The sequence below is a fragment of the Lissotriton vulgaris genome, chromosome 2_1, assembly GCF_964263255.1.
Source record: "Lissotriton vulgaris chromosome 2_1, aLisVul1.2, whole genome shotgun sequence".
NCBI classification, from domain to species: Eukaryota; Metazoa; Chordata; class Amphibia; order Caudata; family Salamandridae; genus Lissotriton; species Lissotriton vulgaris.
The window spans coordinates 486210070-486282158 of record NC_141687.1 but is presented as its reverse complement, the minus strand read 5'-3'; positions in this window follow the sequence as shown (position 1 = coordinate 486282158).

Genomic DNA, 72089 nt, shown 5'->3' with positions numbered 1-72089 from the left:
AGTTTAATACTTCAGAACCAGACGGTAGGCCTGCACTCATTAGATACACATACATTGTAGTAGATGACACAATAGGTGCTGTGTTTACTTGTGACATTTAATTTATAAGCCCTGAGTGTGTTTTCTACCATTTACTAGGGAATTATAGGTAAGTTAACAATGCTTATTGGGGGTATCATAATTTCATCAGGTAAAAGGCGAACACAGGCCTCTGGTCTGCAAGGGTAAAGTGCACAGAGTTTTACAGCCAAATCAACACACCTCAAGTCAACACCCCTTCCAGGTTCAGCATTCCAAGTCGCAGCTGGGACAAAATCACAAAAGCAGACTGGCTCAGTGCCATCAGCATGAGTCAATCTAGTCCCACTGACAACCTCAACAAGGATATCAACAAATTCAACAGTAAAATCAAGAACTGCGAGGATTCCCTCGCACCCATCGGACCCAAGTATAGTAAACAATCAGGCCAGCTGATACACAGAAGATCTCCTAGACACAAAAAAAATATTGTAAACAGCTAGAAAGGAAATGGAGAGCTAGCCAAAACATCACTGACAGAACTATCTACAAGGAAATAGAGAGCAAGCCACAACATCACTGACAGAACTACCTACAAGGCTGCACACAGACATTGTAATGGATGACACAATAGGTGCTGCAGTTCACTTGTGACATTTAATTTATAAGACCTGGGAATGTTTACTACCATATACTATGGATTTATAGGTAATGCCTATTGAGGGTATGACAATTTCATCAGGTAAAACAGCGAACAAAGGCCTCTGCTCTGCAAGGGTAAAGAGCACAGTGGTTTACAGCCAAATCAACACACCTCAAGTCAACACCCCTTCCAGGTTCAGTTTCCAAGATGCAGCTGGGACAAAATCAGACTGGCTCAGTGTCCTCAGCATGAGTCAATCTAGTCCCACAGGCAACCTCAACAAGGACATCAACAAATTCAAGAACTGCGAGGACGCCCCCGCACCCATCAAACCCAAGTATAAAATGAAATGTAGAGCTAACCACAACATCACTGACAGAGTTACCTACAAGGCTGCACTCAGACAATATCACCAGAAAATAAAAGACATCAAGAAAAAAACATTAGTGGACCACTTTAATGGAAGCTTTAATAGCAGCAAGGAGATCTTCTCAATTGCAAGTGATTTTACTTCGCCCTCATCCACTGTCAACTGCATTGTGGCCTACTAACAACTCTGCACCAACCTATCCAGCTTCTTTCACAGCAAAATCTCAAACATCTACAGCAGCTGGGCACACCAACCCAAACCGAGTAAACGTGTTGCTAACCTACCCACCACCAACCAATACGACCACCTGACTGAATGGACAACCCTCACAGGAAGCAACACCGTGACAATCATATGAACGATCCACTTAGGAGTCCCAACAGACCAAGGCCTCATTACTTTTAAAACCTGGGTACATCACCAATCAGCAGCACCCTAATTAACATCATCAACACTTCTATCACATCCAGAAATAAACGCCGTCCGCAAGAATGCCACAGCTGCCATTAATCAACTGAGCAACTTCAATTCCATCTCCCTGATCCCCTATCCAGCCAATGTTATTGAGAAGGACATCAACAAGCAACTCACAACCCACATCAAAATTCCCCATCTTCCGGACAACACTCAATCAGGATTCAGGAAAAAACCACATCACCAAAACAAGACTCAAATCAGCCAAAAATGACATTCAAGTTATCCTGAACCAAGGAGAAACAGCTCCCCTAATCCTGCTCGACATCTCTGAGTGCTTCAACACTGTCTCCCATAATACCCTCATTAAAAGACACCGCAAGATTAACATGGAAGGATCTGCTCTCAAGTGGATCTATTCCTTCCTCACAGGAAGAACCCAAAATATCAGACTGCCAGCCTTCACATCGGAGACCAAGAAATTGATTGCAGAGTCCCACGGGGATTAGGCTCCTGCCCCACCCTTTTCAACATATACATATCATTGCTCTCCAACATCATTTGATCACAAGGAATCAACATCATCTCCTATGATGATGACACCCAACGTATCCTCTCCCTGATGGACCAAGATAATAATGACTTGAACAAACTTCACAAACTGCATGACCAAGGTAGATGTCATAAGCCACCGGCATGGATCCTGGATGATTTCAATGGGACGGTGACACTAGTTCCCGAATCCTTCTGAAACGTGCCCTCAGTTTACTTGAGGAGACACTGCTCCAGTTGCAAATCCAGGGTGAAGGAGGTTGGGATGGAGAGAGCATGTAGATTTAAAAATGCTGCAGCTCATCTACTCAACAGCAACACTGCAGCAGGCATTCACACGAGTCTGATAAAGGTACTGCAGATATGGTATCTATAAACAAACAAATATTAAGGGTTTAGTCTATTATTAACTCTCTTTCCTAAGGTATCACCTCACAAAAGCTTTTCAAATCCCAACCAACCTTTAGTAATGTTTTGTTTTCATTTAAGATTGTATGTAGAGGCTCCTTTATCAATATTTTTGAAACTTTAGTGAGCATGATTTCAGCATCAAACCCACCTGCAAATTTGGATGGGGTTAGCTTTACCCAAGTCCTCTCTGGCAGAGCCCTGCCAACAGCATGGGCAAGTTGAACAAAAACACTGGTAACATTTGCAGCACAATGATGAGACTGATCTCAGTGTGTTGTAAAATCAAGTCTATTAATTAGTCTCTCCTTTTTCTTCTTGTACTTTTTTCCAAGTGCGGGACTAATACACCAAATACTTTGCAGTGAGGTTGAAGAGGAAGGATCAGGGGCACTGGCAAGACAGAGTCCTGGAAGCTGAGAAACAGGTAAGTGGCGGGCAAAGAGGCTAAGTGAAGGAGAAGAGTGAGGACAGTCTTTAAATAAGACTGCTTTAGTACAATCACAAAAGTCACATTCTAACTGTTTTTAACTAGGAACAGGTGCAGATAATTAACTAGGTGAGGCTGCCTTCTAGAAGGTGCTTTAGAATGTTCACAAAGGTTGCGTTCTAATTGCTTATAGTGATGAACAGATGCAGATAAGTAATTTGATGAGGGCTGTCTTCCAGAAGTTTCAAGTTGAAGTCTTCTATGCTTGATGCTTATTCTGGTGGATTTTCTGGATATTTCCTTGGCGTCTGAAACCTGACCTTGCAAATGCATTATAAAACGTTGGTAAAAGCTATTAAGCCTTTTCAAACAACCAACAGCATGAAATAAGTCAGGGTACATGACGTTTGTTCACTCATAAGAGTCGGGAGGCATGATATGAGTCATGCCGGTATATTGAGATAGTCAAGAAAGGTGAGCTGTGGCAGGAATTCTGACAGTGGCAGTCTGGATGCCAATCTGCTATCTGCAGCTCAAATCTAACAAGTTGGAAGTACTGCTTTTCACAACAAGTATCATTGGACTCCATATAGTAGCCCTCAGAGCTTGGACTAACACCCACACCCACGGACCATGCAAGAAATCTAGGGATCATACTAGATGACAAGCTCAACATGACAGCTCAAATCAATGCAGTATCCACTTCCTGCTTCCACATCCTAAGCATGCTGCAAAATATCTTCATATAGTTGCTTGAGAACACCATACAGACCATCCCACAAGAACTCATCAACAGCAGGCTGGGCTATGGCAACACTGTCTAGGCCGGAAGCTACAAACTACTCCTTCACAGACTCCAAAGCATTAACCCCTTCGACACTCATGACGAGCTGGGCTCGTCATGGTGTAGCCCGCTCGCACACTGATGACGAGCCCAGCTCGTCACCCAAAGTGCGATTTTGAAAAACCCAGTGCGCTAGCGGAATTCCGCTAGCGCGCATGCGGTTAAGGACACCATAGGAAGACTCATACCGAACCTCCTATGCTGCACTCACATCACACTGAACCTCTGGAAGCATTACTCGTTCTCCATTTACAAGCACAGATAATTCAAACTTTTCATGCACACATAGAATGTTCTACACAACACAGGACCTGAATACCTGAAAAGACACATACACATACATGGGCAAATGTACAAGCCCCTATCACCACCACAACGTCACTTTTACTGATGTTGTATTGCCGATAGGGGCTGCACCTTATGTACAACGCTGCCTTATACATAAGGCCGCCTTTCACGCCATGATTAGCGTGAAAGGGGTGGGCAGTGGGTTTTGCGGTGGGCGTTCCACCGCAACACACATTCATTTTGATGCTGCCCCGTATGTATAAGGGTGGCGTACATAGGAGGTAGTGTCAAAATGAAGACCAGGTAAATTCTGGTCTTAATTTGGCAAAACAATGAGAAATGCATTTTTTCTCCTCATTTTTGCTTATTCCATGTGTGCTGCCTTATGCAACACACTTGGAAAAAGCTAAATGCCATGGTTTGTTTATGTACAGTTTACATGCAGGAAGGTGTCCCTTCCTGTATATTGTATTCTTTATTTGTATCAGTTGATTTAAACCATTACAAAAAAATAAAAATCTTAAAAACAACAGCCGGGTTCATGTGATTTCAGTAAAGCAAAAAATCTAACATCATGTTTTCTTCAATTGTATTACAATTACACACCCTAATATATTTAATACATATATACATTATGATGGGAATGACACATTGAAGCAGTTATTAGTTTGAACTGTCTAAATAAAGTGCAAGTACAAAATATTTCCACTAAGCATAAAAAGTGTAATTCCATTTACAAAAATAAAGAGCTGAATTTACAATTGGAATCATTTGCCATTATATCTAAAATTCATTGCTTAATTACTTTTAAATACTCGGTACATAAAAATGTTTGTGGATACTTGAAATAAGGCCCCTCTTTCTTTTTTAAGTCGGCATGCCAGAGGAATGTTACACCTTGGCAAATCAATATATTAGATGATTCTTCCAACAAGCAGATTACGGCTTGTTTACAAGTGCGTATGTTTAGTTAATTAAAAACTGATTTTAAGAGTATCTTCCTTGAGTCATTAACTATGGGACTGGCACACAACAAATAAGTTATTGTTTCGTTGTAATATCCGCATAAACGACAATTTGCGGATCTTGAGTTCTCTTTCCATGATGGTAGGAGATTCTTTAAGTCATGAACTCTCAATCAATACTTCACAAAGCTCCTTTTTAACCCTGTACAAAAATGTCCTGATAGGTAAGCTTGAGGTTTTGGAAACGTACATGAGTTTACAACTGTCCAAGCATGACGTTGTTTACTCAAGGTTTTTTTATCTTCTAAAAACGATTTCCTCTTTGTGGCGTTGTTACAAACACCTTTGACTTCTACTCTATCTTCCGCTCTATCACACGTTTCTTGGACTCCAAGTTCATCTAGTGATACTGTCAATTGTTTGCCCCATGAATCGGTAACTTTTTTATCCATTTTGGTCTTGATTTCCTCCCAGCATAATTGTTCAATAATCCGAATTCTGAGGATCAAACCTTCCAACACAATTTCACAAAAGAGTGCATACTTTGGAATTTCTAGTTCCGGAGTCCAAATTTTAGGTGGATCTGGGCTTGTGACGCAGATTTGGGGAGACCGAGAACTGCCTTATACACTTTAGTTTGAAGCTCATTCAGTATTTAAGTTTCCTTACCATGCCAAAATACTAAGCCTATGACATGGTAGGGAGTGTTTATGCTGCCATCACTTTCAGAAGGTGGTTAAAAGACAGGCAACTCAGTTTTTTGTTTAACAATTTATACGCAAATTTCAATGAGTGGGCTTTGGATCATAATTCCTTTTTGTGTTCTCCATTTGATGTCCCTCGCTGTAGATGTATGCCCAAATATTTGTATACTTGTGTTTTTTTTCTATTTTTTCTCCCTCTGCGTACCAAGCGAATTTGCTGTCCACCAGGTGAACCACTTTAGTTTTCCTTTTATTCAACCCCAGACCTTGCCGGTCCAGATATTTTGTCAAATTATTTTTGACTCTTTGTAGACCAGTCGGGCTTTGGCTCAAGACGACTATGTCGTCAGCATATTGTAAGTAGGGAATTGGTTCCTTAGCGAGGTTAGGAGGATGGCTTCTAGATGATAACATGTAGCTGTTTATGTCGGCTAAATACAGGTTAAAAATCCTTGTTGCCAAGACATAGCCTTGTATCAGGCCATGCATGGTATAAAACCTGGCTGAGACTCTACTACCATCTCCGAGTTTAGCCATCACCCATGTATCACTGTGGAGGGCGACCATGGCTTCAAGTAGATGTATTGGTAGTCCCCTTTCTTTCAATTTTTCCCCTGAGACGATTTCAGAGGACTTTATCAAATACGTATTTCAGATCTACAAAGCAAGCAATGAGTTTAGATTGTCTTTTTATGGTTTTTTCTGTGAGAAATTCCAAGGTTGCTAGGTTTGTTATGGTTCCTACACCAGACCTGAAATCTGTTTGGAACTTTGGTATTATACATTTTTCCTCCAACCATGCTTGAAGATGGACAAGAATACAGGATGCATATGGTTTGGCTTCTACCTCCTTCAAGGCTATTAGGCTATACTTTTCTGGCAGGCTACCACTTCCATTTGTAAAAATGGGATGAAATATACCTGCTTTCCAGGAGCTTGGTAGCTTGTTCTGGGTCAAGATGTAGTTAAAGAGAGGCGCAAAATAATCTGCCCAGAAACCTGCGGGTTTGAATAGGGCATTTGGGAGGCCCTTCTGCCCATTCTGTTTTCATTTTTTTTATTCTTTCTTTAAGTTGTTTAGCATCAGTTAGTATTTGAAACTGATGATCTTGCCACCAGTCGGGTGTTTACCAGGGATTGATGGTGGATGATTATCTCTCTGTGGCATCCCTCCTGCAGAGCATCCTGTGCCATGGTCTTTTTCGTTCTCATTATGTTTTCGGTGTTATTAAACATTTTGAGGAAGTGCTGTTTCCATACATCTTCGCTAATTCCTACATCTTAATGTAATCCCGATCCTTTTCTTAAGTTGTTAGTTGTTCCCCAAAATTCCCTACTCGTTGCCATTTTACTAGCCCAAAGTAATTTGCTCCATAGGTTTTATTTTTACACCTTTTTTTCCTTTCGACAATTCTCCCTGTATTGCTTCTTCATCTCTGTTAATTTGCTCTTATCTGTTGTTTTCCTTTTTCTTGCTATCACGGCCTGTTGTCTCACCATTCTTGTGATCTTTCTTTTCTGTTCGCGCAACCTCCACGGTCCTTTTCTTATTCCAATGTTCTTCTGCAATGCTAGATTTGCTGGAAATTTTTGTATTTTGGATTTTTCCTAGATGTTCCCAGTTTTCTATGGTATCTTTTTTTCTCAAAATACCTGTGCCGTTCAAGCAATCCTGAACAATATCCATGATTTGCTTTGTGTCAATTCCTTGCCATCTCAATTTTTGGTTGTTGTACATTTATGGAAGTTGAAGTATTGCAATTCAATATTTATCTTCAGGGTTTGGGGGAAATGGTCGCTTTCTGGTCATGGGCAAATTTGAAAGGAATCAGTCATTTGAAGGAGATCATTACTCACAAAAGTGAAGTCAATGGTTGATTGCCTTATTCCACTCAAGAACGTGATAGCAGCTGGTCTATCAGTCTATGTGTTTCCCCATAAAATTGTTAAACCTAATACTTCTAGCCCCCATCTTAATTTCAGATTTTTTGGCTATTTTTGTCTCGACCCCATACTCATGGTGAGATTGCTGTTGAAGTCCCCGGAAATAATCATTTGACGATGCTGGTGGGTCATTTGCAGCACCTTCACCAAGTTCTCCAGACTAGTAATATTATATTTCTTAATTTTTTTTCTCAGTATGTTTAGGTGCATTTATTATAATTAATTGCCAAACTGTTACTTTGGTAGAAAGTTTACACACTAATTTCAGAACTTGCAGACAATTTTCTCTGTTGTCTAATACTTCTGAAGACCAATCTAATTTTGGTGTGGCAAATATTGACAGGACCCCACTTTGGCTACCCAAAATGTGAGAGTCTTTCCGCAAATACATGATGTTCTTCATAGCCTGTTGTAATGTAATTGGTTACTGGTTTCCATGATTCTTGAAGTATTATGAGATCAAATCTTTGAAAAAATGCTTGAGTATCATAATCTTGTTCCATTTTTTTGAAACCGTTGATGTTCCATGAACAGATCTTCATGATGAACCCGTTGTTTTCACTTGGGTACGCCCCTTTACTTGCATCAGGTCTGCCATTGGGTCAGGGCCCTGGGCAACCGGGACCAGTCTTGTTTGTCTTCAGAATGTGTCTCGGACCTTGGTGGACTTGGCCTGACTTCACTCTCATCTGAATGTTTCTATACCTTCAGGCTTGTGCTTCTTGCGCCCCTTAGGCATGAGGTTTGGCCATTTGCAGTGACTTGACCCGTTTGTGGAGCCTCTTTTTTAGTAAAAGAGGGTAGGGATATTTTGGTCATTTGAAAATTTTTAAAGTAATACCCCAGGCTTCAAATACTGGTCTAGTCACATGTATCAGACCCATTACTTCATTTGAGAACCAGGTTGTTAACGTTTCTTATATTTCTGCACAATTTGCATTTTGCTGAAACCTTAGGGATAAAAGGTCGGATGTTGTTTTACCCCTTAAGTCTGAAATCTCTTTAAACAATTTTAATAGGTTATCTCTATTTAGTACGTCTTGACTCCCCTTGGTTTTATATTCAGGCACGAATTTCGGTTTTGATGTTAATTCCGATATTTCATGTGGATTTTCCATTATCTGATTTGTAACTTTTTAGTGTTGTTTGTAATTAAGATTTTCAAAGATCTTGCAAACATCTTTATCTTGAACCTCTTGATCTGCCCTATTATGAGATATGATCCTGGAATCTACTTCTGTTATGATTTCATGGTCCACATGCTTTGGTTCCCGTGGGTATTCGGCCCTAGTTAGGTCATTAATGGGTAGTTTGCAAAGTCGTCCCTCCTTATTTAGACTGACTTTCATTAAGTTTCTGCATTCTTGTTCTATATCCATTAGATCGCCTGAAGTTTTTACAATTAATGTTGCTTTCTCTGCAACATTTTTTTTTGTTTGTTGTACCTACGCTGCTTTCTTTATTGTTTGTACCTCATGATTTGTCTCTATGTGTCTTGGCTGTAATAATGCTGAATATTCCCTTCTGGTGCTTATTTTTAACCACTTTATTATTCAATTGTTTGTGTTCTCATCGCACCCCCGGGATTTTTGTTTTTGGATGCCCTTTTTGCATTTCAACATATTATGTTGTGTTGGTTCCTGCAGAAGTTTTTTGCCTGACCGTTACTGATGATTTGGTCGGGTGAAAATGCTTGACTTTGTTTTTTCAATGCAACTGTTTGATGTGATGAGTTACACCTTGAGTTCAAGGTGTCTGATGTTATTTCTGTATTACTCATGTCTTTTATACTTGGTCTTTACCGTTCTGTGAATATTGAATAGATTTGTCTTGATCCCACAATGGTTTGGTTTATGAACTTTAGTCTGGCCTTTCTAACACGTTTTTGTTGCCTTTTGTTTGAACTCCATTTGTTGAGTAGTGCCTTGGTGTTAAGTTTACCGGGTCTTATAATTCTTAGTTATGTGTCTTACTTCCTCTGTTTCCACTTTTGTAGGTTTTCCAGTTTGCGCTGTCGTGGTAGTCTCAGAGGAACTTGTTGTGTCTTGATATTCTTTGATCCGGAATTCCTCAATGTTAAGTTCACTTGTGGATTGAACCGTTTTTAATATTCCTGTATGAATTTCTGGGAGTGAAGCCAGCTTGTCAAATATGTGTCCCCAGCCACAATTTGCATTTGCTTGAAGGCTAATGACTTGCGCCGTTGTGTTGTTTACTTTTATGATTTCAGCTGTTATTAATTCCAATTTGACGTTTATTCCTGCAATATGCTCTGCAATCAGATTCATTAGGTCAATCTGTACCTCCATTTTATCTGATTGGAAATGTAAAACTTTTATGGCTTGCTCTAAAGTTCTTAACAGGGTATCGTTCCACTGTGCAGCTGGGCTTATATGTTGAGAGGTCCCCTCGGGGACAATTCACTTCACCTTGTGGATGAAATTGTAATGGGTGCTGTCTGTTGTCTCCAACCTTTATTTGAATCAATGTTTTCATTTGTTTTTCTCCTCCTCTGCTGGTTTGGGCTAAGGGAGGGTTTTTTAGGGGTGAAAGCCACCCCCCTTCCGTTCCTTCCATTCCTTCCATAGATGAAACTGCGGAGAGATGTTGCCCTGTGTTGGTTAATTCGATCTCATCTTGATTTGTTTATTTCCAGAACTTGCAGAAGATTGGCATTATTTGAGAGGGAAAAAAACAGAACCCGGCTCCATCCAAAGATATTTCTTGAATGCAGGTTTTATACGGAATGTCCATTTTTTTTTAAGGATTCTTTCTTGCCTAAATTTAAGCTGCTGTCTACTTCCTCTTTCGAGGTTTGTGTGGGCTCACTTATGTGTACCTGTGCAGTTGTTCTTACTAATCCATGGGGTGTTATTTTCCCCTTTTGGACCGGGTTTTCTATGCTGTCTGTCTGGTGAAGGTTCTGTGCACTAAGTGAGCATTCTTTAGGCTGAATTGGCCTAACATATAATTTGGAAGATCCTACTTTGTCCATTTTGTCCATTTTGTTCAGAATTATTGGACTTGGTAGGCCAGGTGCCTCATCTGTTGGAGCGTATATAGTGGACATTGGGTCTTTTAAAAAGACTCATTTCTGTTTTCCATTTTTTCCACCACACTTAAAGCGTGCTGCCTCTGTTGTTGGTGCTAAGACCTGCTGCTCTTTCTGCCAGATCGTATTCTTTTTTTTGCTCGAAGTAGGCGTAACAACCTTTTAGATGTCGTTTTTCCTAGTTTTTCTGGTTACAGCCTGACAAGTCTTTCCTGATCTCATAATCTCAAAAGTGGGATTTGTTACTTAAACAAATTATAAGTTTAAGTTGTAAGTTTGGCAGCTTCCTTTAATTGCTTTAATTTAATGAGTGTTTGTATGTAGTGGCTGTTTGCTTATCAAGATGGACTTGCGTGTTCTTAGGTTTTCAGATATCTACTGAGAGCCAGTAGTAATCTAGTTTCTGGGGTTCACACTCTCTTGAGACTTGTTGCAGGTATTTCCACGGTCTTTCCCACAGGGAACTGGCCTCGTACCTGGCTCAATTTTTATTTTGTGCCCCGGCCTGTGATCCTAATTTAATGGTGTGTAATGGCCGTGCCTAGTAGAAGAAAGAGCCCAGAGAAATAGAAGAGCCAGGGAAGCCAAGGGGATGAGGTTCCGTGACAATTGTAAGTGGTGTTTTCGACTCACACGAATATGGTCGAGTCTAGTATCTATGAACCGCAAATGACGAGTTTAGCAAGTGTGCGCAGTTTCAGACTTCTTTACGAGGTTCGAGGAAACCTTCGTCGATCATAGTGGGCAGGATATGGGTACTGAGGGTGGACAGAGGTTGTTTGTGGATAAATTTGTATCGAACTTATTGCCCGACTTGTGCAATAAATTGAAAAATTCAGAAAGTGCGTGGGCCGTTTCTACCTCAGCTCAGATATTGGCTACGGCACAATATTACGAAAATAGAGAAAAAGAGGAAAATGACCGTGCCGATAAAAAGACGAAAGAGCTGAAAACTAAAGTGTTGTTACAACAAGCATATCCGCCGCGTTCTAATCAGAATGCGCCTCAGCAGAATAGATCGCAGTCGCAATCAAATCGATCGCAGCCGCGTAATGATTCATCTTTTCAGAGATCTTCGTTGGGGTACAATCAATGTGCTTATTGTAGACAGGAGGGACACATTAAATTCAATTGTCCTGCTTTAAATGACCGTAGTGGTGGTAATTCGTCTAGAGGAGGTCGTGGTGGTTCACAGAACGCATCACGTGGTAGAGGTCGTGGTGCTCAGAACGACTGTTCTGATAACTCGTCAAATTCTAATAATTGTTTCGACCAACGTGGATCATCGCAAGGACGATCTGCGCAGTACAATGTAGACGATTATTACGTCGATCAGGGAACTGACGATAGTAATTACTAGGACAGCCAAAGACAAGGAGAGGGAGTGGTATCAGTTCCGGTTGATCAGAGAGGGCCTTACGTCGCAGTTGCTACATCGGGCGTCGTTGAGCCTTTTCTGTTGGACACTGGTGCAGCGAAAAGTTCTATCATGCATTCGAAACTCCCTGGCGCACCTTTGTCTGGCTTAACAAATGTATCTGTTGGATTCTCTGGCGCCCCCGTTAGCAATCCAGTTTCGCGCCCTTTGCCCCTTAAAATTGGGCCTCGTGAGCTCGAAGCTCCGTTGATTTTAACCACTGGTTGTGGTGAAAATCTTTTGGGTCTGGATTTGCTTAAACGCTTGTATGCGACTTTGTATTGTTCTCCTGCGGGTGTAAAGCTTACGTTCGGAGAGAAAGTAGTCTCTCCCATGTATTTGTCCCTCGATAAGCTTCCACCGGAATTGGATTCTCTTCCTGCATCTTTGTGGGCGACGGGTCCAAACGACGTGGGCCTACTTGATATCTCCCCTTATGTTGTTCAGTTGAAATCGAATGTGCGATTGCCACGTATTCCCCAATATCGTATCTCCCTTGATGGTGAACGAGCTTTTTTAGCGATCATCTATGATTTGATCGAGAAAGATGTCATTGAAGAAACTCGGGGAAACGTGTGCAATAGTCCTGTACTGCCCATTCTTAAACGTACTGATCCTACCAAACCGCCTGTTTATCGTTTTGTTATTGATTTACGGGAGGTGAATAAAATTGTGGTTCCTCAATTCCCTGTTGTGCCTGACATTACGGCGCTACTGACTCTGATTCCAGCTACGGCTTCATGGTTTTCGGTGATTGATTTGAAAAATGCGTTTTTCAGCATCCCGATTGCCGAAGAGAGCAGGGACCTTTTCGGTTTCTCTCTTGGTGGACGTAGCTTCCGGTTCAAACGCGCTCCTCAGGGCTACTGTGAAAGTCCATCGATTTACAGTCAAGCTTTGAAGGGTCAACTAGATGCGTTTAGGTTGCCGGTTGGTGCGGCTTTAATCCAATACGTCGACGACTTATTGGTGGCTGCTGATACTCAGGACATTTGCAAAATTGCTACAGTGTCGTTGCTGCAACATCTCTGTGAGTTAAATCACAAGGTGTCACCTTCTAAACTCCAATATTGTTGTCAAGAAGTAACCTATCTAGGTCACTTATTGTCAAAGGAGGGAAGGAGATTGACCCCAGAGAGAATTGCAGCGATTGCGCGCATGGCTGTGCCACAAACCCAAAGAGATGTGCGTGCCTTTCTAGGTATCACATCGTACTGCAGGCAGTGGATTCCTAATTTTTCATTGCTAGCGAAACCATTGGTGGCTCTTACGTGCAAGGATGTTTCGACTCCTTTACCATGGACGGAAGAATGTCAGAAAAGTTTTTCTGAATTACGTGATTCATTGTGTTCGGCCCCTGTGTTAGGTACCCCTGATTACAGCAAGCCGTTCACGTTATATGTTCACGAGAGGGAAGGTTGTGCTTTAAGCGTCTTAACGCAACCTTTTGGTGGTAAGCAACGTCCATGTGCATATTTTTCCTCGACCTTAGACCCAGTAGCTAGAGCATTGCCGAGTTGTTTGAGAGCAACTGCGGCAGCTGCGGTCTCCATCCGACAATCAGCAGGATTGGTCATGGATAATATGCTTACGGTGATGGTTCCGCATGCAGTCGATACTCTTTTGAACCGTACGAAAACTCAGCACTTGACGAGTGCGAGGTTATCTGGGTACGAATTGACGCTCTTGGCAAGCCACATTCAGATAAAACGTTGTAATGTCCTAAATCCGGCAACTTTGTTACCAATTAGTGCAGAGTCAGATGCAGTAACAGAACATGACTGTTACTTGCGTACAGAGGAGGAAACAAAAGGTCGTGTGGACCTTAAAAACACCCCATTGGAAGACCCGGATGGCATCCTGTATGTGGATGGGTCATGTTTTAAATTGCCGAATGGTGATGTGACTACTGCTTATGCTGTGGTGACATTGAATACTGTTGTTGAGACTGCGAGATTGAATCAGAATTCTGCCCAAGCTGCAGAGCTGATCGCTCTTACTAGAGCATGTGTATTAGCAAAAGGTAAACGTGTGAATGTGTACACCGATAGTCAGTATGCTTTCGGTGTAGCGCATAGTTTCGGACGATTGTGGCGAGAACGTGGTTTCTTGACGTCACATGGCACGAAAATACAGCATGGCCAGCTTGTGAACGATCTTTTGGATGCATTGACTTTGCCTGCTCAAGTTGCAATTGTTAAATGTAGTGCGCATCGTAAGGTGACGGATGATGTTGGTCGTGGTAATGCGTTTGCAGATGAGATTGCTAAGGAGACTGCCCGGAACCTTAGCACTCGAATGTATGTGACGAATTCGGTTAGGTGGCCTACAGAATCAAGTATGTGTGAGAATACTATAGAGAGTGTGAAAGCAATTCAGAATGAGGCCACCGACACTGAAAAGATGAAGTGGAAAGAAAGTACGGGAAGGTTGGATGTGAATGGTTGCTGGATTGATTTGTCAGATCAGAAAAGATGGATGTTGCCTGATGCGTATGTACTGGCCGTTGTGCAAATGGCACATGGGTTAGCACATATTAGCGCGAAAGGTATTTGCAAGTTGTTGGCTGATGTGTGGAAGAATGATGGAATTACTAAGTGTGCTGAACGTTTGGTGAAGAATTGTATGGTGTGTATAATGTACAATCCTGGCAAAGGAACCCCAACTCCCCCTGGCAGTTTTGCTCCTCCTTCGTATCCCTTTGAGGTGATCCAATTGGACTTCATCCATATGGAGCGATGCAATAACCTGAAATACGTTTTGGTTGTGGTTTGCGCATTCTCCCGATGGATCGAGGCCTATCCCCTCAAAGATAATACTGCTTTGTCTACTGCGAAAATCCTACTGAAGGAATATTTTCCTCGGTATGGAATGCCTAGAGTCGTGTGGTCAGATAACGGAAGTGAGTTTGTTGGAAGTGTGATGAAGAGTGTGTGTAAGGGCCTTGGAATTAATCAGAAATTCCACAGCGCCAATCATCCCCAGTCAGCTGGATTGGTTGAAGGGTACAATGGCACCCTTAAACTGAAATTAGCGAAGATCCAGGCTACGACTGGACTTTCGTGGCCTGACGCTTTGCCTCTAGCATTACTGTCAACTAGGGCGACTGTACACTCCCGAATAGGGCTTAGTCCCTATGAAATAGTGTTCGGCCGTCCTGCGAATGTGTGGGGGGTTCCTAGGCCAGGTATATTTGTTGATCTTGAGTACCCGATGTTGATTGACTACTTACATGACTTGACTGCTAAACTGAGGTTAATTCATCAACAGGTTTACGACGCCTTGCCGACGCAGACGGAGGGTCCAGGCCACCAGCTCCAGCCTGGTGATTGGGTTGTCACCCGAAATTTTTCGCGCAAGAAGAATCTGGACCCCCGCTTTGTTGGACCTCACCAGGTGCTTTTGGCCACGAGGACTGCCGTTCGTCTTGAGGGACGGAAGAACTGGGTACATGCTACCCATTGTAAGCGAGTCCCTATTCCTTTGCCGGCAGACCCGTGGGTGAGGAAAGGCATTGCGTCAACAGAAGCAGCGATATTGCCGGCGTTTGTACCTTTCAGTGACGCACAACTTGTTGGTGAACACTCAGCGCAGCAGAAAGCCATTGTTGGAACATTGTCAGCAAGAGACTCAAGACCAGACCAACGAACTGATCAGCAGGACGCTGTCTCTTCGACAGATCCTTTGTTTGACGAGCAGACACGTCCTGGGAAACATCGATATTCTTTGCGTTCTCATACTAAGGACAAATAAATTTTTTCTTGCTTTGCTGAAACTGATAACTGCAATATCTTCGTTTCCCCTGATCAACTTTGAACATTCGTATCATTGAAAATTGTTTTGTACATATATCAGGATTTTTTTCTTGTATCTTTTTCCTTCCACAGCTGAATTATTGTGCTAAATAAATACATATTGTGTATTGAGGGCCGTAGGGCCGCGCGCGTACTTCCTTCTGGACAGTAGGTCTTGACGCTAGGTTAAAGGCCGTCGGTTCCTAGGAACTCCTGGGAATTGACTATTGCTGCACAGAACGAAGTGCGTCAAGAAACGTTGCGGACGGTCGTAGGGAAATGGCATTTTTGAAGCTGAATGATTTGGAAGGAACGCAGGCGTATAGAGTCAAACTGCAGAAACTTAGTCGTACGAAATGTTTTGTATTCCAATTGTTTGTACTGTTTTTAACTGCTTCTGCATTTTTGGCGGGTGGGGTGTATTACACTATGTCTTACTTCTTACTTCCTACCCCTACTCCTACTCCTTACCCTAACATTACTTCTACTGCTTCTCCTCATTCCTTTCATATGTTACCAGAACACGAACAGGCTAGACGTGTAGAATTCCGCAACAATTCCTTTATCCAGCTCCTCCATCAGCATCAGTTAGTGGTTAACACTACTAATTGTTGGGTGTGTGGGTTGATGCCACATACTACGGGTAAGGGAATTCCATATCTGGTGTTACCGTATAGTTCCCAAGGGTCAGCTCGAGCATACCAAACAATGCTTCGAAGCGCACTAGGTTTCCACCCCTCTCCAGAACGTTCCCCCAAACCGGGTCCTACCTCATGGCAGTGGGTGGTATCGATGATAATACAGGATTTGGAAGATGAGATCTATGATGCTTATCTCATCCCTAAGGCAGAGGTACAAGCCTATAGGGCACCGAATAGAGGGGAATATAGTACGTTCACTAATGAAAAGCAGCTTAAAAGCTCGTCTCCAATATGGGTCGTACCCCACACTGGTAATTTTTGTCTTGTGGGTCGTGGCTCGCAAGCCTCACTTGGAGTAAGTGCTTGCACTGAAAGTTACGTTCTGTCAATGTCCCCGATCCCTGTGCTTCTGGCTGCCAAGGGTACGTACTTCATCTGTCATGATCGTGCATACACATGGTTGCCCGCAGACTTCATGGGCTCATGTTTTGTTGCAAATCTGTTGCCTCCGACGTTTACTGTAGATGCCGATTATCATAAGACTAGAGTTGTACGAGGCGTAATTAGTGAAGAGGATACTGCCGGTCAAGAGGCAGGAGACTTTTTCAAGGGTTTCCTCCCGTTTTGGGGACCTATGGTTAATAGTAGGAACCTGAGACATTTGACTCGAGTGGTAGAATCGACAGCTAACATTACTGCCAGTGCCCTTGGTAATATCACCACAGAACTTCAGGCGGAGAGACTTATGACATTACAAAACCGTATGGTTTTAGATGTTGTCTTAGCAGATCGCGGTGGGGTATGTAAAGTGATCCATTCGAGCTGTTGCATTTTCATTCCAGATAATGCTCCTACTGTCTATCAAGCCATCTCGAAGTTGCACAAGATCTCCGAATCCATACACGTGGATGTAGGGGATTGGACGCTACTTGGTTGGTTTTGGGGCCTGGTGTCGACTTGGGGTTGGAAGATTCTGATGATCATCGGGGTTGTGGTAGTGTTCCTGTTCACGTGTTGCCTTTGTGTGCAGTGTGGTCCTGCCTTATGTGGCCTCTGTGCTACAACGTGTATGAGACAACCATCTGTTACCAAGGGGACTCGGTTGGACAGAGCTATGCTACAACGACATCTTGATGGTCTGATGAATATCGAGTATGATTCCGACTAGTGCTTGCCTACATGAGGGCAAAAGGAGCGTCTGAGGTTCCGTGACAATTGTAAGTGGTGTTTTCGACTCACACGAATATGGTCGAGTCTAGTATCTATGAACCGCAAATGACGAGTTTAGCAAGTGTGCGCAGTTTCGCTGTGCTAACTTAAACCGTTCGTTTGTTATGTGGGTTTGTCATCTGTACCCACGGGTTCCATCTTAGATACGGCATCCATTTTGTCTCTTGCCCTCAAGTAGCCAGCGAACGGACGCTGTCCGCTTCGCGACCCTGGGACTCCCAAGATATTTGCGGAAGACACATGTTCTTTGAAAGTGTCTTTATGACGAGGGGGATGCTACTGTAAGGCAGATGGCGCCGCTCGAGGCTCATCTTGCCGCACGGGCTTATTGTCTCAGCCGTGCATCTCATTAGGCACGTCCCTTTGATGCCTGTATCTCGTGCTTCTCGACACTCCCCTTTTACACCCTTTCCGATCTCCCCACTGTTTCCGTCTTCCTCTGCACCTGTCTTCGTTCCTGTTTCGATCTACTTTACTGCTGATTGGAATTTGCTAATGGTGGGAAGATGGGTTTTTACAGTTGGGAACCGCCAAATGTTTCCGCACTTATGTTCCGGATCTTGTGTGTTTCAAAGTGATCTAAGCGACCCCTCTGAGAGCGACTTGTGGGAACCAGGTTGTAAACTATTGTGTATCATGTTATCCTATGGGTAGAAACTGTATAAAAGGAGCGATCCACAAATACAATTTGAAGCAGTCTCCCCGAACTACACTCGATGTACTTCCTGTGACTTCTGTGTTCCCTGCAGTAAATAAACCTTGACTCTTTGACGCCGAAGGAAGTGTCCCGTGTCTCTGTGATTTGTACGCCGGAGCAGGTTACCCACGAAGGTTTCAGGTGTTGTGCCCTGGCACCGCTGGGTCCAAAGAACCCAGTCCTTCAGTGATCGAATTCTAGTACGCCAGTGTGCCTCCCCCTGATGCCCCCTTTCAACCATCTTGTTGACCACTGTAGACAGTCTCCCTCCAGAAGTCTGAGAGGTTTCTGGGGCCTACTGAGATGTAATGGCCTGGTTTTTGCCAAAACTGTAAGTTATTAAAGGATGAGGGAGATTCCTCGAGGTTATGCAGAGGATTTGAGAGGTTTTTTTCACAGGAAGGAGGGCGACTTGGAGAATGCCGAGCAGGAGCAATCAAAGACTCCACCAGCCGTGTCCGGACCTGGCCGGGCAGCTCCTGTGAAGTCCCTGTGCTTGCACTTCACAACGGCGAGTACGCCTCTGTGCTCAGTTTCCCCCTTACCTTGATCTTATCTCCAAGGCTTACTTCGCCAGACGATGAGGCGATGACCTGTGAAAGCCCCCTCGCATCTCACTCCCTCACTGCTGCCGCAGGGCCTCGCAGAGCCTCAGGATCTTCCTTTTGTCTTTTTCAGGAGCTGCCTTGCATGGCCACCTCTCCTCTCTCGCGTTCTCCTGCTCCACGTTGCTCTGGAAGTGAGTGAGCAGGTCAAAATTCAGAGTGTCCCTTCCTGTACATAAAGAAACCTTTGAAAACAATGAATGTCATTTTAGGATTGTTTATGTGAAGGAAGGGACACCTTTCTACACATAAACAATCCTCCCCTGCATGCAGACACCCTTGCACAATTGTGCAAGGGTGCCTGCGTTGGCGCTAAGTTGCTAAACTTAGCGCCATTACAGGGGGAAATGCAAGGCTGCACTACATTATTGTAAATATGGTGCAGCCTTGCGCTGGAGTATATGTACAAGAAGTGTTGGAGTGCAGCGTTAAGCCAAGGAGGCTAATGCTGTGCTCCAACACTTCCTGTACATATCCTCTAGTGTATCACCAATCAACCAGACACGTACTCTGTGCCTCACTCGCACACTTCCCTCACATCTGCAAAAAGCAAAACTAGAGTGAACTCATTCTCTTACATCTCACCCAAGACATGAATGACCTCCCTCAACACATCAGAGCCTGCTCCTCACTTTTTGCAAGAATCTGAAGACCCTGCTCTTCGAATAAGCATCTTGGGGACCACACATCTACACACCAACCCAAGTGCCTGGATACAATCTTGGGTGATTAGTGAACTATACAAATCAACAAATTAATATATAACATAACAGCCAGCAAAGGAAAACACCTGGGGGTGCACCCTGCAAAGATGGTCATTTCCAAAATAAACATTTAAGGTGCTTGGTCATGGATCCCAGACTCTGTGCCTGCAAGCTTGACATAGACATTTTAGAGAATGTAATTGTTCAAAGAACAGAAACTTGCCTTAGCACTTCATAGTTTGAAAATTTGAGTAATATTTTTAGTAATAAAATTGTGCTTTGTTGTGGCATTTTAAATTAATCCAAATCCATATATGGGATATAATTTTGTAGTAGAAATTTATTTGGCAAGTTTTACTTTTGAGAAATTCTTTTAATGTCCTCCTGAATGTGTGATATATAGAGGCTAAATAGCCAATTTTTCCTTAAGGCAATAATATTTATTATCAGCTTATCTAACTGAATGACACTCTGTTATTCTGTGTTTTGTGAGCTATAGTAGAGCAGATAGATGTTGCATTTCAAACAGATTACAAAGTTAGGCTTAGCTTGTTCATAAGTATCTTATATCTGTACACTGACTCAAAGAGACCATTGTGCACAGCTTTTAGTTGTTCTCAGTGACCTCAAAGTGCATGGATTGGCCTTTGGTTAGGTATTGTAGGTAAAACCTTAATTCATGTTTCATCATCTCCCACACACTTAATGAACATTCACTTTTCCATGCTCAGAAGACAATGAGTACAGGGCGCATCCATCTATTAGCCAAAGGCTTCTGTGCATGGTATTTGCCAATGAACAATGAAATCAAGTACTCATCCTTCTCCTTCAAAAGCTGGTCTCTATATGCAACAAGGGCCATACTTGATACCAAAATCAGCCCTGACAGAAATTCCAAAACCAGCCTCACATTGCATTGTGTAGCTAAGAGTAATGAGCAAGTCTGACTTTATGTGTCCCTTATTACGTATGAAAAATATCAGTAAGGGGCAGGGTGCCAGAAGCAAATTTAGATGACGACCCTCCCTGAAAGGTACTGTACTAAAATGGTTCACCTCTTTCCTCCAACATCGCTCGCAACAAATTAAAATCAACTCTTGTCTCTCGAAGCCAACAAAAGTCACACTTGGGGTACCACAAGGCTCAATCCTCTCCCCGTTCCTCTTCAATCTCTTCATGGAGCCCCTCACAATCATCTTGAAAAAAGCTGGAGTGAGTTGCCATCTTTACGCAGATGACACCCAAATCTTTTTCAAAATCAAGTCTCCAGACGACATCCAACACCTCAATACCACTCTAACGGAGATCCAAACTTGGTTCAACGTTAACCACCTATAGCTCAGCCCAGATAAAACGGAACTGATCCTATTCTCTCCTAAAAGCAAGCATTGTCCTATCCAAGAGTGGTTCAAGAATCTGGTTGCCCTAAACTGCCCCCTCGTTCTATCCGACTCAGTTAAGTCTCTAGGTATCACCCTTGAAAAGAACCTATCAATGAAGGCCCACATCAAAAACTCTGCAAAAAGTGCTCTTTTCTTTCTAAAACACCTCAAGAAATTGAAACCTTTTGTTCCCCATGATGACCTCAAGACAGTAGTTCAATCCCTGGTTCTCTCAAAAATTGACTACGGGAACGCCATCCTTATAGGGACTCCAAAAGCTCACCTAGCCCCTCTAAGGGCAGTGCTGAACATGGCCGCTCAACTTGTATCTGGAGTAAAAAGATTTGAACACATCACTCCATCACACACAAAGCCCTCCACTCTCCGGCCCCCAACTACCTGAATAACAAACTGGTAAAAGCAGGTCAAGCCAGACTACTGAGAAGCTCCAACTCTCTCCTTCTCATTCCACCAAAAATGAAAAAGAAAACCACCCAAGACTGATCGTTTTCTGGGAACGCTCCCAGGATATGGAACGCTCTCCCTGGAGTCCTCAGATGCAACCCCTCCTTCTCCTGTTTCAAAAGGGACCTCAAACTCCATCTCCTTAACAAATACTTTCCTGAACAACATCAACTAACCTAGACCTCAATATTCCGAGTTAACTCCCATTCAAGGTTTGTTGGTGAACGGACTATGCTAATTCACCTGGTTTTCTTTTTTATTCTCTCACCCTCCGTTGCACAGTTATTTATTGTTCATGCTGTCTTTGTTTCCGTGGTTTCTTTACTTACTGTCAGCCTCCTATGTAATGTAAGACCTTTCTGTTTTTCACAGTGTGTATGTGAAGCGCTCTGATACCTACGGGTCCAGCTAACCCTATATAAAATATTTAAAATGAAAAAACTAAAAAAAACTTGGATAAGCCACTTCAAAATTGTCTTCAATGTAGAAAACTCCATCAGCTATGACAAATCACACATACTTGTCTTTCCCAACAAGTGAAACAGCTGTTCGTGAGAAGCACTAAGCACTTTCTAAGGCACGAGTCACTTTACCATACTGGCAGGTCCTCAGGTCACAACCATCGCCTGCCAAAATCTGGGGTCCAGGAGTGAAACACCATTTTGCAGGGCATCCTCCACTGCCCCAAACAGCTCGGCGGTATCGTTTCATCTCCGCCTGGAAGTTGAGTTGCCGGGGTGTCCGGATCCAACTGAGGCCTGGGTGCGATTCCCTGTGGCCCGACTGCACCCCAATGAAGCTCCTTTGGCCTGCTGCGCAAGGCTATTAAGTGGGACGCTGATTGCAGCGCGCTCCTGGTCCGGCGCCCGCCCACTTTGACAGACTGCAGCCCCCACTCCCCTGCTCCCATGGAGTGGCGCGCTGGGGCTGCGGCAATCCTTGCTCTCCATCGCCGCCGTGGGCAGGTGCTTTGCCCGCTCTGCCTCCTTTACACCCCAGACACTGGCGGAGGCGTGTCCGTGCCCCATCCGTGGCAACTGAGATCCCACGGAGGCCTGCGCTCGCTTTTCACGGCGCTGAGCCCCGGTCGCTCGTTCGCTGCTGGAGGCTTGATTGAGCCTTTCCGCTGCAGCCGAGATCCTGTCTGGGGATCTTTATTGGTACCTGCACCCGTATTTCTATGCCACTTCTATCTGGTTCAACGCCCGCTTTACTTTGGCGCCGAGCCCCTGCTAACATTGCAATGCTGCCTAGGATACGATCTGATGCACTTCGCGGGACACAGCTGCCACCATCCTCTGACACTTACTAAAGACAGAAGTCCCTAGAACAAGGAAATTGAGCACTTGAATCAACATACACTAAATAGTCGGTATGTTCTTTGTCCAGCCGGACAGAGTTTTATTTTGACAAGTATAGGTTAACTTGGAAGGTAATGTCAAGGGGGCACAGCCTGTGATCCAAACAAAACAAGACAAAACAGCAATATAAGGCAAAAACGGGCAAGCCGGTCTGTTTCCTAGTATTCAGTAGATAGACTTAATTCAATCATGGTACCATTATGCAATACATTGTGATTTTTAAGACAACTTGGTGTCGATGTTTCGATGCCAAAACCTAGATGTGTGGCATCATCTTCAGGACAGATTTATAAAGCTAGCTTGCCTGTCTTGAATTCAAACAATTGCCTTACAATCACACATAGTATTACACATAAAATAGATTAAAGACTTCTGACACAGCCCGGCCCTGCGCCTGCCATCCACAGCGCTCATCTCCCATTGCGGCCCTTGTAGCTTTGACGGCCATACTCACATAGAAACCAGTTTCGGTTTCACTTTTCCAAAGGTCGCCTTCTCTTTCATTCTGCTGAGCGCGCTGATGTAAGTGCTAGGTACGTCCCAGAGCCTCTATTCGTAATCGCTGTAAGGGTCTTGTGCTAAGCCTCCAAGTTACTCAAAATGGCAGCTCCTTAAAAGGCAACTCAAGGAATTCCCCTCCACCCCTGACACTATACCTCTACTTGAAGCAAACCTACATTCACCGCCAATAATCATATGTATTTCTCCTTTGAGTGGTGCTGAACTTTGAAAATCACCTGCTCTTTTTGTCATCACTCAATACCAATCTATGCCTAACTCTAAAATGGCGACCACCCATGACATTCTGACTTCGCATCACAGTGCCTGACCTCATGATGGTGCTGCCTCGTAAATCTACTGCTCCAGTATGCATCATTTAACCTCTATTGCTACTCCAGTAACCTTACTTATCTTCAAAGTGTAGGTCACCACCTTAACTGGCCCCAACTACAATAGGGCACTCCTGGTCCCTACCCCACTACTCACATTATTGTCGCTCCCCAACGATCATGGCACGACCTGCCTTGACGTGGACAGCGGAAAACTCCTACATGCTGGTCTACCGCCTCAACCTCTCCAAAACCATACCTAAATCCTTCAAGCACGCCACCGTAAAAAGCCACCCTGAAACAGTGATATCTAACCTGCGCCACAACGCGGGCAATGGCATTTACATAAATGACCTTATCTTCTATTTCAGCCACCTGAGGCAAAACCTTGATACACCTCCTTGACGTTCACTCTACCAGAAATATCCCTTATGTAAAAACAAGAGTTGATGGAGAGAATGCAGAACAATGTCATACACTCACCCCAATACAGAGATCTGGGCCAAAATCCATCGTTTTTTTGCACTCCACACCACCCCAGTTCAGACATAGCCATATGCAAATCAGTCTGACCCTTTGCCTCATGGGAAAAGTCCAGCCCAAACTGCCAAGCCATGTCTTTCCTGGAGCGGAATAAAGCATCCTAGGACCGGTTTCTGGCTATCAGCCGTCTTCAGCCAGGATAGCTTGACTTCAGTGGTGTGGAGAGCATGGGACTCACGTCTGAGCATACCCATCCCACTCGGGGTGACAAATGCAAAAACAACAGTTGATGGACAGAATGCAGAACAATTAAGCATGGGCAAATTTTGCGAATCTGGCGTTCGCGAATTTGCGTATTTGCGAACTCGCAATCCGCAAAATCCGCGAATTCTTGCGAATTTGCGGATAATTTTTTTTTGTGTTCGCAAGGGTTTCTGCCAGTATGCGATAGTTTTGTACCAGTTCGCAATTGCGAACTTACTTGTCGGCTCGCAACGGTCGCGACTATGTTGTTTCTACGTCTGATTCATCATCACAGGTTCCCAGCACCCTCTGTTTCACCACTGCCACCCTCTGTTTCACCCATGCCACCCTCTGGTACATCAATGCCACCCTCTGGTTCATCATCACTGTAGACTATTGGGGGGGGGAAGCAAGCACACCTGCCCTGCTTCTACTGACATGAATTAATTTGGAGTTGATTTATTAATGTGTCACTGTTTTAAAATTCCAGTCTGGCACCTGCTTCCTTATCTGTAATTTGCTTTCTGTTGCAGTGCAATTTTTTTTTCCAGGACCTTGGTGGCCTACTTGTAGCTATTCTATGAGCCTGCTGTGAGGGTCAGAGCAGGGCCATACAATTGTTGCAACTAGCAACTGAACTCTGGAGGGGCCCCAGTCAGGAAGCACTACAGTGAATTGTTTCTAATAATAAGTTTGAACTTTTGCACCTGCTGAGTGCTTTCAGTTTTGCAAAACTCGTTTTTCTTAAATTTCTCGGGATTCGTGGGGCGCAAACTTGCGCGAGATCGAATTCGGAAGCCGCGAATTTGTGCGAATATGCGATTTGTTTTTTTGCGGCGTGTTAGTTCGCAAGGTTTTGTGCATTTTAGCGAGCCGCTTGTAGCGCAACGGCGCGAAGTTACCCTCACGGTCGTTCACGGGCGCGGCCATCTTGTTTGCATGACGTATTTCCGTTTCCGGGCGCGATGTGTAATCTCGCAAATTGTGCGGCTCGCTAGTACAATTTCGCGTGTGCTCGCGAGGAAAATCTCGCACGAACTTACCCACGCAGTCGTGAACGGTCGCGGCCATCTTGTTTCTCATTCATTGCTATGGTTCTGGGCATGCTTTTTCTTTTCTCTCTGAATCTCTGCCATCCTTTGCTTGTTTGAGGTTTTTTTTATCTATTTTACTTATTTTCTATCCCTCTATTTTTCTGGCTCTATATTTTTGTGTTTTCTGCTACTTTTGGCTAATTTTAAACTACTTTTTTAAACTCTTTTCTTTTCTTCTTCCCTATTCTATTTTCTTTAATATTTAGCTTCCTTTCTGCCCAGACCATGGTAAAGGGAGCCGGGAAGCATCCCGAGAAGGGGAAGGGTCCCGCACCCCGTGCCCGGCTCCGGTGCGGGCATTTGAGGGGGGAGCATGTCGCACCCCGGGAGATCTTCAGCCCGGGGGAGGTGGCCACACTAATTTTTTATGTTCAGTGTCGGCTCCACAGGACCATCATGGCAGGCGGCAAGATCGCTCGCGGGTATGGGATCCAGGAGCACCGGAAGCGGTGGGAGAAGGTGTGCCGGGCCATGTACCAACACTCTCGGGTCCGGCACACCTACAACCAGGCCACCCACCGTTGGACGGATCTCCTGGACCGGGAACACGACCTGCTCGACCTGCTCAATCTTGAGATACCCAGGCTTGGTGAGTAGTAGTAGCTATGTCTTTACTACTCTGTTTTCTCCTGCTCTGTGTGTTATTATATTGCAAGTTTTTGTATTTTACCAAAAGCATTAATGCTGCTGATTACATTGTAGGTAAATTATATTTCAAAATGTTCTGTGCATTTCAGGTGCACTGCTCTCCTTCTCAGTAGCGTTGCTACTATGCTTATTTGTTTTCGATTTTTGTGTTCATTTCATTGGCCTGTGAAATTATGTATGAGTGTAGTTTAAAGAACTGCGTAATGCTAGACACTAAGGGTCAGATTTTTAATTAGTAGTAGTAGTAGTAGAAAAGCTTTATTCGAGTTTTGTAAATTAAAAAATCATAAAAGCATCAGCATCAGAAATTAATACAGTACATACATAAAACAGTACAATGGAAGGAATACTTAGCAATATTTACATTGAGTTTAGGAACATAATAGACGTTTCCTTTTTAAAAAGACACTCTTTAAAAAACTAGTCATGGTTGCCACACAGTGTTCATCATTTAGGAGCTGGAGATACAACAAAGCAAGACGACAATGTCGCCAAGGGCCATATTTATTCAATAGAGGTTTGATCCATCGGGCTCTTTCATTATGATAAAAACCACAAAAACAGATCACATGCAATGTTGATTGATCAGATCTCCCATCACAGGGACAATTAATATGTTTTTTTGACCAATCGTTAGTTTGAGGGAAAGACACTAAGCGGTAAAAAATATCAAATCTAAATCTGGTGAGTAGGTACCTATCAAAGCCCCCAGAACACCAGATCAGGTAAGACTGCATATTATCTGAGGTGAGCAAAGAATGGTGCCGCAATACCGTAACTTTGTTCATCTCAACCGCTAGCCTCAAGGATTCCAAGTGAGCCCAACATTCTTTCTTTAGGACTACCCTTGTGATCCTACATAACCCCTTCGGATCGATGTAATACTCAGGTTTGCCCAAGTCAAGGCAAAACTTTCGGATATAAGTTAGCCATGGTATTTTATGAGAGTTATCAAGGGCCATAACGTCAAGCATAATTTCTCTATTTAAAGCTAACTCGTCAGCGGTCCAGACCCTGTGGCAGAGAAGTAATGATTGCATCACAATCTGGTCGCTAATATGACGGACCCCCAGCTCAGCGTGGCAATTATATACAGAAGTACTAGGCGGAACAGCTAAAATAAACCTTAAAAAAGCATTTTCTACGGATTGTAGTTCTCTAGAATCAAGAATGCCCCAGACGCCTGCCCCATAAATCGCTGTACTCACGCATTTGGCAGAATAAATCTTAAGTAAAATAGCTGGGGTCTTTTTCCCATTTTACGCGAAAAGGCCATAAGTGCTGCTGTGGCCTTTTTAAACGACAGGATTCTACTCCTAATTGCTGGGCCCCAGTGTCCAGCACCCTCCAGAACTACTCCCAAATATGTGAAAGTTTTTGTGGTCTGCACTTTATCCCTACCGGCAAACAGTTTGCAAGTTTTGGACTTTCCTCTGGTGCAAACCATCGCAAAGGTTTTCTTTACATTTAGGGACAGACCCCTAGATTCCATAAAATTAGTATACGTATCTATGGCTAGCTGCAGACCCCTCTCGGTTCTGGCCATAAATACGGCGTCGTCCGCATATAGTAGGGACACTATTTGTTTAAAGTTGATTCTGGGTGAATCAATAACCTTGGACGCCAGGACCTCTTCAAGATTGTTCGTATAAAGATTAAAAAGAAGGGGCGCAAGGACGCACCCTTGTCTCACCCCTCGTTTCACATAAAATGGTTTGGTACATTCACCACTAACCCAAATCTCACCCTTGCCCTAGCCCCGGCGTAAAGTTGTCTTAAAAATGAAATAATGGGCTCATCAATTTTGAGATTTTCCAGCACCTCCCATAAACGATCGTGCCTTACACAATCAAACGCGGCACTAAGATCGACAAATGCCGCATAAAGTTTTCAGCCTTAGCCTGTACGTATTTCCCTTGGAGGAGTGTAAAGTTTAAAACCTGTTCAACAGTGCCCATCCCTTCTCGAAAACCATACTGGACCTGGGATAGGACACCTGCATCTACAGCCCATGATGATAATCGGTGTAGGACAACCCTTACCACAATCTTCATAAAAGAATCAAGAAGGGAGATAGGACGATAACACAAAGGACTCTCTCTATCTCCCTTCTTGAAAATGGGAATGATGATGGAGTCAGACCAAGTTTAAGGGACAGATTTTTAATTACCGGCGAATCCCTGCAAAGTAGCAGGGATGCACCAGTAATTGTGCACCACGCCACCACCACCCATGGTGTGCCGTATTTACAATGCTGCGCACCATGGGGCCAAAACGTCACCAAAGTGTTACGCATCTGTGCCATAAAGGCGGCGCATTTCTGGAGTTGCGTCGCAACGATGGCGCAGCTACAGCAATGCTCTGGGGTGCACTATCTCGCCAAGGCTGCGTCAAGCCATACGTCTGCTTCAAGCAGGTGCAGGGTTTGAGTCACGCATCATTGTCCTCAAAGTGACTGATTGAAATCTTGTAGATTTCCCTCAGCCACTTTTAGGATGCGTTCCTGCGCAGGAACGCCCTCCCTTGCTCTGGAACGCCCCCTGATGGCGTAGGGCTTTACAACGTGATGCATCTCCCATGTGCGTCACGTTGTTAATATACTCCTCACCATGGCGCCTCTTTTGTTCTGCCGCTGCGTCACAAAAGTCACGCAACACTGGAGCAAAAGACCCGCAAGGGGCTTCTAAATCAGCCCCTACAGACTTAAGTCCAGTCCTTCCTTTGTACACATGTCAATAAGAAGAAATAGTGGTGGTGAATTGATAGTTTGAGTATTTTAATGACTGGTTGATGTAGTAGGAAACTTTTTAGTGTTGTCACTGATCTGCAATCACGATGGACTTTGTCTGTCATTTCGCGTGCAAATCAAGCAATACTAATAACGTAGTAGACCACATGAGATCGGTCAATATATCCCGTGGAATAGTTGTCTATTTGCTATTTCGCCAAAATATTTTGTTATTGTTGTTTTGAAATGTTTGATTTGGTTGACAAATATCATCCATGTTTTCTGGTCTTTCTTTCTTTCATGTTGTACATCAGCTCCCACCGGGGGCAAGAGGACACAGGAGGAGGAGGCTGCTGTTCAACAGGATGCAGGCCAGGATCCGGCAGGCGAGGGCTCCTTTGCTGGCCCCGGTAAGTTTTAATTTTAATATAGAGTACCTATTTTTTCCTAGCGTTCCTCATTCGATTTTTTCTAAATCATCTTTGATCTTCTTGTAGACTGTATCTAAATTCTTATCCTGCCTCGACTATGACTCCCTGTGGTATTACTAGATTATTCTTATTAGTCTGTCTGTGTAGCTAACTAAGATTGCACATTTGGCAATTCCATTGGACTCCCATTCTAGTCAGCAATAGCTCTTTGCACTGAGTGCAGTCCTCTGGGATTGTCCATAATGTCTTTTCAAGTCTTCTAAATGTTTATGCTTTGACAATTGCCAACAATAAAAAGGTGAATTACCACCAATAAAGAATAGGATACTACTTTACTTTTGGTTTGGATAGGAGGACAATCCATTCTACTACTGTTGCAGGGACAAATCTGCACAAACAGAACTATGGACACTAAATAATGCATTGCTTAGCTTATCAATTATAATAGGCGTTGTTAGACTTTCCACATACCTCAATGATAACAGACTTTGTAGTTGAACCCCCAATCTCCTTACTGACTAGATAGTGTGGCAGAGTCATTTAGCTCCCAAAGTTACAGATGATTGATCCCCAATGATGATTATCCAATGCAGGTCAAGAGTACGGAGTCAGAGTCAGGAAGTGTCAGAGGCACGGACTCATGCTTGCAAAAATTGCAAAACCTTTAGCTCAGCCACTCTAGTCTGGAGGACCAAAAACCACAGAGTCTATTTAAGTTTAAAAGCTTTATTAAAAGTAAACACATTTATTAAAATCAAGTTTGTCATAAAACTAAACGTTTAACTGAAAATGGAAAAGTGCTTAGTGCTGACGATTAATTGAACATATTTCTTGTGGTCGAGCCGAGCTCTCACCTGGTTGGAACTTGATCTTGCTTGTGTTCTTAGAAGTCAAGCTTCTGTCTGTTAGGAGAAAAAGTGGTGCGTGTTAAAAATAAAAAGCAAGCATTCATCAGTTGTGCCAAAAAGTGCAGCAAGATAATAGCCTTTTTTCACATTTCTTTATTCCTAGACCAAATATTATATAGTAGTGAGTGGTATATTCTAACATTCTTAAATGTACTTTGTAGGTGGAACATCTGGTGGCGGGGCCAGCGCGGAGGTGGTGGTGGTGGATGAGGAGAACACTTCTGGGAAGGAGGCGGTGATGCAAGTGCCGGACGACACCAATGTGCCTGTTAGGGTTCACACGGTGGTGGCGGGCAGAGGTAAGCTATATATTCCTTACTTATTGAGATTGAAGGCTGCAGAGTGTGCTTTCTGCACAGGTGTATTATAAATCAACCAGGTAGTAGCCTCCTCTAAATGTACTTCGACTTAGCTGTGAAATTTTTGGCGAGAAGAATCCCAATCAGATCTGAGATGAACTTGATGGATGGGATGAACGAAAAGCGAAAGAAGGGTGTAAGTAAGTGTGGAAGGACGAGAAATTTAATGATGACTGGCAAAGAAGAATGATATGTGTTTGCTTGGTCCCCGAGGTGGCTGGGAAGGAAAGAATATGGTATGGTGCATGGCTGGGTGAATGATGAAGCAAGGATGGGTGGAAGGAGAACAGCCTGGGTGGGTGAAACAAAAACTGTATGTGTGCATATACTTCGAATGGATGGATGCCTGGATCATGGTACTATCTGACTCTTAGATAGCTTATGTGTATCTAGAGAGAGTAGACGGTCACTGGCTGAACTAAGTGTTACTTTGAAGAACATGTAACACCGCACCCGCACGTCCGTTTCAGTGTAGGAAAGGCAAGGAAAAGAAGTTGTAATTTTGTCCAAATGCTACCATGAATAGTAGCAGTAGTTTGTATTGCAACTGCAAGCACAGCATATATCCGGTTATTACGGTGGACACTCCCTACCTCTCTTAATACGTTTAGTTTAGTAGTAGTACGTCATTCATGTGTGGTTGTATCACTGTTCACTCAATAAAAAGCAAAGCACCTAAAGTCATCCCATATGTAATCAAATACATCCCATGTGAAGTGATAGATAATCAGATTTAGCTTCTTCATTTTCCTTTTCTAGTACTCATTTGCACTGTAGGGTGAAAGTTAAATTAATTAAGCAGTAGCCCTTTTAACAGAGTATTCTCAGTGCCACCCGTAATAGAAAAGTAAGAGCTTCACCACCTGCATGTACTGGACCGGTACAGTAATGCAAGTCTGTCTCACTCATCATGGTGTGCGTCTGTTTTTCTCTGGTGCAAGTTCACTGCGCTGGCATTATGCAGGCTTGCATAAGATAACGTACCAATTTTCCTAAACAAGAGAGAAGAAGAAGAAGAAGACTGGTGTACTGTCATAGTCGACTGTAATGGAAGTCCATAGTGCTCGTAGAATTTGTTCCTTAAACTCCCACTAATGTTAGAGCAAGGATGAAGAAGTGGGAGGTTAGATAGATTCTGGCCTCAATAGTTATGTACTGTGCTTTCAAGTTGCTAGTTGTACTGTGACACAACTTTCTGCTTAATCTTAAGGAGCATTGGTTACAGACTATGTCTTTCTTTCTTCATATAGTTGCTCCTTCCAAATCAACAACACCAACAAGGAAGGAGCGGGCTCGAATGGCCCGGCAATGGAGGCTGGATGCCACTGTCGCCGAATATTGGCGGCTGGTGGCCCTGGAGGAGGAGGACATGCAGTCTACTGGTACAACATCCACTGGGACAGCTGCATCCTCCTCCGTGCCCCCATGGGCTGCCAGCCAGCGCAGTGCTCCAGCGGTACGAAGCCGGGCTACCAAAGCCAACTGCCACTGCCGAGCAGCAAAGACAGCAGTTGCCCCCCACAGGAGTTGCAAGGCACGCCAGCACAGCTTATGCCTCAGAGTGTCCTACCTGGAGCAGGAGGTCCTAACATATAAGACCTTGGTGGAGGGCCTCCGCTCCGACCAGGCCACCCTCCGCAAGGAGTATGATGCCCTGGCCGCTAAAGTGAACAGCATCCTGCCGTAGTGTCCCTTGCCCCTTTTTTAGAGACTTTGGGGGTGGGAATTGGGAGTTGGGTTGTTTTGGGGACTTTTGAAGGACAATTGTTGGGGTTAGGGAGGGTCCTGCGGGAGATTATTTTGTTAGGGCTACACAAATATACTTTTTGAAACTTTATCTGAGCATACCTGTTTTTTACTGCTTTGAGTCTGGTGGGTGGGGGTTTAACAGTAAGTTTGTTTTCCTGAAACTGAAGTCTGTGTCATTTTCTTCCTTTAAGTGTAAATGGCTAAATGTTTTCAACACTAAGTGCCTCTCACAGAGTAAGTGAATTCAAGAGTCCTAGGACTTTAGTAGTACTACAGTCAATCTCTCGTCTCTCCTAATACTCCATTATACTACCTCCCACCAAACGCTTATCTTACCTGTAATTTGTGTTTGAAAGTAGGGCTAGGCCCAGGGCTGGCTCCACGGGAAATGGCGATTAAGGTTGGCAATCCTGGGCGGATGAAATTTTCTCATTGCGGTGGTACTAGTGGTGTGACACAGTGGCAGTTGCATGCCTATGGAAAAAAAGAAAATGAAACCTTGTTTGTCCTTACTGGAGCATTACAACGGTACGATAGAGAATATAGCAGGTGACAGTACACTAGAACAGTGCCACAATGTAGCCTAACAAATGGTAAAGTATTTGAAGTATAACTAGTACTTGCGTTGAATTTCTTTGACATTGGCTACTACTACAAGAAATAGTACTGAAGCTGAGTAAGTCTAGAATATATCCTCGGATTCCTTCACCAGCCTGTTGCTATGACCTCATCCTCCTCAGCAAGTGTGTGGAATTATTGATGTCATGTAGTCACACATCAATCAAAACCACACAGCCCGGGGGAAGAGGGTTAGGGTTTGGAAAATGGATGGGAATGGGGGTTTCTTTTTGGGTAGTTTTTGTTGAATGAAGAAAAAAAAGCACAGCATGGACAAACAATAATTGAAGATAAAGAAATCTTTGGGTACAAAGCTATCCATAAATCTTTTAAGTGACATAAAGGAAGTGCATGCACTACTGCATGCATTGTTACTGAAAAGTAAGTAGTACTTTCGACAACCGTGAATGACAGAATGCGACAGTACAGGGCTGCACCGTTTTCACTTGCCTATCTCTGCACTCAGAGAAACACTTCTTACATTAAATTAGGTTTAAAAAATAGCCGAAGTAAAACCTATAGAATGGCTGTAGGGATCAATTTAGAAGCAGAGAGAGATCCAAGAAATGCAGAGTCACACTCATAGGAGTTCACAGCAATAACATTACTTAAAAAAACATTACAAAAGAATGGATACTGTATCTGTATGTTGTTGTAGTTGTCCTGTTGAATTTGGTAAGTAAGTTGCACGCATCAAACCATTCCTCTTATTAGCGGCACTCCTCCATTCCAGCTGATGCTCCGTCCATCAATGTTGGTGACCAGAAGACACCCTGTCCACTGCCTGCCTGGCGGATGCTGAATTGCGGCTCGCTAATGTGAAGCCTGACTTCATCCTTTTTTCCCATTGCACAGACTGAAACCCGGCCTGTAATTATTGATGGAAAAACAGGAAGTGATATTAGAACACCACTGACAAATAAATATAAGGTATGTACGCTGTGTAGTGCAAAAAGTCACAGTTTGAGTTTCCTAATAGACAGTACAATATTTTTGAAAGTGCGTACTCTGTCTGAGTCTCCTTTTGAAGGATAAATAAGTATGGGCAAATTAATTTAACGGATCTTTCCCCTCAAGCTAGGTGTACTGCGAACTGTGTTTTAGAACAAAATTAGACCTTCCCAGCAGTGCTCCCACACAGATCCTTACTAAAGCCAGTGGCGAAAATGTAGAAGACCCCCAATCAGATCTCAATAAACTAGGCCTAGTAGAAAACTGGTGACAAAACGTACTTTGAAAGTAAAAGTAGGCCCAAATACCCCCTTACCCACCGTGGATTGTATTCAAACCACTTGCAAGCAAGCAAAGGTATCCATACCCAGCATCGCTCCAAGACTCGCAAACCCCCCCACAAACAGCCCCCCACCCAAACACATGCAATACAAATACTGCTAACCCTAACGAGCCCTAAGTTAAGAATAGTGGCAAACGCTTTCTTTAACTATGCCAAATCCCCCCTTTCCCGCCATGGATTTTCTTCAAATCACTTGCAACCAAAAGTACACATTCCCACGAGTGCTCTAAGACCCCATAACTCAGTTGCAAAAATCTAGAACACCCCGAAACAGATGCAATCCTGCTGCTAGGGCTAACCCTAACAAATCCTAAGTTACAATAAGTGCCAAAAGGCTTTTCCGCATGGATTTTGTCCAAACCACTTCTATCCAGTAGTAGACCTTCCCAGCAATTCCCCAAGACCCGCAAAAAAGCACAACACCCCCAAACAGCCAAAAAGGAAAATCTCATACTTAAAATATTTATCGGCCTTCGGTCCAAACGCGCTGTGCAGCTAGGTCATAACTCCCGTTTTCCACCACGGATTTCCTGAAAAGCAAATGCAAACAAAATTAGACTGTCCCAGCAGTGCTCCCAGACCCCAAAACTCACCCACAAACACCCGGAACCCCCCCAAAGAGCACCTCAAAGGCAAGCAAGTCAGCAAAATCGCAAAAAAATGTTCGCCTCCGATTTGGTCCAAACCACTTTTATCCGGTATTAGAGGTTCCCAGCAATGGCCCCAGAGCTGCCAACCCAGGCGAAAACTAGTAGAAGACCCCCAAACAGCCAAAAAGCAAAAGTACAAAAATGGGGACTTAGTCATTTTCCTGGCAATTTCCAAAATCACTCCGCGCACGCTCTGCAGCAAGGCCCTTACTCCCCTCTGCCACCATGGCTTTGCTTCAAACCTCTTGCAATCAAAACTATCCATACCCAGCAGTGCTCCCAGACCCCGAAACCCACCCACAAACACCAGGAAGCTCCCCAAACAGGCCCCCGAAAATGCTACATTCAGCAAAATGTCAAAAATAGCCCAAAAAAATTCTGCATGGATTTTGTCCAAACCACTTCTATCCGGTATTAGACCTTCCCAGCAATGCCCGAAGGCCCGCCAACCCACCTGCAAAAAAGCACAACACCCCCAAACAGCCAAAAAGGAAAATCTCATACTTACAATATTTATCGGCCTTCGGTCCAAACGCGCTGTGCAGCTAGGTCATAACTCCCGTTTTCCACCACGGATTTCCTGAAAAGCAAATGCAATCAAAATTAGACTTTCCCAGCAGTGCTCCCAGACCCCAAAACTCACCCACAAACACCCGGAACCCCCCCAAAGAGCACCTCAAAGGCAAGCAAGTCAGCAAAAATGCAAAAATAATTTTGCCTCCGATTTGGTCATCCGGTATTAGAGCTTCCCAGCAATGGCCCCAAGACCCGCCAACTCACCCGCAAAGAAGTAGAACACCCCCACAAGTGCAGAGTCTTTCTTCATTGGGTGTAATCCAGCCCTCTGCTTTGAGGGAAATAGGAGTCTGGAGGAAGAGGATAGAGGAGCATGTTCTTGTGAACTTGTGAACCTGAGGAATGCAGACTGCGGCACCTTCAAATCAATAAGCAAACAAGTGAAGACAGTTCTGCTGATGGGCTTGTTTTTGTGATTAGGTGATTAAAGTTTTAATTATATTAACTGTGCACAACAAAGAAAAACAGACACACAGGTATAAAAGTGAAAAAGGACGAAAAAGAATGTTATTGATTCATTGGCTTATTTTCAGGGCTCGGTGTCAGGGAATAAGAATAAGAGTTCGTCCTCATACTCTGCGAATTCAGGCAGGAGTAGGTCAGTGTCAACTAACAGAGAACAAATTCCCTCATCTAAGTTGCTGTCCTCCTCGTCTTCATCCGGCGTTTGTTCTCGTACGTTGTAATCTGATGGTATGAGGTGCTGATTCATCTTGATCATTGTAAACCTCTCCACATTTTTGGGCGAGAGGCGGGTCCGTTTGGAAGTTACCATGTCACCAGGAGCACTGAAAACACGTTCAGAAGACACGCTTGCGAATGGGCAAGACAAGTAGTTTATAGCCAGGTTGGGGATCTGTGCCCACAATTCTTTTTTCCCATGCCAATGGGTCAGCATTAACATAGACCTCTGTTGAGTCATTCAGATAGTCCTGCACCATCGACTCAAGGTCCTCCAAGGTTCCTCCACTTTGCTTACTTTTTGCTGTGACCTTTTGAGAACCAAACTCAAGCCAAGTCAGCCAATCCTCTTCTGCATCCAATCTTACTGTTGTGTCTGGTGCAGATGATCCGGTTGCCGGTGTCTTTAACGGCTGAAAAGTCACTTGTGCCACAGCCACAGGTGCAGAAGTGGATGCTTTTGACTGGGGATGGCCTGCTGATGCTGATGTACCGCCTTTTCCTTCAATTTGCTGCTGTTCTCTTTCAAACCTCATGGCTGACAAGGCTAGCCAACGTTTGTGCTTTGTAACATCTTCATCATCAAAAGGAAAGAATGCTCTGCCTGCCAGCGCCTTTTTGTAGCGTGGATCCAGAATAGTAGCACAAATGTAATGCTTTTCTGAGTGGATCATTTTCAGACGTTCATCACCAAGTAGGCGCTCTAATAATTTCTCCGCCAAAACAAAAGCATCTTGCTTTTTTTCATCTTTTTGAAACATAGAAGACACCGCCTTCAGTTGGTGCTCCAGCATACGCAACAATGGGATAGCTTTTCCCAAATTACTGACTGCACGCGTGAAGACCTCAAAAGGACAAAGCATGTCTGTCAGGCTTTTAACTAGGTTCCATTGCGCCACATCTAGCCTCAGGTCCTTCTGAGCTGTACCCAGTGTTAAGAAATAGTGATAGAGTACCGTATACTGCTCATACAGATGCTCAAGCATGTAGAAGGTTGAGTTCCAACGTATTGGCGCCTCCTGGATGAGTGCTTTCACTGGCATTCGACGTTCATGTAGCAGGCTCCTCAGATGCTTCCGGGCCTTAAAAGAATGGCTGAAATGGTTGCACATTCTTCGGCAGGTGGCCACTAACTCGCACACTGGACTGTCTTCATCACTCAAGAATTTTTTAACAACCATGTTTATACAGTGTGCCAAACATGGCACTCTGAAATAGTGACCCAGCTCCATGGCCTTAACTACATTGGCACCATTATCCGTGGAAACATAACCTATCTGGCGTTTTTTTGGGGACAGCCAGTGAAAGACCTTTATGTTAAACACATTCAAAATGTTTTCTGCTTTATGACGTTTCTCCAAGCCAAACATGGCTAGTGTTGCATGTTTCCGAGCAGCTTAAAAAAATTGGTCCTAGTCAACACCTTTGCTTTAACCCCTGAAAAAGAGACCCAGTGTGCAGTGATGCACATGTAATCAGCGCCTGAGCCACTGGTCCACCTGTTTGTTGTCAGATGTATAGTGTGAACAGCACTCTTCTGCAAAGCTGCCCCAATCACCTCCAGCACATCTTCATGTAGTGCTGGAACCGCAACTCTGGCAAAATAGAACTGGCTAGGAACCTTCCATTTAGGGCTGAGCGCTGCCACTAATTCTAGAAAACCAATCCCTTCTACAAAAGAAAAAGGGAGAAGGTCCAGAGCTAGCATTTTAGCCAGCTTAGTGTTATACATACGCGTCAGTGGATGGTTGCGATCATATGGCGCTGCTGAAAACAACATGGTTCTAATGTTGCCCTGGACCATGGTTTTACGGGATGATGATGATGATGACTTTTTCGACCCAGTTACGCTCGCTGATGAACTTTTTCGCATTGGTGTCTCACTCTCTCCCACACTCTTAGTGTGGCTCACAGGGGGTGTGCTGCTGACAGGGGTACTGGGTGTAAGTGAAGTGTTTGACACTTCTTCCTCCTCGTAATCATCAGATGAAACATCAACGTTTTCTTGACTTGCAATTTGGGCTTCCTTGATCTCCTTTAGGTGCGCAAACTATTGGACAGCATGCTGTCTCTCAAGATGACCTCTCTGGCCTCCGGTACCATAGTTGGTACCAAACTTACCACGACTAACTGCATGCTTACAAATGCTACAAATGGCAAAGTTTTCCTTTTTTGGGCAAACACTAAAGAAGTCCCAAACTGCAGACTTGAAATGTCTGTGGGGGCCGGAGGTGGCGGCGATACTGGTTGTGGTGGTCATGCTGCTAATGCCAAATGAAGTGGAGGATGTGGATTGCCGAACTTTAGTACGTTGTGCACTTTCACCACCACTAATTGAGGTCGAGGTGGATGGAGGTCCCTTCTGGCTAGGAAGAAATATGGAAGCGGTACGTGTTGGTGTACTAGTCGACAACATCATCACGCTCAGCAGCTTCTCGGACTAGGGTCAAAATGTCTGTTTGCTGCAAGCCCCCTGGGGCTGCAGTGACCTTTATGATGACTGGGTTGTCGTTGTGAGAGTCTTCATCAGCAGTAGTATCCGCCACTTCTTGTTGAGCCTCATCACACTCCATAACCATGAGATTTTCGACAACCTTCCTTTTACGCTTAACTACCTTTGTCAGATCATGGTGTGCCTCACTATCAGACCGCAGTGGAGGTTCCCAAGTTTGATCCGTATCATTAGAAGGAGGTGGGCTTGAAGAAGATGTAGACACCACCATTGATCTTTTCCTTGCTAGGGATGAGGAAGACAATGAATGATCATCAGGAGGAGTGGCTTACTCAAATGATACCTCGGCTTGATTGTCGATTTCCTGATGTGCCCCTACTTCTGCAGGAACAACAATTGAGGGCACTTGTGACCCTCCATGCACCTCTGCTTGCACATCTCCTTCCGCTGTCTCTCCTTCAACAAGTACTTGGGCTTGTACTTGCTAATGTGGTTGTTGTTGCGGCTGTGGTTGTTCAACACTCGTCAGATGAGTTACAACAACCTGTGTTGATTGAGGGACATTGCTGCTACTTTCTTGCGATGAGCCAACATCACTGGTCGATGGTGATTGAACAACTAGACTAAGTGCCTCTGCAGCACTCAAGGGCTTGGACTTAAGTTGGCGTGGTCGTGATGGCGCTGAGCCCAATGGTGCGGGGGTGCTGCTCCCAGCTTGGTCCTCAGCAGATCCTGCTGCTGCTGCAGGCATCCTTTTTTTTTTACTCCCAAAAAATGTGGCGGGCAGCACACCAGTCTCCTTGGTAACTTGCTTCTTTTGCTCCTTACTGGCAACTTTCTTGCTAGAGGAGCTACGGGGAACTTTTTTGGGGCCATCTTCTTCAGAGGTCAGAACAGCAGGCCGCAGTTGCACGAGTTGCAGAGTTGTCTGTGGCCAGACGTGACGTCGCGTGACGTTATGCTGCACACACACACCACTGCAGGACTTCTTCCTGGCACTGGTGGTTCTCTTGAGACAGAGGAACATCAGTTCAGTTATACACCCCAAAAACTCGAAAACCACATACAAATCAGCACAATCCCATGCCATCCATGATGTTTAAATTCAAGACACCCCACAGAAAGACTAGGCTCATGCACCACTCACTACCCCTAGTCAAAAGGCCACAACAACAGCCCAAAAAAAAGAAAAACACAGAAAAATCAGCACAATCCCATTCCATCCATGCCCTCCATTATGTTTAAATTCAAGACACCCCACAGAAAGACTAGGGCCATGCACCACTCACTACCCCTGGGCATAATGGTTGAAACCTAGGAAAAATGGTTGCAGACCTAAGAACACTGCCTGCATTGAAAATGGCCCCTTGCCTCCCAGCACATGGCCTGCCTGTACCAGCACTCAAAATGGCCCCCGCCCACATGGCCTGTCCCCATGAACACCCCAAAAAATCAAAAAACACAGAAAAATCAGCACAATCCCATGCCATCCATGCCCTCCATGCTGTTTAAATTAAAGACACCACACAGAAAGTCTAGGCCCATGCACCACTCACTACCCCTGGTCAAAAGGCCACAACAACAGCCCAAAAAAACGAAAAACACAGAAAAATCAGCACAATCCCATGCCATCCATTATGTTTAAATTCAAGACACCCCACAGAAAGACTAGAGCCATGCACCACTCACTACCCCTGGGCATAATGGTTGAAACCTAGGCAAAATGGTTGCAGACCTAAGAACACTGCCTGCATTCAAAATGGCCCCCTGCCTCCCAGCACATGGCCTGCCTGTACCAGCACTCAAAATGGTCCCCACCCACATGGCCTGTCCCCATGAACACCCCAAAAAATCGAAAAACACAGAAAAATCAGCACAATCCCATGCCATCCATGCCCTCCATGATGTTTAAATTCAAGACACCCCAAAGAAAGACTAGGCCCTTGTACCACTCACTACCCCTGGTCAAAAGGCCACAACAACAGCCCAAAAAAACGAAAAACACAGAAAAATCAGCACAATCCCATGCCATCCATGATGTTTAAATTCAAGACACCCCACAGAAAGACTAGGGCCATGCACCACTCACTACCCCTGGGCATAATGGTTGAAACCTAGGCAAAATGGTTGCAGACCTAAGAACACTGCCTGCATTCAATATGGCCCCCTGCCTCCCAGCACATGGTCTGCCTGTACCAGCACTCAAAATGGCCCCCACCCACATGGCCTTTCCCCATGAACACCCCCAAAAATCGATAAACACAGAAAAATCAGCACAATCCCATGTCATCCATGCCCTTCATGATGTTTAAATTCAAGACACCCACAGAAAGACTAGGGCCATGCACCACTCACTACCCCTGGGCATAATGGTTGAAACCTAGGCAAAAATGTTTGCAGACCTAAGAACACTGCCTATATTCAAAATGGCCCCCTGCCTCCCAGCACATGGCCTGCCTGTACCAGCACTCAAAATGGCTCCCACCCACATGGCCTGTCCCCATGAACACCCCCAAAAATCGATAAACACAGAAAAATCAGCACAATCCCATGCCATCCATGCCCTCCATGATGTTTAAATTCAAGACACCCCACAGAAAGACTAGGCCCATGCACCACTCACTACCCCTGGCCAAAAGGCCACAACAACAGCCCAAAAAAATTGAAAAACACAGAAAAACCAGCACAATCCCATGCCATCCATGCCCTCCATGATGTTTAAATTCAAGACACCCCACAGAAAGACTAGGCCCATGCACCACTCACTACCCCTGGCCAAAAGGACACAACAACAGCCAAAAAATCAAAAAATTCCATAATTGTAGTTGCAGCAACTGTAATGCCCCAAACAAACTTACTTGTGAAATTTCTAATCCAAAAGTGATCCAAAGATCGAAAAACACAGAAAAATCAGCACAATCCCATGCCATCCATGCCCTCCATGATGTTTAAATTCAAGACACCCCACAGAAAGACTAGGCCCATGCACCACTCACTGCCCTGGTCAAAAGGCCACAACAACAGCCCAAAAAAACGAAAAACACAGAAAAATCAGCACAATCCCATGCCATTCATGATGTTTAAATTCAAGACACCCCACAGAAAGACTAGGGCCATGCACCACTCACTACCCCTGGGCATAATGGTTGAAACCTAGGAAAAATGGTTGCAGACCTAAGAACACTGCCTGCATTGAAAATGGCCCCCTGCCTCCCAGCACATGGCCTGCCTGTACCAGCACTCAAAATGGCCCCCGCCCACATGGCCTGTCCCCATGAACACCCCAAAAAATCAAAAAAACACAGAAAAATCAGCACAATCCCATGCCATCCATGCCCTCCATGCTGTTTAAATTCAAGACACCACACAGAAAGACTAGGCCCATGGACCACTCACTACCCCTAGTCAAAAGGCCACAACAACAGCCCAAAAAAACGAAAAACACAGAAAAATCAGCCCAATCCCATGCCATCCATTATGTTTAAATTCAAGACACCCCACAGAAAGACTAGAGCCATGCACCACTCACTACCCCTGGGCATAATGGTTGAAACCTAGGCAAAATGGTTGCAGACCTAAGAACACTGCCTGCATTCAAAATGGCCCCCTGCCTCCCAGCACATGGCCTGCCTGTACCAGCACTCAAAATGGTCCCCACCCACATGGCCTGTCCCCATGAACACCCCAAAAAATTGAAAAACACAGAAAAATCAGCACAATCCCATGCCATCCATGCCCTCCATGATGTTTAAATTCAAGACACCCCAAAGAAAGACTAGGCCCTTGTACCACTCACTACTCCTGGTCAAAAAGCCACAACAACAGCCCAAAAAACCGAAAAACACAGAAAAATCAGCACAATCCCATGCCATCCATGATGTTTAAATTCAAGACACCCCACAGAAAGACTAGGGCCATGCACCACTCACTACCCCTGGGCATAATGGTTGAAACCTAGGCAAAATGGTTGCAGACCTAAGAACACTGCCTGCATTCAATATGGCCCCCTGCCTCCCAGCACATGGTCTGCCTGTACCAGCACTCAAAATGGCCCCCACCCACATGGCCTTTCCCCATGAACACCCCCAAAAATCGATAAACACAGAAAAATCAGCACAATCCCATGCCATCCATGCCCTCCATGATGTTTAAATTGAAGACACCCCACAGAAAGACTAGGGCCATGCACCACTCACTACCCCTGGGCATAATGGTTGAAACCTAGGCAAAATGTTTGCAGACCTAAGAACACTGCCTGCATTCAAAATGGCCCCCTGCCTCCCAGCACATGGCCTGCCTGTACCAGCACTCAAAATGGCTCCCACCCACATGGCCTGTCCCCATGAACACCCCCAAAAATCGATAAACACAGAAAAATCAGCACAATCCCATGCCATCCATGCCCTCCATGATGTTTAAATTCAAGACACCCCACAGAAAGACTAGGCCCATGCACCATTCACTACCCCTGGTCAAAAGGCCACAACAACAGCCCAAAAAAATCAAAAAACACAGAAAAACCAGCACAATTCCATGCCATCCATGCCCTCCATGATGTTTAAATTCAAGACACCCCACAGAAAGACTAGGCCCATGCACCACTCACTACCCCTGGCCAAAAGGCCACAACAACAGCCCAAAAAAACGAAAAACACAGAAAAATCAGCACAATCCCATGCCATCCATGCCCTCCATGCTGTTTAAATTCAAGACACCCCACAGAAACACTAGGCCAATGCACCACTCACTACCCCTGGTCAAAAGGACACAACAACAGCCAAAAAATCAAAAATTCCAAAATTGTAGTTGCAGCAACTGTAATGCCCCAAACAAACTTACTTGTGAAATTTCTAATCCAAAAGCGATCCAAAGATCGAAAAACACAGAAAAATCAGCACAATCCCATGCCATCCATGCCCTCCATGATGTTTAACTTCAAGACACCCCACAGAAAGACTAGGCCCATGTACCACTCACTGCCCTGGTCAAAAGGCCACAACAACAGCCCAAAAAAACGAAAAACACAGAAAAATCAGCACAATCCCATGCCATCCATGATGTTTAAATTCAAGACACCCCACAGAAAGACTAGGGCCATGCACCACTCACTACCCCTGGGCATAATGGTTGAAACCTAGGAAAAATGGTTGCAGACCTAAGAACACTGCCTGCATTGAAAATGGCCCCCTGCCTCCCAGCACATGGCCTGCCTGTACCAGCACTCAAAATGGCCCCCGCCCACATGGCCTGTCCCCATGAACACCCCAAAAAATCAAAAAACACAGAAAAATCAGCACAATCCCATGCCATCCATGCCCTCCATGCTGTTTAAATTCAAGACACCACACAGAAAGACTAGGCCCATGCACCACTCACTACCCCTGGTCAAAAGGCCACAACAACAGCCCAAAAAACGAAAAACACAGAAAAATCAGCACAATCCCATGCCATCCATTATGTTTAAATTCAAGACACCCCACAGAAAGACTAGAGCCATGCACCACTCACTACCCCTGGGCATAATGGTTGAAACCTAGGCAAAATGGTTGCAGACCTAAGAACACTGCCTGCATTCAAAATGGCCCCCTGCCTCCCAGCACATGGCCTGCCTGTACCAGCACTCAAAATGGTCCCCACCCACATGGCCTGTCCCCATGAACACCCCAAAAAATCGAAAAACACAGAAAAATCAGCACAATCCCATGCCATCCATGCCCTCCATGATGTTTAAATTCAAGACACCCCAAAGAAAGACTAGGCCCTTGTACCACTCACTACCCCTGGTCAAAAGGCCACAACAACAGCCCAAAAAAACGAAAAACACAGAAAAATCAGCACAATCCCATGCCATCCATGATGTTTAAATTCAAGACACCCCACAGAAAGACTAGTGCCATGCACCACTCACTGCCCCTGGGCATAATGGTTGAAACTTAGGCAAAATGGTTGCAGACCTAAGAACACTGCCTGCATTCAATATGGCCCCCTGCCTCCCAGCACATGGTCTGCCTGTACCAGCACTCAAAATGGCCCCCACCCACATGGCCTTTCCCCATGAACACCCCCAAAAATCGATAAATACAGAAAAATCAGCACAATCCCATGCCATCCATGCCCTCCATGATGTTTAAATTCAAGACACCCCACAGAAAGACTAGGGCCATGCACCACTCACTACCCCTAGGCATAATGGTTGAAACCTAGGAAAAATGGTTGCAGACCTAAGAACACTGCCTGCATTGAAAATGGCCCCCTGCCTCCCAGCACATGGCCTGCCTGTACCAGCACTCAAAATGGCCCCCGCCCACATGGCCTGTCCCCATGAACACCCCAAAAAATCAAAAAACATAGAAAAATCAGCACAATCCCATGTCATCCATGCCCTCCATGCTGTTTAAATTCAAGACACCACACAGAAAGACTAGGCCCATGCACCACTCACTACCCCTGGTCAAAAGGCCACAACAACAGCCCAAAAAACGAAAAACACAGAAAAATCAGCACAATCCCATGCCATCCATTATGTTTAAATTCAAGACACCCCACAGAAAGACTAGAGCCATGCACCACTCACTACCCCTGGGCATAATGGTTGAAACCTAGGCAAAATGGTTGCAGACCTAAGAACACTGCCTGCATTCAAAATGGCCCCCTGCCTCCCAGCACATGGCCTGCCTGTACCAGCACTCAAAATGGTCCCCACCCACATGGCCTGTCCCCATGAACACCCCAAAAAATCGAAAAACACAGAAAAATCAGCACAATCCCATGCCATCCATGCCCTCCATGATGTTTAAATTCAAGACACCCCAAAGAAAGACTAGGCCCTTGTACCACTCACTACCCCTGGTCAAAAGGCCACAACAACAGCCCAAAAAAACGAAAAACACAGAAAAATCAGCACAATCCCATGCCATCCATGATGTTTAAATTTTAAGACACCCCACAGAAAGACTAGGGCCATGCACCACTCACTACCCCTGGGCATAATGGTTGAAACCTAGGCAAAATGGTTGCAGACCTAAGAACACTGCCTGCATTCAATATGGCCCCCTGCCTCCCAGCACATGGTCTGCCTGTACCAGCACTCAAAATGGCCCCCACCCACATGGCCTTTCCCCATGAACACCCCCAAAAATCGATAAACACAGAAAAATCAGCACAATCCCATGCCATCCATGCCCTCCATGATGTTTAAATTCAAGACACCCCACAGAAAGACTAGGGCCATGCACCACTCACTACCCCTGGGCATAATGGTTGAAACCTCGGCAAAATGTTTGCAGACCTAAGAACACTGCCTGCATTCAAAATGGCCCCCAGCCTCCCAGCACATGGCCGGCCTGTACCAGCACTCAAAATGGCTCCCACCCACATGGCCTGTCCCCATGAACACCCCCAAAAATCGATAAACACAGAAAAATCAGCACAATCCCATGCCATCCATGCCCTCCATGATGTTTAAAGTCAAGACACCCCACAGAAAGACTAGGCCCATGCACCACTCACTACTCCTGGTCAAAAGGTCACAACAACAGCCCAAAAAACACAAAAAACACAGAAAAACCAGCACAATCCCATGCCATCCATGCCCTCCATGATGTTTAAATTCAAGACACCCCACAGAAAGACTAGGCCCATGCACCACTCACTACCCCTGGCCAAAAGGCCGCAACAACAGCCCAAAAAAACGAAAAACACAGAAAAATCAGCACAATCCCATGCCATCCATGCCCTTCATGCTGTTTAAATTCAAGACACCCCACAGAAACACTAGGCCCATGCACCACTCACTACCCCTGGTAAAAAGGACACAACAACAGCCACAAAATCAAAAATTCCAAAATTGTAGTTGCAGCAACTGTAATGCCCCAAACAAACTTACTTGTGAAATTTCTAATCCAAAAGTGATCCAAAGAAAGTCAAAAAGGCCTCAAATCCAAATATCCAGCAGCATCCACAAAACGTATCCTTCCAGGTCAAGAATCCGAATGAAAGTGACCAGCACATGAAGAAAGCACTGGGAGGAGCCTGCTGGACAGGAACAGGAAGTTGCAGACTGTGGGGCACTTCCCCCCCCCCCAAAAAAAATGGACTCCTTGCAAAAAAAAGTGCAGGCAAATGTCAACCTGAGGAGTTATTCTGATAAAAATCATCATTTTCAGAAGGTTTATGCTACTTGCTGGTGGATTTCTTGTGCAGAATTTCAAATTTAGTAATTTTGCGCGTGCGAGATTGTTGCTGCTCGCCGCATCTACGTGTTCGCAATTGCGAACTCTCGCGATGCGTGCTGTGCAAGGTGGCAAGCCGCGATTACGTAATCGCGGTCGCCAAACTCCCGCGGGATCCCACATCAAGATACAAAATGGCGCAGCACTCGCAAAATATCGAGAAAAACAACTCGGCAAATGCTGAATGATGGTAAGTGAACGCCGCACGCCGCAAAATTGTATCACCAAGAAAAAAAAATCTGCTGCGTGCGAATTTGCGGATTTTCGGTAAATTCGCGAGAGTTCGCGGATTGCGAATTTCCCGAAAATTCACAAAATCCGCGAGCCGAACGGATTTTCCCCCCATGCTTAAGAACAATGTCATACACTCACCCCAGTGAGTGGGATGGTTATGCTCAGACGTGAGTCCCATGCTCTCCATGCCACTGGAGTCAAGCTATCCTGGCTGAAGACGGCTGATAGCCAGAAACCGGTCCTAGGATGCTTGATTCTGGTCCAGGAAAGACATGGCTTGGCAGTTCGGGCTGGACTGTTCCCTTGAGGCACAGGTTCAATGCTGATTTGCATATGGCCATGTCTGAACTGGGGTGGTGTGGAGTGCAAAAAAACGATGGATTTAGGCCCAGATCTCTGTACTGGGGTGAATGTATGACACTGTTCAGCATAATGTCCATCAATTGTTGTTTTTGCATTTATCACCCGAGTGGGATGGGTATGCTCAGACGTGAGCCCATGCTCTCGATGCCACTGGAGTCAAGCTATCCTGGCTAAAGACGGGTGATAGAAAGAAACCGGTCCTAGGATGCTTGATTCCGGTCTAGGAAAGACATGGCTTGGCCGTTTGGGCTGGACTGTTACCATGAGGGACAGGGTCAAGGCTGATTTGCATATGGCCAAGTCTGAACTGGGGTGGTGTGGAGCACAAAAAACGATGGATTTAGGCCCAGATCTCTGTACTGGGGTGAATGTATGACATTGTTCTGCATTCTGTCCATCAATTGTTGTTTTTGCATTTATCACCCCGAGTGGGATGGGTATGCTCAGACGTGAGTCCCATGCTCTCTATGCCTCTGGAGTCAAGCTATCCTGGCTGAAGACGGCTGATAGCCAGAAACTGGTCCTAGGATGCTTGATTCCAGTCCAGGAAAGACATGGCTTGGCAGTTCGGGATGGGCTGTTCCCATGAGGCACAGGGTCAAGGCTGATTTGCATATGGCCATGTCTGAACTGGGGTGGTGTGGAGTGCAAACAAATTATGGATTAGGCCCAGATCTCTGTACAGGGGTGAATGTATGACATTGTTCTGCATTCTGTCCATCAATTGTTGTTTTTGCATTAATCACCCCGAGTGGGATGGGAATGCTCAGACGTGAGTCCCATGCTCTCCATGCCACTGGAGTCAAGCTATCCTGGCTGAAGACGGCTGATAGCCAGAAACCAGTCCTAGGATACTTGATTCCGGTCCAGGAAAGACATGGCTTGGCAGTTCAGGCTGGACTGTTCCCATGAGGCATAGGGTCAAGGCTGATTTGCATATGGCCATGTCTGAACTGGGATGGTGTGGAGTGCAAAAAAACGATGGATTTAGGCCCAGATCTCTGTACTGGGGTGAATGTATGACATTGTTCTGCATTCTGTCCATCAATTGTTGTTTTTGCATTTATCACCCCGAGTGGGATGGGTATGCTCAGACGTGAGTCCCATGCTCTCCATGCCACTGGAGTCAAGCTATCCTGGCTAAAGACGGCTGATAGCCAGAAACTGGTCCTAGGATGCTTGATTCCGGTCCAGGAAAGACATGGCTTGGCAGTTCAGGCTGGACTTTTCCCATGAGGCACAGGGTGAAGGCTGATTTGCATATGGCCATGTCTGAACTGGGGTGGTGTGGAGTGCAAAAAAACGATGGATTTAGGCCCAGAGCTCTGTACTGGGGTGAATGTATGACATTGTTCTGCATTCTGTCCATCAATTGTTGTTTTTGCATTTATCAACCCGAGTGGGATGGGTAGGCTCAGACGTGAGTCCCATGCTCTCCATGCCACTGGAGTCAAGCTATCCTGGCTGAAGACGGATGATAGCCAGAAACCGTTCCTAGGATGCTTGATTCCGGTCCAGGAAAGACATGGCTTGGCAGTTTGGTCTAGACTGTTACCATGAGGCACAGGGTCAAGGCTGATTTGCATATGGCCATGTCTGAACTGGGGTGGTGTGGAGTGCAAAAAAATTATGGATTTTCCCAGATCTCTGTACTGGGGTGAATGTATGACATTGTTCTGCATTCTGTCCATCAATTGTTGTTTTTGCATTTATCACCCCGAGTGGGATGGGTATGCTCAGACGTGAGTCCCATGCTCTCCATGCCACTGGAGTCAAGCTATCCTGGCTAAAGACGGCTGATAACCAGAAACCGGTCCTAGGATGCTTGATTCCGGTCCAGGAAAGACATGGCTTGGCAGTTTGGGCTGGATGTTACCATGAGGCACAGGGTCAAGGCTGATTTGCATATGGCCATGTCTGAACTGGGGTGGTGTGAAGTTCAAAAAAATGATGGATTTAGGCCCAGATCTCTGTACTGGGGTGAATGTATGACATTGTTCTGCATTCTGTCCATCAATTGTTGTTTTTGCATTAATCACCCCGAGTGGGATGGGTATGCTCAGACGTGAGTCCCATGCTCTCTATGCCACTGGAGTCAAGCTATCCTGGCTGAAGATGGCTGATAGCCAGAAACCGGTGCTAGGATACTTGATTCCGGTCCAGGAAAGACATGGCTTGGCAGTTCAGGCTAGACTGTTCCCATGAGGTACAGGGTCAAGGCTGATTTGCATATGGCCATGTCTGAACTGGGGTGGTGTGGAGTGCAAAAAACGATGGATTTAGGCCCAGATCTCTGTACTGGGGTGAATGTATGACATTGTTATGCATTCTGTCCATCAATTGTTGTTTTTGCATTTATCACCCCGAGTGGGATGGGTATGCTCAGAGGTGAGTCCCATGCTCTCCATGCCACTGGAGTCAAGCTATCCTGGCTAAAGACGGCTGATAACCAGAAACCGGCCCTAGGATGCTTGATTCCGGTCCAGGAAAGACATGGCTTGGCAGTTCGGGCTGGACTTTTCCCATGAGGCACAGGGTCAAGGCTGATTTGCATATGGCCATGTCTGAAATGGGGTGGTGTGGACTGCAAAAAAACGATGGATTTAGGCCCAGATCTCTGTACTGGGGTGAATGTATGACATTGTTCTGCATTCTGTCCATCAATTGTTGTTTTTGCATTTTTCACCCCGGGTGGGATGGGTATGCTCTGACGTGAGTCCCATGCTCTCCATGCCTCTGGAGTCAAGCTATCCTGGCTGAAGACGGCTGACAGCCAGAAACCGGTCCTAGGATCCTTGATTCCGTTCCAGGAAAGACATGGCTTGGCAGTTCGGGCAGGACTATTCCCATGAGGCACAGGGTCAAGGCTGATTTGTATATGGCCATGTCTGAACTGGGGTGGTGTGGAGTGCAAAAAACGACGGATTTAGGCCCAGAGCTCTGTACTGGGGTGAATGTATGACATTGTTCTGCATTCTGTCCATCAATTTTTGTTTTTGCATTTATCACCCAGAGTGGGATGGGTATGCTCAGACGTGAGTCCCATGCTCTCCATGCCACTGGAATCAAGCTATCCTGGCTGAAGACGGCTGATAGCCAGAAACCGGTCCTAGGATGCTTGATTCCGGTCCAGGAAAGACATGGCTTGGCAGTTTGGGCTGGATGTTACCATGAGGCACAGGGTCAAGGCTGATTTGCATATGGCCATGTCTGAACTGGGGTGGTGTGGAGTGCAAAAAAAGATGGATTTAGGCCCAGAGCTCTGTACTGGGGTGAATGTATGACATTGTTCTGCATGCTGTCCACCAATTGTTGTTTTTGCATTTATCACCCCGAGTGGGATGGGTATGCTCAGACGTGAGTCCCATGCTCTCCATGCCACTGTAGTCAAGCTATCCTGGCTAAAGACGGCTGATAACCAGAAACCGGTCCTAGGATGCTTGATTCCGGTCCAGGAAAGACATGGCTTGGCAGTTTGGGCTGGATGTTACCATGAGGCACAGGGTCAAGGCTGATTTGCATATGGCCATGTCTGAACTGGGGTGGTGTGAAGTTCAAAAAAATGATGGATTTAGGCCCAGATCTCTGTACTGGGGTGAATGTATGACATTGTTCTGCATTCTGTCCATCAATTGTTGTTTTTGCATTAATCACCCCGAGTGGGATGGGTATGCTCAGACGTGAGTCCCATGCTCTCTATGCCACTGGAGTCAAGCTATCCTGGCTGAAGATGGCTGATAGCCAGAAACCGGTGCTAGGATACTTGATTCCGGTCCAGGAAAGACATGGCTTGGCAGTTCAGGCTAGACTGTTCCCATGAGGTACAGGGTCAAGGCTGATTTGCATATGGCCATGTCTGAACTGGGGTGGTGTGGAGTGCAAAAAACGATGGATTTAGGCCCAGATCTCTGTACTGGGGTGAATGTATGACATTGTTATGCATTCTGTCCATCAATTGTTGTTTTTGCATTTATCACCCCGAGTGGGATGGGTATGCTCAGAGGTGAGTCCCATGCTCTCCATGCCACTGGAGTCAAGCTATCCTGGCTAAAGACGGCTGATAACCAGAAACCGGCCCTAGGATGCTTGATTCCGGTCCAGGAAAGACATGGCTTGGCAGTTCGGGCTGGACTTTTCCCATGAGGCACAGGGTCAAGGCTGATTTGCATATGGCCATGTCTGAAATGGGGTGGTGTGGACTGCAAAAAAACGATGGATTTAGGCCCAGATCTCTGTACTGGGGTGAATGTATGACATTGTTCTGCATTCTGTCCATCAATTGTTGTTTTTGCATTTTTCACCCCGGGTGGGATGGGTATGCTCTGACGTGAGTCCCATGCTCTCCATGCCTCTGGAGTCAAGCTATCCTGGCTGAAGACGGCTGACAGCCAGAAACCGGTCCTAGGATCCTTGATTCCGTTCCAGGAAAGACATGGCTTGGCAGTTCGGGCAGGACTATTCCCATGAGGCACAGGGTCAAGGCTGATTTGTATATGGCCATGTCTGAACTGGGGTGGTGTGGAGTGCAAAAAACGACGGATTTAGGCCCAGAGCTCTGTACTGGGGTGAATGTATGACATTGTTCTGCATTCTGTCCATCAATTTTTGTTTTTGCATTTATCACCCAGAGTGGGATGGGTATGCTCAGACGTGAGTCCCATGCTCTCCATGCCACTGGAGTCAAGCTATCCTGGCTGAAGACGGCTGATAGCCAGAAACCGGTCCTAGGATGCTTGATTCCAGTCCAGGAAAGACATGGCTTGGCAGTTTGGGCTGGATGTTACCATGAGGCACAGGGTCAAGGCTGATTTGCATATGGCCATGTCTGAACTGGGGTGGTGTGGAGTGCAAAAAAAGATGGATTTAGGCCCAGAGCTCTGTACTGGGGTGAATGTATGACATTGTTCTGCATTCTGTCCACCAATTGTTGTTTTTGCATTTATCAACCAGAGTGGGATGAATATGCTCAGACGTGAGTCCCATGCTCTCCATGCCACTGGAGTCAAGCTATCCTGGCTGAAGATAGCTGATTGCCAGAAACCGGTCCTAGGATGCTTGATTCCGGTCCAGGAAAGACATGGCTTGGCAGTTTGGTCTAGACTGTTACCATGAGGCACAGGGTCAAGGCTGATTTGCATATGGCCATGTGTGAACTGGGGTGGTGCGGAGTGCAAAAAAATTATAGATTCAGGCCGAGATATCTGTACTGGGGTGAATGTATGACATTGTTCTGCATTCTGTCCATCAATTGTTGTTTTTGCATTTATCACCCCGAGTGGGATGGGTATGCTCAGACGTGAGTCCCATGCTCTCCATGCCACTGGAGTCAAGCGATCCTGGCTGAAGACGGCTGATAGCCAGAAACCGATCCTAGGATGCTTGATTCCGGTCCAGGAAAGACATGGCTTGGCAGTTTGGGCTGGATGTTACCATGAGGCACAGGGTCAAGGCTGATTTGCATATGGCCATGTCTGAACTGGGGTGGTGTGGAGTGCAAAAGAAGATGGATTTAGGCCCAGAGCTCTGTACTGGGGTGAATGTATGACATTTTTCTGCATTCTGTCCACCAATTGTTGTTTTTGCATTTATCAACCCGAGTGGGATGAATATGCTCAGACGTGAGTCCCATGCTCTCCATGACACTGGAGTCAAGCTATCCTGGCTGAAGATAGCTGATTGCCAGAAACTGGTCCTAGGATGCTTGATTCCGGTCCAGGAAAGACATGGCTTGGCAGTTTGGTCTAGACTGTTACCATGAGGCACAGGGTCAAGGCTGATTTGCATATGGCCATGTGTGAACTGGGGTGGTTTGGAGTGCAAAAAATTATGGATTCAGGCCCAGATATCTGTACTGGGGTGAATGTATGACATTGTTCTGCATTCTGTCCATCAATTGTTGTTTTTGCATTTATCACCCCAAATGGGATGGGTATGCTCAGACGTGAGTCCCAGGCTCTCCATGCCACTGGAGTCAAGCTATCCTGGCTGAAGATGGCTGATAGCCAGAAACCGGTCCTCGGATGTTTGATTCAGGTCCAGGAAAGACATGGCTTGGCAGTTCGGGCTGGACTGTTCCCATGAGGCACAGGGTCAAGGCTGATTTGCATATGGCCATGTCTAAACTGGGGTTGTGTGGAGTGTAAAAAAACGATGGATTTAGGCCCCGATCTCTGTACTGGGGTGAATGTATGACATTGTTATGCATTCTGTCCATCAATTGTTGTTTTTGCATTTATCACCCCGAGTGGAATGGGTATGCTCAGGCGTGAGTCCCATGCTCTCCATGCCACTGGAGTCACGCTATCCTGGCTGAAGACAGCTGATAGCCAGAAACCGGTCCTAGGATGCTTGATTCCGGTCCAGGAAAGACATGGCTTGGCAGTTCGGGCTGGACTGTTCCCCTGAGGCACAGGGTCAAGGCTGATTTGCATATGGCTATGTCTGAACTGGGGTGGTGTGGAGTGCAAAAAAACAATGGATTTAGGCCCAGATCTCTGTACTGGGGTGAATGTATGACATTGTTCTGCATTCTGTCCATCAATTGTTGATTTGCATTTATCACCCCAAGTGGGATGGGTATGCTCAGACGTGAGTCCCATGCTCTCCATGCCACTGGAGTCAAGCTATCCTGGCTGAAGACGGCTGATAGCCAGAAACCGGTGCTAGGATGCTTGATTTCGGTCCAGGAAAGACATGGCTTGGCAGTTCGGGCTGGACTGTTCCCATGAGGCACAGGGTCAAGGCTAATTTGCATATGGCCATGTCTGAACTGGGGTTGAGTGGAGTGTAAAAAAACGATGGATTTAGGCCCCGATCTCTGTACTGGGGTGAATGTATGACATTGTTATGCATTCTGTCCTTCAATTGCTGTTTTTTCATTTATCACCCCTAGTGGAATGGGTATGCTCAGGCGTGAGTCCCATGCTCTCCATGCCACTGGAGTCAAGCTATCCTGGCTGAAGACGGCTTAAAGCCAGAAACCGGTCCTAGGATGCTTGATTTCGGTCCAGAAAAGACAAGGCTTGGCAGTTCGGGCTGGACTGTTCCCATGAGGCACAGGGTCAAGGCTGATTTGCATATGGCCATGTCTGAACTGGGGTGGTGTGGAGTGCAAAAAAATGATGGATTTAGGCCAGATCTCTGTACTGGGGTGAATGTATGACATTGTTCTGCATTCTGTCCATCAATTGTTGTTTTTGCATTTATCACCCCGTGGGATGGGTATGCTCAGCCGTGAGTTCCATGCTCTCCATGCCACTGGAGTCAAGCTATCCTGGCTGAAGATGGCTGATAGCCAGAAACCGGTCCTAGGATGCTTGATTCCGGTCCAGGAAAGACATGGCTTGGCAGTTCGGGCTGGACTGTTCCCATGAGACACAGGGTCAAGGCTGATTTGCATATGGCCATATCTGAACTGAGGTGGTGTGGAGTGCAAAAAAACAATGGATTTAGGCCCAGATCTCTGTACTGGGGTGAATGTATGACATTGTTCTGCATTCTGTCCATCAATTGTTGTTTTTGCATTTATCACCCCAAGTGGGATGGGTATGCTCAGACGTGAGTCCCATGCTCTCCATGCCACTGGAGTCAAGCTATCCTGGCTGAAGACGGCTGATAGCCAGAAACCGGTGCTAGGATGCTTGATTTCGGTCCAGGAAAGACATGGCTTGGCAGTTCGGGCTGGACTGTTCCCATGAGGCACAGGGTCAAGGCTGATTTGCATATGGCCATGTCTGAACTGGGGTGGTGTGGAGGGCAAAAAAACGATGGATTTAGGCCCCGATCTCTGTGCTGGGGTGAATGTATGACATTGTTCTGCATTCTGTCCATCAATTGTTGTTTTTGCATTTATCACCCTGTGGGATGGGAATGCTCAGCCGTGAGTTCCATGCTCTCCATGCCACTGGAGTCAAGCTATCCTGGCTGAAGATGGCTGATAGCCAGAAACCGGTCCTAGGATGCTTGATTCCGGTCCAGGAAAGACATGGCTTGGCAGTTCGGGCCGGACTGTTCCCATGAGGCACAGGGTCAAGGCTGATTTGCATATGGCCATATCTGAACTGAGGTGGTGTGGAGTGCAAAAAAACAATGGATTTAGGCCCAGATCTCTGTACTGGGGTGAATGTATGACATTGTTCTGCATTCTGTCCATCAATTGTTGTTTTTGCATTTATCACCCCGAGTGGAATGGGTATGGTCAGGCGTGAGTCCCATGCTCTCCATGCCACTTGAGTCAAGCTATACTGGCTGAAGACCGCTGATAGCCAGAACCCGGTCCTAGGATGCTTGATTTCGGTCCAGGAAAGACATGGCTTGGCAGTTCGGGCTGGACTGTTCCCATGAGGCACAGGGTCAAGGCTGATTTGCATATGGCCATGTCTGAACTGGGGTGGTGTGGAGTGCAAAAAAATGATGGATTTAGGCCCGATCTCTGTACTGGGGTGAATGTATGACATTGTTCTGCATTCTGTCCATCAATTGTTGTTTTTGCATTTATCACCCCGTGGGATGGGTATGCTCAGCCGTGAGTTCCATGCTCTCCATGCCACTGGAGTCAAGCTATCCTGGCTGAAGACGGCTGATAGCCAGAAACCGGTGATAGGATGCTTGATTTCGGTCCAGGAAAGACATGGCTTGGCAGTTCGGGCTTGACTGTTCCCATGAGGCACAGGGTCAAGGCTGATTTGTATATGGCCATATCTGAAATGAGGTGGTGTGGAGTGCAAAAAAACGATGGATTTAGGCCCAGATCTCTGTACTGGGGTGAATGTATGACATTGTTATGCATTCTGTCCATCAATTGCTGTTTTTGCATTTATCACCCCGAGTGGAATGGGTATGCTCAGGCGTGAGTCCCATGCTCTCCATGCCACTGGAGTCAAGCTATCCTGGCTGAAGACGGCTTAAGGCCAGAAACTGGTCCTAGGATGCTTGATTTCGGTCCAGGAAAGACATGGCTTGGCAGTTCGGGCTCGACTGTTCCCATGAGGCACAGGGTCAAGGCTGATTTGCATATGGCCATGTCTTAACTGGGGCGGTGTGGAGTGCAAAAAAATGATGGATTTAGGCCTGATCTCTGTACTGGGGTGAATGTATGACATTGTTCTGCATTCTGTCCATCAATTGTTGTTTTTGCATTTATCACCCCGTGGGATGGGTATGCTCAGCTGTGAGTTCCATGCTCTCCATGCCACTGGAGTCAAGCTATCCTGGCTGAAGTTGGCTGATAGCCAGAAACCGGTCCTAGGATGCTTGATTCCGGTCCAGGAAAGACATGGCTTGGCAGTTCGGGCTGGACTGTTCCCATGAGGCACAGGGTCAAGGCTGATTTGCATATGGCCATATCTGAACTGAGGTGGTGTGGAGTGCAAAAAAACAATGGATTTAGGCCCAGATCTCTGTACTGGGGTGAATGTATGACATTGTTCTGCATTCTGTCCATCAATTGTTGTTTTTGTAGAAATATCCCTTATGGCACCAAACTCACAATTGCGCCCTCTACTACCCTGCGAGCTGACCACACCATCACCCTCTAAAAAAATGGCATCATTCTGATCTAAGTCTCTACCAATAACCTTAATAAAGTCGCAGACCTTTTCACCCTCCTCAGAAACCACGTGCATGACACAAATAGGGTGACTAACACCTGCACCAATAACTCACTGTCCTACCAGCCTACCGAGCCTGACCTCTCGCACATCCCCACAGGGCTTCTACTGCAGTTCTTCCCCTTCCCACCGAGCATGCCTACTGACCTCAACCTTGGATGATCCCTGGCACCCCCGATTGCTGCCTTCCCGGCTTCCCCCACCTACAGGGAGACTAGTACGTTCTCTCTGACCCCAGACGTAGCCCAAACTAACCCCCCTATGGCTCCGAACACTGAGCACCCTCACTGTTATAGCTCGCCCACTGGCAACTCCAGCAGAGCAGCCAGACTTCCAACCTCCTCCCCAGCTGCCATCCCCCAAACTTGTGGGCTAGATACTCCAAAGACCCTGGTGTCTGTTCCAACCATCCTATCTCCTCCTCCACCCCTACCAGCCGCCAGGACTGTTCCTGCTCCTGCTCCCGAAAATTTTCCCTCTTGCCCGCTAGCATACCCAGATCATATTGATCTTGAAACTCTACACTCCAGAGTGACTAAACTTACCCAGAGCATCCACAGCTCCATTCAGGACCTCATGAACCTCCTTCACCTCGCTGAACTCTCCCTTGTTAACCTCAAGCAACCTCATACCTTCCCCCCTCCGATCACCGAGCCTCCCCATCTCCTGCTCCCGCTACCTCTGAGACATATATGCCCTCGCAAACAACCTTGCCACCTCTCTGAGGATGAATCCTGTGCTCTCGCACTCTCCTACACCTCTTCCACTGCCACTTCTAACCCCCTAAACCTCACAGGAAACAAAATCCTAGCTATCCTCTGATCCCACAACTCTGCCCAAGCCATCCCTTATCCGCAAGACACGAGTCCGGGTCACCCCATCAGCACGGTCACCATTATCCTTAACAGGCCACCTACCCTTCATAACAATAGAGTGATGAATAGCAACCTTGCGCCGGTAGCCCTATTCATCCAGACCCCGGCCACCACCACGGCATACCCAACAACGGTCTTACAATCTTATACATGCTGAACAAGGTACCTTAAGATTTTTGTTAAAAACTGAGACATTTAGGAATCAATTATCACATCACACTTTTAGACATATTTTAACTCATTGAACTGTACAACAACACTTTTGAAATCTTGGATTCTTGAGGTTCTTTTTAAAATACTTGACACTGAGAAAAACGGCCTTGACATCAAGCATTGCTCTTAATTAAAAGATTATGAACAATATGCTGAATCAAAGAATACAAATACCAGCAACATTACATCTGTTTTATCTTAGGGCATGGAGTCTGGAATTGTATCATTTTATTACGGCTCGGGATTGACCCTTTAAAAGTGTTTACTTCCAGATGGAACCTCACTGAAAAGGCCACTACTATTTGTGGTATGTGAGACAGAGCAGTGCAAGGCTTACCCGAACGTTCTGTTTGAATGGCCAAATCTGACACTAGTCGAGGCCAAACGCAAGTATTTTAAACCTATTTGAACCAGATATAATATTGCTTCAGTCCAAGGATTTATTTCACTTATTAACCTCATCCGTGCAGCGCATTTTCCCGCTGTGCGCTGAACTTTTAAAAATCCCGCGGTTCATGACGAGCTCAGCTCGTCATGAGTGTACGGGAGGTGTACTTCATGACGAGCTGAGCTCGTCATCAGCGTCGAAGGGGTTAATTCGCTGCTTGATGAGTTTGTATGTCATAATTAGTTTACATTTTTAAAGAGCGTTTTAAAACTGTTTTGAATTGACTATCCTATTAATGTTTTATAACAAATGTATTTTTACAATCAGTTTTTCTCAGCATAAAACTTGAAGAATGGCTTTTTAAGCACAATGTTCACCATCAAATGTGCAGTTAAACAGGACTGGCACCTTTCCCCATTACTGTCCTAACAGTGTATCAATAACCTCTATGAAGAAGTATTGAAGGCTTCAAAAGAAGACCTTTCAATCAAGAACTTCAAGATACTCCCTGTACAATATGTAGCAGACGCCATCCTTCTGCTTGTGTACTTCAAGCTCTCTAGGCCTAATTACTAACTGCACTGGAAAAATACTGCCTGGCAAACATACTCAAGATAAATAAACATTAAACAAAGCAGATGCTTTTAAAAAAAAAAGAAAAAATCAAACAAAGAATACATTCTTTACCTTTGTTGTGGTAAATTAGGTTATTGGTTTTGTTAGATTTGAGAACCTCCATTCTTATTATATACATATCTCGTGCCATAGTAGGTTAGCAGTGTGTGACTAAATGATATCTCTTGTGTATTTACGCTATGCAACTCACTGAGTAATCCTTGTAATGCGCGAGCCTTAGTTAGCGTGCATAACTCCATTTTGTATTTTGCAATCCCTATTAGGCAGTGTTCGAACTGGGCCATGTTTCTCATTTTGCTTGCCTCAGCCGAAGACTGTATTTAGTTATTATGTTCTCTTCTGTTCAAGGTTGCCTTCTTACTTACTAATGAATAGGCCATTCCACTCTTGCATACCTATCTATGGGTGTAAGCTCTGCTCCCACATTAGGAGACGCTGAGAACCGCCAGGGCAACCTTGAAAACATGATAGTGTGTATCCATCTAGCAGATGGTAGCTCATCCTTATGTGCCTTTCATTGTTCGCATTCGGCCTAAGCCAGTAATTTTCCACTGTGGGCGTGGTTGGGAGTTACTGGATGTATGGTTACATGTTGCAGGCTTTTGGGGGGCCAGTCCCTCAGCAAACATCTTAGGGTGCAGGTCAAATTGAAATTGTCTGCAGAGTAAGGCTAATAAATGCCTGTTTGTATTCTCTACTGTCTGACAGACTCTTCATTACTTGGGAAGGCATACTAGGTGGTTCTCAGTAACCAGGATGGCCCCTAAGGGCCTCTTCCTTCAGGTTGACAAAGGTGGAAGGTTATTTTTAGTTTTTTCGTTTTACACAAATCGCTGTGTAGCACTGCACAAACGCAAGAACTGAATACCACGGTTGGCATTGTAAGAAATTGGTTTATTTGTTGAGGGGGTTGAGGCCACACAAAGGCAACAACCACAGTCCTTATCAGTATGAACCACAAAAGTTACTAAATTATCTTTTCTAATCACTCTGGTAGGTTGGCACAAAAGCTGGCAGATGTAACTTAGAAGCAATGTATTATGCAGCACACAAACAGTGAGAAAGAGAAAACACAACACAAGAAAAATCCCAAACCGATTTTGAAAAATAGAAAAAAAAATAATAAATAAAATGACACCAAATAAATTAAATCTGATCAGTAGAAAAGATGTTAAGAATATTTACATTTCATAATAAAATCAGCCACATAAAAGATCACAGCGCCAACTGCAGGTATCTGGTCATGAGACATGGGTCAGAGTCAAAAGTCAAGGCCGATTTCGATGGAGGGCGGGTCGGTGTGATGAACAGGATTTGCTGCTATGGAGAAGAACACAGAGGTTGCTGAAGCAAAGTTTGGCTGACCCACGATCCTCCTTGGGCAGATTGTCTATCAAGTAGGTCCTGCTCTTCTGTTGGTCCTCCAGGAAGTTTTTGGAGAAATACCACCAACACCACAACCAATGGTATGGATAGGGAACCATAAAGGGCCCGATGTAGGTAGCCCTTTACCAATCGGAATCGGCCGAAAATACCGATTTTTGGCCGTTTCCGATCGGTAAAGGGCTAGGGAGATGTAGGTGCACATATTCGGTAATTTTACCGAATCGTTATTATTACCGATTCGGTAATAATTACCGAATCTGTAATATTTACCGATTCGGTAAAATTACCGAAAATGCTATGTGGGTAGCCAATTTTCCATTGGCAAATGGCTTACAGAATCGGTATTTTACCATGGAATACAAATCTATGGTAAAATACCGATTCCTGTGTACATGCACATCTGTGCATGTACACATGTGCTATGTGACAGACAGACGTGCCCTTAGTGCATGTCTGTGTGCCACATTGCACACATGCCCGTTTTGGGGGTGCTAGAGGATGTCAAAGTGACACCCCCTGCACCCTTGTGAATTCATTAATTACCGATTCGGTAAATACCGAATCGGTAATGCCTAATCATGCCTATGGGCTTCAAAGCTCATAGGAATGAATGGGCATTACCGATTTGGTATTTACCGAATCGGTAATTATTGAATTGTTAAGGATTCGGTAACGAATCCAGATGTTGGGACCTACATCCCATTTACCGATTTTGAAATACTGAATCGGTAAAATTCGGTATTTCAAAATCGGTAAATGGGATTTACCTACATCGGGCCCATAGTCCTCACTCCATCAGGGGCCAGCAGCTAAGTTCAAGGCCTCAGGATCTGGTCATATTTCTGTAGCTCACACAGGATGCCAGCCAGCTGGCCCTCTAAGTCACTTTTGGTGGTCCTGGGTTCAAGTAAATTGTCCAGTTCTCCATAAAAAAAGCAAAGAAGTCCATCAAGCAGCAGGGTAGTCCTCCGGTAGAGGCATGGCAGTCCTTAAGACATCTTCCTAAGGTCCAGGGGAGTACTGAATAGTTGTTCTGAAGATCTAATATTTATACCTGGTGTCAGCACTTGTTTGTTGGGAACACCCTGGTAAACCCCCACATCTGGTCTGGAAAGTCCTTCTTTTTTCCTATCAAAGGTCCATTAAGTCTGGGGTGACAAAAGGCTGGCGCCAGCTTGTAGGGTATCCTGCATAAATATATAAGTGTGACACTTTCTCTGTTATCTCTCTTCTCCTTCCCTTAAGTATCTATCCCATCATATGTGTCCATCATTTCAAATACCCCATATGGTGTTCGCCTTTCTTAAAGTCCTGTGTTTTTATCTATTGTTCACACTTTTCAGTTTGTATGCCTCTCATTCATAGTATTTGCATTTCATTCTCTAATTTTCTGTGGGTTAGGGTATCTATTTCCAATGGTTTGAGTAAATACTTCTCTCTGTCTACCTGTCTCTAAAATTCTATGCTGATGGTTGCCACAGAGTTCTCTTGTCTCTGTCTCAGACTCCTATAACCACCGCTCCAACCTCCAACCCCCAATGGCCGGGTGTCTTTCCATCTCTGTGAGCTCTGCTTCTCATGAAAAAGGTAATTTTGTCTCTGGTCAGGTATAAAGTTCCCACTAGAGCTTTAGGTCTCCATGAACTCAACATTATTACCCAGTTTACCTTTCCACCTCCATAGAAGTCATTTTGAATGCGGTGTTTCTGTAAGACTGTAAGTACTAGTAGAGAAGTTAGGTGCCGACACACAGCAAGCTAAAATGAGGCCCACTACCAGACCACACATATTGGTTGGCTACGAGGCATCGACTGGGGCTTTTCCACCCTATATCTACTACAATTAGCTAGGCACCCAACTTCCCATTTCTAGTGGATATTTGTCCTGTCCAATTGCCGAATTGTACAAGAATATGTAGTTAGTGCTTAATCAACAAAAGAAATATGTGTGCGTTCACACATTTTTTTCAGAAGGCTGAGCATTCAGCGGAGATGGAAGCAGTTGGCCCTTACCTTCCCCTCCAATATTCGTTCTCTCAGCTGAACACTGGGGCCGGCTGGAAAGCAGAATGCGCATTATCCAACTAAAGCCCTTTTTCATTTCTATTATGACTTGAGGAAATAAAAGAAGGGCTGCCAATGCAACAAGGGAGGACCCACGGGGAGCAGGGCAAGAGCCGGTCTCCCCCTGGGCTGTTTCGCATGGTGGGAGCAGCCGCACATGTGGGGGCAAGGGGGCAATCAGGGCAGCTGGCGCGCGTCGGGTAAAGCAATTAGCGGGCGGGAAAATCACTGTGCCCTCAGGAGTTGGGAAGTTGTGGATGAGTTTTTTGTATGCTGCGTTAATTTCTTCCATCGTCACTCACCTTCGTCGGCATTTTCGCTTCATGGCCGGGAAACAAGGAGGTCCAGGAGGCCGTCTTCATTGTTTATGAGGCAGGAAGGAGTGATTTATTGATGCCTGGGGTCCAGGGTGCAGCATGGACGGGAGTGGCTCACAGGAAGCCAAGGCGGAAGGCAGCTCGCGGTTTCTACGCTGCTGTGGCTGCTTGTTTGTCCCCCAGTGGGCCGGCTGTCGGGGAGAACCTGGAGGAGGTGCCGCTCGTCTCTGTTCAAGACGAGTCAGGGGAGGAGGAGCCTGACGACATGGGTGCGGCAGTCCCCACTGCCGCTAAGGTATTTACTGGCGCTGGCTCTGGCTATGCTCATGCAGTGAGGAGAGCTGTGATTGGCCGTAGGAGGGGGCGGAGCTCTGTGGGACAGGCTGGGAGGTTAAAGGGCAGTGCCATGAGCCGGCTGAGGCTTGCAACTAAAAAAGGAGTGAAGGCCAAGCTTCTGAAGAGCCCTTTGGCCACAGCTGTTAAGCTGGGTCAGTGCCAGGAAGCATCTGCTGCCCAGTTGAACCCACAGGCTAGTCAGCAGGTGCAGGGAGACTCGCCCTTACTACAGATACAGGGGCATACTTATTTATGGAGCCCGCCCCAGCTTTTGATGGTCCTTGTTCCCAGGCTGTGTCTTCTGAGGTTTTGCCCCCAGGCCCCACGGGGGGTTTTACTCCTGGTGCAGTATGCCCGGCATGGGTTGGGCTCCTGGAAGGAAAGGTTCACAATAGTGGGCTGTTATGGTACCGGCCTAATTTTTTAGATGGCAAGGAGGTGGGGCAGTGGTCAGGATGGTCCCCACAGGTGGTGGATGCAGGCACGCAGTTTATGCAGCAGGTGGACGTAGGACAGGTTGTGAGGCAGTTGACCCCCCTGCCATGTTGTTGAGTCAGCAGGTTGAGTCAATGGGAGGTCCTTTGCAACAGGTCCTGCAGGAAGGTGGGGGTGGGCACTGGGTTTGGATAGGTAGCGATGGTTTAAGCATTGGGGCACAAGGGGTTAAGAAGCTGGGGATGTAGGGTATCCCTGTTGTGCAGGAACAATCAGGTCAGAGCGGCTTGGCAACTGCAGTACCAACTTTAACGAAAAAGGCGGCTGGCAAACGAGCGGCTATGTCTGAGCATGCCGTGGCTCTGTCAAAAGGGCACTCAGCAGGGATAAATCTGGAACGGATTTTCCCTTTCATTCTCTTCCACCACAATATGCAAAGAGTATTCAGTGGAAATTTTACGATGGGGTGTGGGGGACGGGGAAGTGCCAGGAGAAAGTGAGGAAATTTCTTGGGGAATTGGTGATTCTTTGGTTTTTGATGGGGACAGTGATGATCTGGAAGAAGGGGAATTGAGAGATGGGGATTGTGGGTACAGTGGGGAGAAGTTTTTGAGAATGGCGGGGGAAAAGAGGGGTTTGTCAGGGCGCAACAGTGTTCTTAGTCTTTTGCAGACATCAAGTGCGGACGGAGCAATTGTACGGGACCCTCCACTTGCCAGTCAGCCACACCAGGATCTTCAGGAGTTACATCAGAGAGCATCCCAGTCACCAAAAGGTAAGCAGGGCTGGTGGGCGGTTTGGCAACAAGGGGGTCCAACAAAGAAAACTACCAGATCTATTGGAGTTGGGAGAGACAAGGAAGAGGGCCAAGTATCTACTGGGTCTGGTTAGACAGCTGCTCTGCAGGAAAAGGCAGGGGTGGGTGGAATTTCTGCAACTGTTGTTACAGAGGTCAATGCATTGGGAGCTAAGGATTCAGAGGCTGGGGAAGAGGATAAGAATATTCACAAGAAATTCCCTTACACGGGGATTGGTATGAAATTAGGCTCCCACCTATTGGAGAAAACTAAAAGCAGGATGTGGCATCACAGATTCATCGACTTTTTTAAATTCTTACATTGGGATATTCAGGCCACAGAAGGCTCGAAGGAAGAGGAGTGGGAACTGGCCAGGAGACCTAGGGTCCCAAAAACAATTGAAAATTGGACTTCAGCATTTCTTATATATTCTAGCATATATTGCGAAAAACACCAGGACAGAGCAATAGCAATGTTTAAGTACATGGACATCATAAGGAAAGCTCAGAGTTACTTTGGGAGTTATGCTTGACTGTTCTATGATGAGGAGTTTAGAGCACGCATGAGCATTTTCCATGACAGACCTTGGGGAGATGTGGACTCGGAGTTGTGTTTACAGTGGATGGCGTCTTCTGAGCCGCCTGCTACCACTCATACCGCCAATGGCTTACCAGTATCTTATCAGCCCTTTCAGTTCCGTCCCACCCAACCAGGGGCAGGGTTTGTGGCAGGGGTCAACCACCTGTTTTTGGAACATGTTGGAACTTCAACAGAGGGTTTTGCAAAAGGCAATTCTGTAGATACAAACACGAGTGCTCACAATGTGGGGGCAGACATCCCCTCACTTAATGTTTCCCAGGTCAGAGATTTGGAGCGCAAGGACGGGGACAGAGGGGCAGGGGGCAGACTTTCCAGTTTATACCAAAGGGCTCATACACCAGTTAAACTGGACGTTGTGGCGCGATGGTTGGGATATTACGCGGACTCGGATGCAGATTCCAGGTTATCTTGCAGTTTCAATGATGGTTTTTGGATAGGATATCAAGGGCCTCCATTGGGAACGTGGTTGGATAACTTGAATTCGGCTATAGAGTTTCTGAAGGTTGTTCAGCAGAAGCTACAGGCTGAGGTAGAAGCAGGCAGAGTTGCGGGCCCCTTTGTTCACTGTCCAATCCATAATTTGATTGTCTCTCCTCTGGGTGTGGTGCCGAAAAAGAAAGCTGGCGAGTTCCATCTCATTCACCACCTATCCTGGCCGGAGGGCTCCTCAGTTAATGATTTTGTATCACCTGTGGATTCCAGTGTGTCCTACGGTTCTGTGGATGATGCGCTGAGGTTGGTCAGGTCAGTAGGGAGAGGAGCGCATTTGGCTAAAAGTGACATCCAGTCTGATTTCCGGCTCCTGCCCATCCATCCTTCTGATTTTGAATTGTTAGGTATGAACTTCCAGGGACAATTTTATGTGGATAAGGTTCTTCCCATGGGGTGCTCGGTATCCTATGCCTTATTTGAAACATTCAGCACCTTCCTACAGTGGCGCTTTACCTACATTACTGGGTATGAACTTGTTTGCCAATATCTGGTCGATTTTATGTTCATTGGTGTTCAAGATACGGGATATTGTCTTCAGGCTTTGCAAACTTTTCAGGATATGGCAAGGGAGCTAGGTGTGCCGTTGGCGCCTGACAAAACTGAGGGACCCAGTACCAGAATGGCGTTTTTGGTAATCAAAATTGACACTTTTGAAATGGTGGCGAGGTTGCTGGCTGGAAAAGTGGAAGAGATGTCAGCCTAAAGAGCATAGGCTGGAGCTTAGGAAGGTGCAAAAGTTGTTAGGCTACCTCAACTTTGTGTGCAGAGTGGTTCGGGCTGGGAGAACATTGTGTAGGAAGCTGGGTATGTCCATGTCAGGGGCTTAACTCCCTCACCACAGGGTGCGTCTTTTGGCAGCCACCAAGTCTGACTTGTACATTTGGTTGACTTTTCTGGCTGATTTTAATGGCGTATCTTTGTTTTTTGCGGACAAAGTTAGGATATGGCAAATTCAGATTTACTCGGATGCTTTTGGTGCACAAGGTTTTGGTATATTCTGGGAGGGGCGTTGGTGTGCCGAAAGCTGGCCAGAACATTGGTTAAAGCAGGGTCGCAGTATCGCCTTTTTGGAATTTTTTCCACTTGTGGCTTTTTATGTATGGGGCGATGAATTCCAGAATAGACCTGTGTTGTTTAATGTGGACAATAGGGCAGTGGTTGACTTGATCAATAACCAAAAGGCCAGGGATTTGAGAGTGCTGCGGTTATTACGTGCCTTTATGCTTAAATGTTTGCAGCTTAACATTGTCTTTAAAGCAAGGTATATTCCAGGAGTCAATAATTGTATAGCAGACGCTGTCTCTGGTTTGCAGTGGGTGAAATTTTGCAGGCTAGCTCCTGCGGCAGATGCCTGCAAGTCTCAGATCCCTCAGTGTGTCTGGGCATGGAGGGAGTGAGAATTGTCGAATTGGTTGAGAAATCAGTAGCGGCCTCCACGAGACAAAGCTATCAGCAAGCCTGGGACGAGTTCTTGTGTTATGGTAACACATTTGCTGCTCAAGGGGAGACGGTGTATGGTGAGAGGTTTTTATTGGGTTTTGTGTTACACCTGATAGATAAAGGTTTTTCACACACTACGATTTCTGGCACGTTGGCTGCAATTTCTTTTTATGGGCAGTTGAGTTGGGGGAGGGATCCCGTGGGAGGGGTGCTCGTGAAGAGGGTTCTTAAGGGTCTAAGTAGGGAACAGGCTGGTAGCAAGCAGCTACAGCAGCCGTTGACATTATCTTTATTTCAACGGATGGTTGCGCAGTTATCCTGCTCCAATAAGTTTGAGTGTTACAAGCTCAGGTTATGTTTTTTATGATTATTTTTTGGGGCTTTCCGGACATCGGAGTTGCTTGGTTTGCGGACTAGGGGTTGGCATTAGCAGTGAGGAAGTTTTCATAGTGGACCACAGATTGAGAATTCGGTTGAGGGCTTCCAAGACAGATCATTTGGGCAAGGAAAAAGGGTTTCTTGAATAGGAGCTGGGTGGGGCATGCTGTCTTGTGAAGGAATGGGAGGTTTTCACAGCTTGCAAATTTTTCACTCCAGGTACCATTTTCTGCCATGAGCTGGGACGTCAGATTTCCATAGCTGTTGGCTGTGATGAGGAAGGTACTCCTTACTTTGGGTGTAGACCCTCTCAGACTTGGCACACACTCATTTTGCATTGGGAGGGCAATGGAGGCTGCGAGACTGCAGTGAACTTGGTCAGCCATACGTAGGATTGGGAGGTGGAGGTCCAAGTGTTGTGAGAAATAAGTTAGGAAATAAAGTTCAGTACTTCGTTGTTTCTTTATTAATGCTTGTTTTTCTACCCAGGTCTGCTTCCAAGGCTTGTAAGTTTGGAAAAAAGACTACTTGATAGGAGGACACTCCTTCGTAAAGTGGGCTGCTGTTTACATGGAACAACAGGTTTGTGGGAGATCATTGGGTCTCAACAGTGCTCGACATGAGGTGGTATGGAAGGGGAATTGGGGAATGCATTGGGACGGTTTGTTTCCAATGCTGTCTCTGCTGCTCCTTAAAAGAGGGACCCCTGCGGATTTGCTTGTCATTCACTTTGGTGAAAATAATCTTGTTGCCTTGTCTGGCCTGACTTTAATAAATCTGATGAAACTGGATCTGGCCGCCATCAAGTCTATCTGGGCTGACACCACGGTGATATGGACTGAATTCATAACGCGGCTGCACTGGAGAGGTGCAAGGAACCATGCAGCTTTGGAGAAGGTGAGACAGAAGCTCAATAGAGCAATGGCACTTTACTGTGGGAGTGTTGGAGTCAAGGTGCTATCTCATCCTTCCATAAAAAAGCACTGAGGGGCATCTTTTCCATGAGGATGGGGTACATTTGTCTAAAATGGGACAGGCCTTCTATTTACTCGAATTGAGAGATTTGATTGCGGAAATCTGGCAGGAGAATCTAAGGTGCTTTAACACAATGTTATTAATTTTCTTCCTTGGGGCAGGAAAACTCTATTCAGTTTTACTGGTTGGTGGAATTTTTCTGGGGGGTGGGCAGCCTTGTGCGGGTTTGTCCATCCTCAAAGAGGGGAGGTGGGGTACACAGTCACTGGGAAAGGAAATGAGAATGAGGGGGATTTATCAACGGGGTCAGTTCTTCTGGGTTTGTTGGGGGTCAACATTTTGGGGGTTCGGTTGTAGATAGATTGGTATAAGCTTGGTAATTGGACCGATCAGAAATGGCAAAATTTGTTTTTGAGAAAAATAAATGGCACATGTCTTAATAAAGTGGCCTTTATTGCTAAACTAAGAGCTTGTGGTCCCTGAGTCATTGTGCAAACGGTATATAATAACTGCGTTGTCTGTCCTACTTTTATTTTCGTGAGAAATAGAAACAAACTACCCAGTTATCTCTCAATTAGGATAGCGGAAGGCAGGAATGAGGATAACATGGGAGATCACAAAATAAGTTCTGGGATGTCACCGCCACAAATTAAAAACGATGCAGAGTCCTTTTAAGTGTTTCCTAGATAGACTCCACTATAATGGATTCTTTCACCATGCACCAGTTCTACGTAATATATCTATACCGTCTTCTATGGTTTCAGTGGAAGTGAGAAGTACCATTCACTCTGTAGATATCCGAAATTATGCTAGCACACCAGCAGGGACATTTGTAAGAACTAGTCGAGTAATTTGAAACTAACATAATTTACTAGTTTCACTGCTTACTCGGGTCGGCTATTGTTTTGCCCGGATCAAAATTATTAAGGTACTATTCGCCAAATAATGGTGTAAAGTAAGGAACTGAGAGAGATAAAGTAGCATATTATTCACAAGAGGAAACTTTGTTTAACTCGAAATTACATCTGGCTTGACCCTGAAATATGGAGGTTAATTGTGTAAGTTAGATTGATGTAAATGAAGCAAATTTCAACAGTAAATTCATTTCAGCAGACTAAAGCTAATAGTCATACATTAGAGCGTCCACGATTGTATATAATTATTTATACAGCTCGCTTGAAATCTATATGCATGGCTAAGGTCAAAATTCCATCACTACCTTGTCATGAAATAATGCAGAAGTGAGCAAAAGATTCCTTAAAAGTACACTTGTTTTCAATTCAATGTAATGTGCGACCAGACTGAAGGCTCATCGTTAGTAAAACATGGTGGGATAAGGGTATATAAAAGGAGCATAACACATGCAAAACAGTTAATGAATAACTAATGTAAAGTTCACACTAATTTAGTAATTACTGTAAATAAAATTAAACTAAATCAGAAATTAAAATGGAGAAGGGGCTACAATTTGGTGTAACATGAAACAAAAATTTCCAAATGCAACAATTAAAAGTCTCTTTGACATTTAAAAAAGCCCCATTGGAAATTGCTGGGCAGTTTCAAATGAGAAAGTTGGGACAGTTGTGCATCAAAATCAGTATTTTGTCTAATTAGCCCTCTCGAGAGCAGCAGCTTCATAAGATATATTTACTGCAGTCCCTTCTCATGTTGAGAGAGTTAAAAGAGGCCATTGGGACAGTTAAGCTTGAACTATTTTGGTACATGTAGACCTAGTTTCTGTGACGGTAATACAGGTTAGCAACACGAACAATGTCACTTCAGTCTTCCAAATGAGATTTCTAGCACGTGTATATAGAGTATCGGCTGAATGGCTGGCGAAAAGTCAACAGCATTCAGGCTTTGGAATGCACTAGGCTGGTTACCAAATGACCCACAGAATATGGCCAGTTGTCAACAATACAAGTCTCTTATTCCTCCTGTCAACAGCCATGGGACATATACACCTGTCAACTCTGATGTCAAATATCCTGTCAATCCAACAAAAAGAAACAACTTTTAAATAAATAACGCATGCTATATTTCTACAATGTGGTGTGCTCCACTACACATGCAGTTATGGCACCTGTATACTGGATAATTCACCTATGGCTGATCACAAGGTTAGGCCGGCACTTTACATGCGTGTGGAGAATAACATTTATAAAACAGCCCACGATCACACTAATTAAAGCCCAGTGACAGGCTTGGAATTCCATCCGGCCCAGGGCTCGACTGCTATTGAGATGCATTTATTATTTTAGATATTTTCCGATCCATTAAGTGTTAGCTGTCCACAACTCATAGTGATCATCATTAACCAAAATTGGATAACCCAGTTCCTGTGTTGCTAAAGTGTGCCTCCAAGTGTTTTCTCCTGCTCTGCTGTGTTGCACAGATAATCATGGTTCACTTGAAGTGTATCCAAAAGCGTAATAAGCAATAGGCTTCAGTTCCATAATGGCGTTGATCTTAGCCCAAGTTTTCATCATAAGTTCCTTACTTTTCCTCCTAGGGAAGGTTTTTAAATCTTCTGAATAATTTAATATAGTAAAAAAATTGCACGTGAACAATATTTTAAAGACGATCTTAAAATGTCCCTATGTTCTTGGCTTACACTTTCCTATGTTCTCGCTATTTAATCTTGCATTCCTGACCAAACCAAAACATTACCATAATTCCTCTCGTTCTTCGGGTTAACAGTTATCAAGCCCAAAAGTAAATGCAACTTTTCATATCCTTTATGTGCCATAAGGGTGGGCGGAATTGGCAGATTTTATTATGGCCACCCCCTCAGCATTTCTGAAAACCTTCAGAAGAAACAGTGACCTCTGCTGGATTCAAGCACCTCTGAATCTAACCAAATGCTTTAAGGATCACATTACCCACTAATTTTGCACCGCAGGAAGAAATGCATGGTTTGGCCATTTAGAAGGGCCGCAGCAGAAGCTGCCACAGTGCAGCGCCTTCTGTCTGTCTGTGCACCGTGTGACCTGCACCATATCGTGCACATGGCACACAGCGCACCGAGGTGAGTGGGGGTACTACATGTGCACCCAGGGTCACTTTTAAGTGGCCCATGATGGATGAGGGCCCTGGTCAGGGACCCTCATATCCATGTCCGACAAACTTTTCATGGCATGTATTCCTGCCATGAAAAGTCTGTCGGAATGGGATATTGTAAATAATGTAATCCCAATGGTGATTCCTGCCTCGGCACTGCATGGAGATCCCTTGGACCTGGAACACCTTTCAGGACATGAACAAGGAGGTTTCCTATGGTGAGGTGGAGAGAGGTGCACACAAGAGGAGGAGCCAGGACCTTCCACTGACAATGCCTAATAAGAAGTGGGCTTGGCCTCTGCAGCAACCCACTCCTACCGAGTTCACGCTGGCATTGACTTTGCCCTGGGGTGGGGCTCATTGATCTGGGAATTAGGAACCAGGCACCACCTGAAAGGAAATGGCTTTCTCTCCTGTGGGTCTGGGGCACCATCAGTGTTGTACGTCTGCTTCTGCCAGCATGGTGCTGCTGGGAAGCTGTCAGGTGCATGTCACTCAGTAACAACAGAGGCACACTGTGTCGGGGAAGCATTAGTTGAATGCCAAGAGATGATAACCAGTGCTGATTTAATTCCGCCCATGAAGCAGCA